The sequence below is a fragment of the Humulus lupulus genome, unplaced genomic scaffold, assembly GCF_963169125.1.
Source record: "Humulus lupulus unplaced genomic scaffold, drHumLupu1.1 SCAFFOLD_29, whole genome shotgun sequence".
Classification (NCBI taxonomy): Eukaryota; Viridiplantae; Streptophyta; class Magnoliopsida; order Rosales; family Cannabaceae; genus Humulus; species Humulus lupulus.
In genome coordinates, this window is record NW_026908861.1 from 14,159 (window position 1) to 86,247 (window position 72,089).

Sequence of the window (72,089 nt, forward strand, 5' to 3'; positions counted from 1 at the left end):
TGACCGTTGTTTTTCTTAAAAACGGGAGATATTGATAAGGATTGACGCTAACTAAGTCCTATCCTGGATATAACCGGGTCATAAAACTTAGAAGTTGATTTAAATCTTTTGATCGATGTTCTTCCTAAAGAGCTCGAGATATGGATAAAATTTAACGCGAACAAAGTTTTCAAATTAAGTTCCTGGTCCTAACCGGGTCATAAAACTTAGAAGTTGATTTAAATCTATTGATCGTTGTTCTTCCTAAAGAGCTCGAGATATGGATAAAAGTTAACGCGAACTAAGTTTTCAAATTAAGTTCCTGGTCCTAACCGGGTCATAAAACTTAGAAGTTGATTTAAATTTATTGATTGTTGTTCTTCCTAAAGAGCTCGAGATATGGATAAAGATTAACGCGAACTAAGTTTTTCAAGAAATTGTAACCGAAATGCGTAAGGGCAAGAAAGAGGATCAATTAAAAACATTGAATCAAATTGTCTCGAGGTGGAAGCACCTCATGCAAGGGTTACATAAAAAAAAAATATTAAAAGATAGTGAAGGGCATAAGAGAATAAACGCCCTAAGCTCCGCCAGGTGGCCCCTTGGAGGTCGCCGTCTCGCCTTGCTCAACTGCGCCAGAGCCTTCCCCGGTCTCAGAGGGCGCCTCTTTATCAAGGCGAGCTTGGAACTTCACCAGCAAGCGCTCCCAAAGGCTCGCTGACATGAAGGAGAAGTCAGCGTCTGGATTGTAGGCCCAGCAATGGTAGAACAGATCTTCCAAGGACTTTTCCGAAGTTGTCCGCTCGGCCTCTAGGTCTGTCCGCGAGGTGGCGAGGGAGGTCTCGAGCTCTTGGACCTTCGAGCGGGTTTTTTCCAACTCGACCTGCGAGGCCGCCAAGGCATCCTTAGCCGCCTGCAGGGTAGTCTGGTGCTCGCTCCTCATGTCCTCAAGCTAAGTTTTGGTCCTGGCGATGCTCCAGTGAAGGGCAACGGCGCTCTGCGAAGGTGAAAAGACAATTGCCTTAGGAAAAAGAGAGAAAAAGCAGGGCAAAGTGTAATGATTGTTACACCCAGATTTCGAGCTATGTTAAATATGACCTCGAAATTTGGATTTGCAAACAAGTGGACTCATAAGGTTGGAAATATGCTCTAGGATTAAATATCGAGCCTGCAGGACATAGACAACCTCGAATATGGTGACCTCGGAGTGTTCATGATCTCAAAAAGGTAGCTCCGAAGACGCATCCATCTTCAGGAATGACCCCGGATCAGAGGTCCCGAGCTCGACGCACATACAATCTCGAAAGATGACGGGAAACCTGGGAAGTTAAAGCCTTGGAGATACCTGATAACCACCTTGAATATATATAAGTGATGTCTATACGAAATGTAATCCTCATTTATTATTGTAAATCCCCTAGAATCGTGGGATATTATTTGGTCAGTTATACGTCCCCTGGTCTTCAGGGGACGTTTCCTTTTATATCTGATTATAGGCATTTAAAGCCATTTATTTGATTTACACAAAAAGAGTAACTACCCAAAATATGTGGGATAGTATTCTTCGATCTTCTCTATAAATAAAGAGGCCATGCACCATTGTAAAGGACCAAAATTTTGAACCTTGAGAGAAAATTCTGGAGAATTCATTCCTGAAGAATTTCCAGAGATAATCTTGAGTTTAATAACAGAGACTCGTGGACTAGACAGATTTAACTGCTGAACCACGTAAAAATCGTGTGTTTGTATTGTCTTATTTCAATTGGCCATTATCAGTTATTGTTTATGTGCTCTTCTTTCACTGTTTGACGAAAAACGGCGTCAACAATGATAAAAACCACAAAAAAGTTAGTTAGCTTACCGTCATGGCCATGCCCAGTGAAGACTCCAGCACGCCCACCGGGTTCATTGTCTCGATGGCCCGGAGCTCCTTCTCGGTGAACTTGTATATGTGGCTGACGGCGTAGTTCGCCGACTCATACACTGTTCCCCGAAAGGCCTCGGGGATCTTCCCCAGGTCCTGGGGATTGACTGGGATGCGTACCTCGGAGGGTACAATCGCTGAAGTCCCGAGCTCCGTTCCTGCGTCCCGGGCGGCGGCCGGAGCTCACGGAGGGGGTGGAGGCATGTTGCTTCCCCCTGCAGCAGGAAGAACCGCTCCTGCGACCTGGGCAGCTGGGGCTTGTTCCTTCTCCTTTGCAGGAGACTTGGTGGGGGTCCCGGCGGCGTGCTTGGATGTTCGGAGCCTCTTCATTCTTGGCCCAGCGGCCCCAGCTGGGGGGTTCCCCCCGAAGACCGCACCTCGCAGGCTCTCCTCGGGCTGAGACATCCCTTCTATCAAAACAAAAACATGGTTAGCACGAGTTAGCAACCATACAGAAACAAAAACAAAGGGGTAAAGAGAAAGTCAAGTATATGTATACTAAAGGGAATCCTACCCCCCGAGCTAGAAGAAGAATCTAAGTCGATTACTTCCCGAGCTGGCGCAAGTTCTGGGTCCGAGGCTGACTCAGAGCTAGATTCCTCTACATATTGCCTAAGCCCCGGAGCTACGGCACCCCTCCGAAGTGATAGCCATGTCCGAAGGTTGGTCCCATACTCCTCGAATAGGATCGACCTAAAGGCTAGGGTGTTATCTCCCACTACGGTACCCCTAGGCCGGCTATCTTGGTAGTCCAGCACAAGTCGATCGACACAATGGAGCAGGGTTGTGTTCAGGTCCGGATCACTTCGGTGACGATGGACGAGCTACCTAGGATTGAACCTAGCCAGCCGAGGGTCTGCTGTGGCCCTATCTAGACTCCTAAACATGTAAGGGTTACCTTGGCCAAAAGGACCCGCGGCTGCTCCGGACTAGGTCCTCTCCTCGCCCGTCCCCGGGATGACCTCCAAAGCCCGCTTCCTGTTCCTCACGAGCGGAACTTCGTTGTCCTCGTCCTCCTCATCTTCATCCCCCACGACCTCCTCCACGATGATGGGTCTGGTGTCGCGAGCTGGGGAAAGCCCCCGGGGCCTCTTTAGGTTCAAAGTCTGATTTGGGAAAATCAGCTTGCAGGCCACCATCGTCTCGTCCGTTACGAGCATGCGGTAATCTTTCTCACTGGGGGGCAAGACCGCCAGTGTCTCGTATTGGGCCCCGAGGGTCACAGATTTCTCTGTCCTCGCGAAGATGGCTGCAGGATTAGTCTAAGTCAAAAAGGGATACGGGAAGAGCTAAAATGACACTTAACTTACGAGATAAGGATAAAAAACACTTACGAGGACGATTGAAGTAGTGGAGCTCGCAGTTTCTGAACCTCGTCGACATGAAGAATTGATCCTTGAAGTCGTTGGGGTGGCTGGGCAGCTCGATGACCGCAGCCGTATTGGGAAATCACAAGTTTTCACCATTAAAGTGGGTGTTCTTGAATAATTTTGAATCTAAGAGAACATGGGAGGTTCTGGGTTTTTTTGAAGTGTTTAGAAAGCTTAGAGGGACCCTAAGAGGTGTTTTGGACGTGAAGAAACGGATCAAAAATGCTCTGAAACAAAATCTTGTATTTTGACCACCATTTTTGGCGGTACACCGGCGACGGGGAAGACAACCATGATCCGGCCATCATGGGTCGATTTTCTTGAGCTTCAAGGGTTATTTGAGGTGCTGGGATCTTTGGGAACAAATTCCAACCGGTTTGGAGTGTCAAAAACAAGTAGAAAGAGGAGTTAGAATCTCGCCGGCGACGGAGAAGAAGAAGATTCCGGCAAGGCTCCGGCGAACCCGATCTGGGTATTTATGGAGGTTTTTTCTTTGATTTTTGAATCCTAAAAATTATTATATTAATTTTAGAGCATTTTCCAAGTGGTTTGGTATTTTTCTGATTTTTCTTTGAATTACTATGATATATTTAAGTTTAAATAAAGATTAATTATGAAAAATATTTTTGTTGCTCAGAAAAATATTATTTTATGTTTGAATGAATTCTGTATGATTTAGAATTTTTTTGTATGTTTAGATTTAAGTTTTGATCGTATTTGATAATTTCTTCAATTATTTGCTTTTAAATATGTGATTTAAGAAAATAAATGTGGAAAAATTATTTAAAGTATTCTAAAAATTCTAAGAATTTTTTATATGTTTAAAATGAGATTATAAGGCTCTCTGTAATTTTATTTCGAATTTGTATCATTTATGTAATTTTCATGATTTATTTGGATTATTTTATATTTTAAATATAAAAAATATTAATGCTACTGTTCTGAACCCTAGATAATTTTTGTGTGTTACTGTATGGTGTAGAAACCAATCTGTATAGTTAGATTCTATTTTTAATCAGTTATTAATTTTTCTTTAATTAATTAGTTTTTCTATAAAATTAATTAAGAAAAATATTTATTTTGCCTAGAAAATTCTAAAATAATTTTTATAAGTTTATTTTGGATTTTTAAACAGTTCTGTAAGTTAGTTTGATTTTTGGGCTTGGTTATGTATTTATTTATATTATTTGGATTTTATTTGAGAAATTGAGAAAAAATTATTTATAAATGTTAAAAATTATTTTTCTGGTCGTATATGAGAATTTGCTGATTATTTAGGGTTTTAGAAAAGTTATTTATTAAATTTTGTTGTCATATGATAATTTTTATAAAATTATTGAGTCTTTAATGTAATTATGATATTAAATGGTATTTTGGTAATTTTCACATAAAAAGTATTTATATGAATTCATGCGATATGTTAGAAACATCATTGCTTGTGTATGTGACATGATGATTTGAACCTTTTGTGGAAATTGTTTTAATTTACGTGTCATGCATGTGAAAATGGCATAGTTAAATTATTTCGATAATTATGGTTTCGAAATAAAACCTTAACGCCTATTTTATTTTTTTCCTGAATTTTCGCTGTGTAATTGGACGTCTAGGAGCTAGCGGTCGTTGAGGTGACGCAGCGAGTGGTTCGAGACACGTCAGCGGAAAACGCACTGTTTAAGGTAAGAAGAGTGGACATCTGCGCACAGGGTGTACGTTATGCGTACAACTTTGTTTTCTTATTTGTTTAATTATGTAATTATTTTGTGACTTGAATTGTTGCATTAGGTTGACTAGCATGAGGATAGTGCTAGAGATTTAAGTTAGTAGACATGCTAAGAGGATAGAGTAGGCGTGCTACTAGATTTTAGCTGCTTGTGTGAGTATAGCACTTGCAGGAATTATCTTGGGTGTGTATAACTCAGGATAATAGGATGCCACCACGGAATTGCCGAGTGTGAGTACAGCGCAGGCAGGGCAACGATGTCTCGAGGGAACGGCTGAGTGTGAGTACAGCGCAGGCTAGACTAGGTGCCAACGTGGGAATGCCGAGTGTGAGTACAGCGCAGGCAAGGCGGATTACATTTCATGTCCGATCAACATGACTTGTTAGTATTTATGTGTGTGAGTGTAACTCACATTATGTTAGTGTGATATGGTGTTTATATATCACACGATGATTATTATGCTTATGATGTTTATTTATGTTTAGTTGAAAGTTTATGTTTTCTTGTTTGGGGAGTTATGTCCTACATAGCTCTTTTTACTGGGCGTTAGCTCACGGGTACTCTGTGTGCAGGTAAAGGCAAAGCAAAGCAGTGAGTGGTGCGGGCTCGAGGCATGGACGGAACATGTTAGAGGCTGGGCTCTAGTTATTTTATATTTTTAGAAATAAATGTTTTGTTTTAAATTTTCAGACTTGAACATTTATTTTCTTTATGTTGTTATTAAACCTAGCGTCCAACACTTTTATTTTTAAATAATGAGATCTCGTTGTCTGCTTAAATTTTAAATAGATATTTTCTCTTAGTGTCTTAAAGTATTTATTGTTTATTATTTTTAAATGGACTCCCTAAGTAACGTCTCAGGAAATCGGGGCGTTACATAGCTGGATACTTGGTATATACATGTGCTTTAGATATTAGTGTGACACTTAGTATATGTGTTTTAGAGATTGTAATGACCTAGTATTTGTGTTCTATACTTTGATATGAGAGAACTTAGGGGCCGTTTGGTATGTAGAGTTCAAAATTTTCACTTTGCTGGGAAAGCTGAGCAAGGTCATCTGATTGTCTGGGAAGCTACATTACTGTGTTTGGTTGTGTACTGAAATCATGTCCTGATTTCTGGGAATATTAGTTTTCTGTGTTTGGTCTGTGCACTGGAATGTTACCTTGATTTTTAATGATTTTTGCTTTTTTTATGTTTTGTTAGACAAAATAATTAAATTTATAAAATTTGTACAAAATTAATAATAGATATAATAGTAAGATTAAATTTTATTTTTACAATATTATAAAATACATTATTTAATCTAATGATAACTTTTTATTTTTATAAAAGTCGTATTCCATGTTTATTTATATAAAGTTAGTTACTATAAACATTGATATTATACAGTTGATGATATAAGACTACACCCAAAGTATATATATATATATTTATATATATATAAACAAACTAATAACTTGTGATATTTCATAACAACCTACCAAACGTCATTCATAAGGGTACTTTATAACATATAGTTCACCCAAACCATACATATAACAAAATGAATCACAAAATATTTCCTAGCTAGGCCGCCATTCATTTGGCAAAGTAGTTTCTAAAGCATGTGCAAGTATGATAAAGTGCTGTACAAAAAGTGTCCTAGCTAACACACCATTCATTTCGCAAAGTAATTCGAAATGAATATGACAAAATGCTACACAAAAAATTTCATATACATAGCCCACAGTCAGCTTGTTCAGAATCATTCTAGCAGCCCCCAAAAGAAAATCCAAACTTGAATTCTTCATCTAAAGTGAAGAAGTAGCCAGTATTAGCTTGATTTTGGACAAGAATTCTTCCACAAGTAACTCGTTGTTCATTTGTTAGCCCATCAACCTTTTTAAGTTCATCAAAAACTGACATCCTTCTAGCAGCACCATCAGCCTCAAATTGAAAACAATCAGCAAGTCTTTTCATGTTCTCACCATTTTTAGCTTGCAAGGTAGTAAATTGCTTTATTGTATCAGTCAGTACATCAATCAATGGATCTATAGAATAATCAAAATACTTGTAAAAAAGCCTATATATAGAAGGAAAGCCTAATACAATGCTCACACACTAACTCATATATATATATATGTGTGTGTGTGTGTGATTTTTATTGGGCAATATGCATGTGCCTATTTTGATTGAAAGATTGGATAAAATCTACACTACACACAATATGCTAAAAAGAGTGATTGATTGGCAATATCTTATTTGTGTAGATAAAATAAAATAAAGCAAAAATTCATTCAATTAATATTTTTTGTTTTTACTATAGTGAATTTTTGTTTTATCATCATTAGTTTTAATAGTTATAATAAAAAATTTATGTGAAATATTTGAACAAACACCTTGTATGCATATAAATCCACAATAAATATTGAACAGATAAATAATAACAATATGTATATTTATATAATAACCCCTATTTTGTATCAAAGATAGACAAAGTCATTGCATCTGCCTTTCAATGGATGTTAAGTATTATAATTAAGTTAATATAATGATAGAATATAAATGGGTGCTAACTGCTACTATCTGCTAATAATGCTCTTTATCTCACTTCTCCTTTTATGCGTATGCCTTATTAATTAATAACATTAACATCACAATAATTAGCAGCTCATAATGCTTCATTGTTTTGGTAATGATAATCATCAAGCAAATGAATTAAAGGAACACTCTCTGTTTCCTGGTCACAAGTTCATGGCATAATGCTTCATTGAAGATTTTAAGGACTGAAAAGAGAAAAACCCTCTCAGATCAGATTCTTACCATGGTTCAGTTCCAAGTGAGATCGAATAGCTACGACGCCGACGACGAGGAAAGAGATGGACGCTAGCGAGAAGAAAAGCAAACGGGAGAAAGAAAACTCCACACCACTGTAAATATGAGTATATATATGTATATATATAGTCTTAACAAATTTTGTATTTCTTGAAAAAAAATCACAGATCGCCAGAAAAAAAAATTCAAACGTATACCATATATATATATTCTCTACAAATTTCACAGATTTAGAAAGAAAAAAAAAAAGAAATCAACTCACCTAAATATGCTGATTCTTTTTTAAAATCAACCAGATCTTGAGGAATAGAAGCCTAAGGAATAGAAGCCACAAATGTTGTTGAGCAAAAAAAAGATGAGAATTTTTTTTTTTGAAACAGATGGAATCGTTGATGAAGAAGAAAAAAAAAGTTCTCACATTTGAAAAGGTGATGAGAGAAGGAGAAAGAGAGAATTGGATTCCTAAGCATTTAAAACCCACTCTTCATAATGTTTTTACTTTACCCTATAAAAGAAAGACCGGAGTTTACTTTCCCAATTTTAAAAAATCTAAAAAGTGTACCAAACAAAGTATTGTTAACCACTTTACCATTCTCACTCACATAAACTACTATAACAAACAGGCCCTTAGTCTTTGTATTCTATTGGTTACCTTGATGGCTTATTATTAGTTTGTATTCTATAAATTACTCTTATATGTAGTGTTTTAGAGATTAATCGGATGAGCCATTTTATAAAAAAATATTGTTAGCTTTTTTAAACAATAATAAGATATTGTTAGTTATTTTAATCTATTTCAAAATTATTTCAATATTAAATTCAATAAAATTTAAATACTCTTACACATAAAAATCTTTTACTTACACATTTTTTTTACTTACATATCTTATTACTTACACATAATTTAAGTTTTATTTACATATGAAAGTATTTTGTCAACATATAATTTATGTTTTACTTACACATAATTTACATTTTCTGTACACATAATAAATATTTACTTACACATGAAATTCTCACACGTGTCACTGTTTTGTTTTGACACATGGCAATGACATGTCATCGCCACATCCTTAGCCATGTCACTGACCATATCATTGACATGTCATCTCCACGTCACAAGAATTTCATTGACACATAATCAATTACGTCATTGCCACATCATCTTATAATTATGTAAACCTTTAGCTACTCATATAATTATGTGTACGCAAAACTTTTACCTACACAATATTACTTACACATCTCTACACTTATTTTATGTGTAAGTAAATAGTTTTACTTACACATAACTAAATTTTACTTACACATATAGGTGTAAGTAAAGAGTCCATTTTCTTGTATCTACTGTTAATATAAAAATATTCCGTTAAATAATTGTAACAATACCCATTCTCTATCCCCCATAAGTATTCACATCACAAATTTATCCTAATTATTCAAATAATTATATTTAAACATTTTGTAAATTGTTATATTATTTCATATAATATAATGTGATAAATGTGATTTTTCATGGAAATGTGATTTGTCATACATTATAATATATTATTGATAGTTACAAAATTGAACACATGTGTGTGTCCAAATATAACATATTTTAGAGTTGCGAAATCAGTTACAAATTTGTATCTTCAAACTTTGTAACACATTAGTTTTTTTTTCTTACAAAATTTTGACTTTTCAACTTTAATAATTATATGTAGGCATTAAATTTTTTTAAGCCTTAAATGTACGTTGAATTTTCTACTTTGAATTTTCCCGCTTTGCCTTGTTTTGGATGCTGATAGCAAAAACACATTGCTTTTGTCTAATGAACTAAGTAATCTTGGTGTTTTGTGTTTATGCTTTTGTTTTGATTTATTGTATTTGTTTTCATCTATAATTTTGTCTTGAACAATCAAGGAAAATTCAAATCGCACTTCTCAGATTTTGATTCAAAAACATAAAGATAATGACTATAGATGGCCAATCAATAATCAATCAACAAGCACAAATTGTAAGGAATTGAAAAGAAGATGAAGAAGAAATGATAATTGCATAAGTTCATAATAAAGATTCAAGTGATTCAATTAACAGCCCTAAACAGAAAATTAGTTCGTAATTGTCATTCTAATCACAAATGAATTCAAGAACAGCAAAAAGAAATAGATGAATAACAAACAATTGAGAATCCTCCTTGAGTGTTCTCCAAGCTTTTCAGTCGCCAAAACTATATCCTATTCCTCTCTCTATCTTTTTTCTGTTTTTCATTTTCTCCTCTTATAAAACCTAATTTTTTTTTTTTTTTAAAAGAGGCAAGTCGCGGCTCTACTTGCACCATGCTGCGGCCCATGTCCTTAATTTATGAGAATTTGCACCTCTAGGCCGCGGCCCGTGCCTTTAATTTCTGGGATTTAGCTCTGTTCACGACCCTCCTTAGCCATGACGCGGCCCAAGTCTCGACTCCAAAACAAAGATTCTGTGAAGAGGCTGGCCGCGGCTCTAAATTGCTCAAGTCGCGGCCCTTAAGGAAATTTTCAAGTCATGCATTTTTAAACCTGAAAAATCACCAATTTCGTCAAATCATGCCGAGATCCATCCTTTATTAAAAACAACACCGAAACTTGGGTTTTTCTTCTCTTTTTGAACCAATTTCCTCCAAGTATTCAAATTTTCCTTTTTATTCACTAAAACTGTAAAACAAACAAAAGCGTAAAACTACACTAAATGAAATAAAAATAACATAAAAGACTACCTAAAACATCAACTAACCATGATATACACTAGACTCAACAGGTATCTTGTCAAAACATAGGATATTAAACGAGGAAAATCTCTTATTTAAAAGCTGTAGGTTTATAGCGAATGGATATGAGGTTGATGCTTTCATAACTAGGAACAGACCTATTTGTTTGGATTTTTTTTATTTTTTTTTTAAATTAAAAATTGAAATTGGGCATTTTATTTATGTGTTGTGGTCCTTTAGGATAAGAGAGGCAGATAATGGCAGATAAAGCTGGTTGAGCTAGTGATTAAATTTCAGAAAATAAACTCAATATTCAAAGGTGACAAACTTAGTCAATAGTGGGTGACATTTAATAAATTCACATGTTTTCCATGTCTAAGTCAAATATTACATTTGACTCCTGTTTACAATTTCCAATGATAGCTACCATACATCTAATTTGGTTAATTGTTTTTACATTAAAAAATGATATTATTTTAAGGGAAATGTAAATATTGTGCAATATTTGACACAAAAAAATTAATATGATATATATTTAATATAATTTTTAATTTTATACTAAAATGCACAATTGTAAAAAATGATGTAAAAATTAATCTTTAATGCTCATTTGATATATATTGAAAATAAAAAAAAATAAAAAAAATTGTCTTTCTATATTATTGTTGATAGAGTTTATACATTTTTGGACCATGTGTTTTGTTTCATTACCTGTTTGGACCCTGTGTCTTAATAAATTACTTTTTGGACCATATGTTTTGTAAAATAGTTAAAATAGAACCCTATACTCGATTTTGGTCAATGTTTTCTCAACTAAAATCACAAATAATTTACCAAACTAACAATTCAGAACAAAAATAAAATCATTATGCTTAAAAACTGTATTGTTATATTCAATTTTTTCTTCATCAAAATTGAGTTTAGGGTTCTATTTTAACTATTTTACAAAACATAGGATCCAAAAAATAATTTGTCAAAACACAGGGTCCAAACAGGTAATGAGACAAAATACAGGGTCCAAAAGGTATAAACCCTTGTTGATATAGTATAAGATAATAATAAAATAATTAAATTAAAAGTGTAATATTTAATGCTAGTAGATAAAGATAATACTAAAATAATAATTAAAAAAAAAGGCCTAGCAAAGATTATTGATAATTGGCATGCCATAATATAGAAGTTATAACTGTACTGTGATATCCAGATCCAGGGCCGTCTTAAATATTTTGGAGGCCCTGTTCTAATCTAAAAATTTGGCCCTTAACAAATAAAATTTTTTTAACTAAAAACTAATAATATTTTCAAATATTATTGTTACGATTATATATTTTACAAAATTAAGCACCAAAAATTCAAACTATTTTATTAAAATTGTTATTTTTCCATTACAAACTTTAAGCTAATATCAACATTCTACTTAAAAAGTGTCATCCTTCGCACACTTTTTGAAGCAAATTCATCAACCAACTCTTCATATTTTACAGTCTCCAAAATATCATTTTCAATCGCGATCAATGCTATCCCTTTCTATTCATGAATTTTACTCTTGATTTTTAATATATAATATAATATTATATATATATGATGAAAGCAACTGACCGTTTGAGGGTTTGACTAAATATTTATGAATTAACAATTTAACATTAAAAGTGGGATTGAGAATAGAAACAGTCTTTAGAAATGGAATCTTTCCTTTAAAAGTGGGAACACGTTTGATTTCATTTATTTTAATAAAAAAAAAACTGAAAAAGGCAGGTAAATAAATTAGGCCCTTTAGTTTATTGGGCCCTGGGCAATAGCCCAGCCTGCACAGCCACATAGCCGGCTGTGTCCAGATCATTATATACATGTTCATCTTTTACACCATTTCTAACCGAAGATGTAAATATTGTGCAATATTTAACATAAAAAAAATCAATATGAGATATATTTAGCACAATTTTTAATAATATGCAACAATGCATAATTATAAAAAAAATTATGTAAAAATTAATTTTTCATTAATATTCATTTGATATATATTGAAAATATACAAAAAGTAATAATTTTTCTTTATATTTTATTGTTGACAGTATAAGATAATAATAAAATAATAAGATTAAAAGTATAGCATTTAATATTGATAGATAAAAATAATACGAAAATAATAAAAATGACATTAAATAAAAAAGTATATCATTTATGGTGATGCAAAATAATATATTGTGTGTTCAATTTTGCCCAACTTTTAGCATGTGCCAAATTTAGCACATCTTTTGGCACACTATTGGAGCAACTCTTTTATAAAGTGAGCTATATTTTAGCAATGCATCACTAATTTGACACTCTATTGGAAATGCTCTTATTGAGAGAGCTAATTTAGGATGTGAATGAGCCACACTATTAGATCATATTTAATAGATGGGATAAATAAGTAAATTGAAAACCATAAGTAAATTAGTCAATTTACCCTCTTATTACTTTTGTTATTCATTATAGTAAATAATTAGTCAATTTACCCACTCACTCTTATTAGTAGTATGTTTTCGCCCTCTAAAAAAACACACATACTCGCGTGGGGTGGGGTAGCAGCTCGATCTGAGGCGATGTCGAGGTGGCGACTCCAGGGTGTCGTCGAGGTGGCAGCGTCGGGCGGCCGGGTAGCGTCGGGTAAAAAAGTCGCCGCTAATAATCAAGTGAAAAAATTGATGGGAAAATTCACACGTTAATCTAGGTATTTTTTTTTAATTTATTAGGGGCGACATATCGCTGCTAATAATATAGTAAATTACAAAAAATATCTGATAATATATTATTAGCAGGGAATTTTCGTTGTCGTCGATAATATTTGAAATATCAGGGGCGACTTTATGTCATCGCTAATATTGTTGCCGCTAAAAAATATTTTTCTTGTAGTGTTTAATGAAATAAAAACAATTTTAGATTTGTTAATATATATTATATGTAATTGGATTGGATAAGTTTTTAATTGGATTTTGACAATGTCATCCGGCATCCGATCTAGGGATGTCAACTTAATCCGCGGGATAGGGTCCCCGTGGGGGACATGACCCCCGTCCCAAACTCACCCCGTTTACATTGTAATTTTATAATAATTTATTTTTTAATATAAATATTACTAAAAATATATAATAAAATAATTTATATTAAAACATATATTTCTTGTTGGTATAATTTATTATTTTTTTAATTATTTTATATTAAAAAGTATTAACTATCTTAATTTATTTTATCAATTTTAGAAAAAAATAATAATCATTTTTTAAACAGGTACCCCATGGGACCCCGACCTCGAGGAAGGGTGGGGATGGGGGAGTCATTCCCAACCTCGCCCCGCCCCGTTTACATCCATATCCAATCCATTTATTCAAATTTAATCCAATCTATTTATTCAAATCCATTCCAATTGTAATTGGATATCCATTTTTTTGTCATTTGATTGAATTTGATTGGTTCAGTGTAATTGAATTGATTTGAATGTTGTCCATCCTAACTTCAAGCACCAAAATTGGTTTAGTGTAATAAAAGTTTTGTGACTAAATGTTATTTTAGTTGTAACAATAATAGAGACAAAAAAATATATATAATTTTTTTAAAATAATCTTTTTTCTAAATAAATAATAGACAAAAATATACTCACCACATATAATGTAAAAGATATTGACTTGCCTTGACACCAAGCAACACGCTTAAATATTAAATAATTGAAGTGTGACTACTTCAAACTACTTAATAACTTATACATATAAATATAGTGGGATTTATTTTTAGTAGAACACGGTTGACAATGGAATATATATATATACATAAATATATATTAAAGCACAAATTTGTCCCTTTCAATAAATAATAAAAAAGAATGGGAAAAAAGTTCAATACAGATCTAAATTTATAATATGATGACATTTTAGTAAAACATCCTAAACCATCTGAATGTAAAATTATTTTACTTGTAATTGAAATTATTATATTATCCAATAAACGGATACATAAGAAACTAAAACCTTAGTTATATATGTGTAGAGTCCAAGAACTTTACTTAGCTAATTGTTTAGTAGTATTATAGTATGTTTAGTGTTATCATTGTTACTATGGATTTTTGGTTCAGACCGGGAGTTATTTGGACACTCATAGTAGTACTTATAGATTTTCTAAGTTTAACCTATAGTTTAAGAATATTAAGTATAACCTAAGGTTTGATTAATGTGACTGATATTAAGGATTATATTATTATATTATAAGGTTTAGACATCAACCAATAGGATTTTAAGCACATGTTATGAATGGTAATTAAGGATTAAGTATTTTTGAGGATTAAATTAAATAAGGGTAAAATTTGAATGTTATAGGGTCAGTCAGCAGCCTTGAGTACGTTGAGGGCTTAGTCAAGGCTGTTTAATCCATTCAAACTTAGCTAAAAATGTGTAAATTCGTGTTTAAATATTCAGCGTATGCCGATATATCGCAGCTATAAGGGGCGATATGTCGCAGCACGTAGATACGGAAAACACGAATCGATGCACGGTCGCCTCGGGAACAAAGGTCCAGGCGATATATCGCCTATAGGGGGCGATATATCGCCTCCACCAGCATGAATTCAAATACTTTTGAATTCTTTTCCCTTCAGCCATTCAAACTCCTTCAACAGTCCAGCATCTTTTGAACGAGTCTTCAGCCTCTGCAGAACGATTATTCAAATGATTTTCACTTAAAAAGCCATTATTTTTATTCAAGTAAAATCAAGATATTTTCATTCCCAAACTCTATAAATAGGACCTAGTACCCAGCCACTATTCACCATTTGCTCTAAGTTCAGAGGCTGCTAGTGTTAAGTGAGTGTGAGAGTGTAAACACTTGGTTTGGGGAAAAACTATAAGCTTAAACATCATAAGCTTATCAAACACTTTGGGAAGTGAGTGCTATAGTATTTCGGTGGATGTTAGATTGGTCTTGCAATCTTTGAGGTAAACCCAAGACTCTAGTTCTTTTCTGTATTTTTATGTTATTTCCTTTCTCAAAACCTTCTACTCAGTCCCCTAACCTTATTCTTATTTTGGTTAGGGAATCCAAGCTTTTAAGCATATAAGTCGGTAAGTATGTTTTCTATGGTTTAGTCTTTCCATCTCTTTCATTTCATCTCCTTTCTTTAGACTTACTCTTTCTTACGGTTTTAGGAGTGTTCCAACAATCCCAACTCAGTCCATAATCTCGGTAACTTTGGTAAGGAAAATAGGCTAGAATTAATATGTTATGTGCTTGTGTTATCTATATGTTTTATGTTATTAATGTGATATGTTTTGTTATGAATATGTTATTGATGTGTATGTTGTAGGCTTGGGCTTATGCCCTATTTGACTAACAAGACCCCAAAAAGATTGTGGGCATAAGCCTATTTAGCTGGTAGGACCCCACTAATCTCATGGGCATAAGCTTGTTTAGTCTATGGGACCCCAAGTAATAATGGCCATTATAATAAGTGTATGTTATATGTGTTATGTTAAGTCTTTATGTTTTCTTATGAATTTATATGATTTTTGTGTTAGATTTTCCTTGCTGGGCATTAGGCTCACTCCTTTCTGTTTATGTGCAGGAAAATAAGTTTAGAAGCGGAAAGATTCGTGACGCTTGGAGAATGTGTATCGATGATGAATGGAGTCAAGGGGCCGAGCGTTATTCGATTCGAGGATATAGTCTCCTTTTATGTTTTTTATGGTTTTTATGTGTATTTTCCGCATTATTATGTAATTGTCTTTTATTTTAAATCATGTTTTGTTTTAAAAACAATGGGATCCCATAATCCTTCTTAGTATTCTGTTTCTTTGTAAATAACTCTTATTTTTCAAGTTACTCAATAAATTATGGTATTTTTGTAAAAATGTAAGTTTTATGTATAGTTTCGATAATGGTCCAATTAGTCTAGATTAGTGGGTCATTACAATATGTAGCTTAATATTTGATTTTGCCTTATTGTTACTTTATTTTTATTTATTTTTAAATGAATAAATGACTTGTTAAGTCGTAAAAACATCCTAAACCATCTGAATTAATGTGAAATTATTTTATTTGTAATTAAAATTTAATGTAAATGATGTTGACTTATTTTGAAACCCAAACAACACGCTAGAAGTTTGGGATATTATCTAAAATGATATATTTTTTTTCCAAAATAAATAGAAGAAAATGAGAGGTGAAGCAGCTTACCCTCTTAAAACCAAGCAACACGCTGGAAGTTTAATACTTTTATTTGTTTCATAATTTTGAATATTGGAATATAACTTATCTTAAAAGAAAAAGACACTTATATCTAGAAAATAAATATATGTTCATAGCTAAAATTACAAGATGTTTTAGTTAATTTATTAAAAAAAATATTTTGTGAATTTGTTATATAACAAAAAATATATATAAGAAACTTCAGATATAATTTTGAATACTAATAACAATTTTCTTTAATCAATATTTTAAACTTCAGATATAAATATTTATATCAATAATCTCTAAACATATGACAACTAAACACAACATTAAAATATATATATATATATAAATATATTTTCATCGCTACATGACATATATATAAATTATAATAATATTTAAAAAGAAATTAATAATAGAATAAAATAAGAATAGAAAAGGTTATAGTGTGGAGTAGTATACATGCATTAACTATTTTTAGTTTCTAATGTAACTTGCAATAATGTCTTTTTTGGTGAATTTGAGGAAGAAAATGAGCTCCAATCACTTGATAAAAATAAACTATTGCACAAATATATAAGATAAACAAAATCATATGTATGACTTTATTATTTTTAAATAAATATGATTTAATTATTTAAATTATCATAAAATATCTTTAAAATATCCTATTTTAATTAATTTTGTTTAAGTTTATGTTTGTTCTAGTTTTTGAATTTGGCAGTGACAACAAGAGATTATATTTTATATGTTTAATATAATACTAATATTATAGATGGATTTTAAATTTAAGTTTATTGCTAATTTTTTTTTAAAGAAGTTTGTTTCTAGTTGATAGTAGATTATATTATGTTATATGTTTAATATGATATTATTCTAATATGTGAAGTTTAAGTTTAATTAAATTTTATTTAAGTTATAAAACATATGATTTTATTATTTTTAAATAATTTCCATTGTAAAATATCTCAAAAATATCATATTTTAATTTGTTTAGTTATTTATTTAGTTAATTTGATTTAAGCTTAAATCATGTTTACAACTACAAGAAAATGGACTCTTTACCTACACATTTTTTAGTTACACATAATTATGTGTAAATAAATATATATTTTCTTACACATAATTTTAATATATGTCAAAATAATTATGTGTAAGTAAACACTACATTTAGCTACACATATATGCGTAAATAAAAATCTTTTACATAATTTTAATGACATGTCAAATAAAATTATTGCTTACACTTAGTTATGTGTAAGTACATATATATTTACTAACACATGTGTAAGTAAAAATTACACATTCAAAATTTTAGCTACACATATATGTGTAGGTAATAAAATATTTATAATGTTTGTTGACGTGGTAATTTAAACTTTTTCTTACACTTAATTATGTGTAAGTACATATAGATTTGCTTACACATAATATGAGCATCTGTAAAGATAAATATGTGAAAGCAAAAGTTATATGTATAAAATTATAGCTACACATATATGTGTAAGTAATAAAGTGTTTGATGACATGTCAAATTATACTTTTACTTACACTTAATTATGTGTAAATAAATTTAGATTTGTTTACACATACTATAGGCATGTGTAAGGACACAGATGTGTAAGTAAAAGTTACATGTACAAAATTTCACCTACACATATATGTGTAAGTAATGAAGACTATATATATGTTTGATGATGTGGCAAATTATACTTTTACTTACACTTAATTATGTGTAAATAAATATAGATTTGTTTACACATAATATGAGCACGTGTAAGAAAACATATGTGTAAGAAAAAGTTATATGTACGAAATTTTAGCTACACATATATGTGTAAGTAATAATATGTTTACATATTTTTGATGATGTGGCAATTTGAATTTTTACTTACACTTAATTATGTGTAATTAAGTAGATATAGATTTTCCTACACATACTATGAGCATGTGTAAGAATAAATATGTGCAAGTAAAAGTTATATACACAAAATTATAGCAACACATATATGTGTAAGTAAAAAAATATTTATATATTTTGATGATGTGGCAAAATATGATTTTAATTACACTTAATTATGTGTAAATAAATATAGATTTCCTTACACATAATATGACCATGTGTAAGTAAAAGTTACAAAGTGCAAAATTTTAGCCACACATATTTTTCATATATCTAGTTACACAAAGGTATATATTATGTATTTCCTCGCACATGAACTAATTTTGGAGCCTTTCACCACTAGTTCAAGGTGTAATCTTGGTCTTGGTGATCAAGATCCCTTACCACATAATTAAAGGGAGCGAAAGTGCACTTTTAACAGTTAAATGACGCGATTAGAGAGTTTTGGCCTCCAATCAAACACCAATGTTGTATTTTTAATTCACCAAAAAAATTGGAGTCTTTAAACACAATATTAGCAGTAAGATATTGGTATCGGTGATCAAGATCGCTTACCAAGCGACTAAAGTATGCAAAAGTTGACTTTAAGTTGTCATAGCAAGCGATTGGGGACTTTCAGCCTCCAATACATTAGTATCATTGATTGGGGATTGGATCAATGGTGTGATCATGCTCTTGGTGATCAAAATCCCTCACTAGAGAACTAAAGTCAGCGAAAGTTGATTTTCGGTATTCAAAGGGTGGGATTAGGGAGTTTCGACCTCCAATCAAACAACGATATCATATTTTCCCACTTCTCAATCAATTTTGGAGCCTCTAAACACTAGATCAATTGTGTAATCTTGGTAGTGAAGATCAAGATAGCTTACTGCACCACTAAAGTGCGCAAAAGTTGATTTTTAGTTGTCAAATAGTGCAATTAGGGACTTAGGCCGGCAATCCAGCATCAATGTCATAATATGTCACTTCAAAACTAATTTTAGAGCCTATAAACACTAGATCAATGATGTGATCTTGCTCTTGGAGATCAAGATCCTTTGCTATTCAAATAGAATCAGGGAGGATTGACTTTTAGTAGTCAAATGGTGTGATTAAGGAGTTCCGACCTCCAATTGAACACCAATCTTGCATTTTCCCACTTCTCAATAAATTGTGGAGCCTTTATAAACACTAGATTAATTGTTGTCTAATACAATACAAATTTTCTAATCAATACCAATTTTGAGACTATAAAGAAATATTTCCTCTTAATTTATATTATCATTAGCATATTTGGTTGTTCTTTGTGGTGAATTTATTATATGTGGGAAATAGTTAAGTTCTGTTATGGGTTTGATAATGGGTTTGGTTATTTGGGGCTTCTTCTCTGTAAATGTGAATTTGTAAGGGTATTGACTCATGTTGTACCATTGTAATGTCTTTGTATTGTAAAGGAATAAGAAGAAAGAATTGCGGTAAGGCTATGGGCAGAAATCAAGATCGGAATTTCTATTAAGTATCTTTCATTTGTGTTTCTTTCGTTCTTTTTTCTTTTTTAGCTTCTCTGTATCTACCTTTGTGTTATTCTATAAAATTTCAAAGTACAGTACTGTGGTGCTTACTCTCAAAATTCCCAGATCTTAGTTTTATTCATAGATAACTTGTTCTACTTTTGTCTACAATTTGACTGATTTTAAGATGAACTGTTTTTTGGGTATTTCTCTGTTTTGTTATTATTTGTAGGTAGATTGTTATGGACTGGTGTCTTGAGTAAGGCTAATAAGACAAATATATATGTTATAAAACAAGTATAAAGTGAAGTTTTAATCTTACCCCTAGCGGAATGAAAGGTAGCCAGTAATTTTTTTTTGAAAGGAAGATTATCTCTCGAACTGCCATTATTAAACAACAAAAGGTCCACAAACCCTTCACAAGACAGATAACAAAACACTTATGACCAAAGCAACATGGCAGGAAAACGCATGCAATCTGCACTCAATCATATAGAAAGGTAGCCAGTAATGGTTGTAAAACACTGCAAAAACAGGTCATGAAGACACAATATTACCAGTTCAATATATAAGCATATATATAGTACTTATGCTGCAACAATGTTGACTAAAAAATTCGTCTAACCATGGGAGCAAATAGCAGAATGCAGTGGTGATATACCTTGCACAGAAAGAAGGAAAGTGCAAGACAGATACTTGTGGGAGTGAGCTTGCTGAAATCAAGGAATTTGAGCCCAGGTATGGCATTCTTATAATTCACTCAAGGTTTTGATTCTTTCCCTTTATAATTTATGCTTTACATATTAGCTGATGATAGAATTCAGTATTTTTTCTTTTCTCTTTCCCATAATTGACCTTAAGTAACCAAACAGAAAGTATAACGACTCTAACATTGCAATAATGAATTAGGAGGAAAAAAAAAAAACCATATGAAACATTTGAGATGTTTATCTAAACTTACTAGATGTAGCCATATTAATTGATTGCTTCGCGTAGTTATCATATCAGCTGAGTTTCTTTTTAATTCCATCAGTTTAGATTTAAAATATTTGAAGATTTAGAGGCAAACAAAATTCTTTAGCTCGCGTGGATGATAACTAACAAACCAAACCAGAGTACATACCTTCAAAAATTCCAACCAAAATCATATCACAAAAAGAGCAAATTTCAATCAAAGTCTACAATAAGCGACAAACCAAATCAGAGAAAACTTATAAAATTGACCAGCTATAATAAAATTACTATAAATAACATGACTAAGCAAACAAACCCAGAAGCAGAAATACTGCTATCTTTATTCCTAAAACAGTGTGTCATAAACGTTTATTCCTATGTTTAACATATGTTTTTTTGTATTGTTTGTTTGAGTTGCTAAGTTTCTCTTTTATATTTATCAAATTCAACATAGAATTTCAAAGTCCTTTTAAAGGGTGAGATACTCTATGGGGTTTTTTTTTTTGGGAATTTATTACTAATTATAGGGTAATGAATTTCAAAGTTTGGGTTTTTGTTTTGGTTTCCATGATAAACTATAATTTATTTTTTTGGGAATTATTTCTGTATTTTGAGTCCACCTCCACTCCTCAATCTCCTTCTGTTGCTTGCTTTTCCAAATTCTCCTATGGCTGGTACTGAACTTAGCCCTGCAGCAGCTACTTCTTCAAGTCCTAGTGCACCTGAAGATGGTGTCACTTCGGGTCCCACATCATCAGTTCCTTGTGTGGCTTCACCTTCTTCAGATATTGGTCTCGAAGAGCTTGTTATTCCCACCTCTGAGGTCCCATCTATTCCACCACCGCTGCCTAAGGGTCATTATATGCAAACACACTCTAAATATGGAATTTTCAAGCCTAAAGTCTACTTGGCTATTCTTGAAGTAATAGGTTCTGTACACAAGTTTAAATTTTGATCAATTATCCCTATAATATTTCTCTGATGGTGAAATTTTTATTAGGTGTCTCTGATGAGAAAATTAAAATATATTCTGTACAAAACTATTGCTAGTTCTTGAGAATCACTTGTGTTCTGTTTGGTGCAATAAAATATTTGTTTTCCTTGATTCCCCTGCCATGTATGCTTTTTTTGCTCTTTGATCATTATAAATTTATAATGTGAGTTTTCTAAAATATCATATGTGATCTACACACTAAAGTGTGAACTATAATGTTTATGGTCTTGTTCTTTTAATTGGTTAACCAGAAGTTATATCATAATATTATAATTATATAATTTAATTAATTTATAAATAATATAAACTGCATTAATTGCAAAGGAAATTATATTATAATAAAAATTTATATTACATAATATTATGTATGAAAATGAGTACATATGTAAAATTATTAGAACCTATTAGTGGTTATTATCCACGGTTTTAACTTGTTATTTGGTTTAATCACTTAGCATTTTTCTGTTACAGTCACTAATTAGTAACCTGCTTCCACAACCACTTCTGATACTGATTCAAGTGGTTGCAGACGCTCGACGTATGATGAGTTACAGATTTAGAAAGAAAAAAAAAAAATCAACTCACCTAAATATGCTGATTTTTTTTTTTAAATCAACCAGATCTTGAGGAATAGAAGCTACAAATGCTGTTGAGCAAAAAAAAGATGAGAAATTTTTTTTTTGAAACAGATGGAATCGTTGATGAAGAAGAAAAAAAAAGTTCTCACCTTTGAAAAGGTGATGAGAAAATTTCAAGCTTCACTCAATATCACATCATTTTCAAGTCTTAAATAAACTTTTGAATCTTACTTTGTAAAATTTCTTATCAACTGAACTAAATAACACGTTGTTATTTAATGTGTGAGGTGGGCAATGATAAATCAACAAGAGAGCCGCGAATATAAATTTTTATCTAATTTTTTATATATATATTAGGTAAAAATAACGTGCAATTCACGTTTGCATCATTTTAAAGTTATAAACATCCTTATTCAAACATATATTTATTTTTATTATTATTTTAATTATCATATAAATATTAAATAAATAAACAACACCATAAAAATAAATAAAATATGTTTAATATATTGTATGACATAAATATATTAAAAAATTAAGGCAAAATATTGTCTATAATTTTAATAAAAATTGATTCACTTTCTTTTTAATATATAATAGAATGAATTACAGTTCTATAGTATATATAAATATTTATATCAATAATCTCTAAACATATGACAACTAAACACAATATTAATATATATATATATATATATTTACATCGCTACATGACATATATAAATTATAATAATATTTAAAAAGAAATTAATAATAGAATAAAATACGAATATAAAACATCATAGTATGGAGTAATATACATGCATTAACTATTTTTAGTTTCTAATGTAACTTGCAATGATGTCTTTTTTGGTGAATTTGATGAAGAAAATGAGCTCCAATCACTTGATAAAAATAAACTATTACACAAATATATAAGATAAACAAAATCATATGTATGACTTTATTATTTTTAAATAAATATGATTTAATTATTTAAATTATCATAAAATATCTTTAAAATATCCTATTTTAATTAATTAATTTTGTTTAAGTTTATGTTTGTTCTAGTTTTTTAATTTGGCAGTGACAACAAGAGATTATATTTTATATGTTTAATATAATACTAATATTATAGATGGATTTTAAATTTAAGTTTGTTGCTAATTTTTTTTTAAAGAAGTTTGTTTCTAGTTGACAGTAGATTATATTATATTATATTTTTAATATGATATTATTCTAATATGTGAAGTTTAAGTTTAATTAAATTTTATGTAAGTTATAAAACATATTATTTTATTATTTTTAAATAATTTTCATTGTAAAATATCTCAAAAATATCATATTTTAATTTGTTTAGTTATTTATTTATTTAAAGTTAGCTAATAATATAGTAAATTACAAAAAATATCTGATAATATATTAGTGGCGAATTTTCGTTGTCGCCGCTAATATTTGAAATATCAGGGGCGACTTTATGTCATCGCTAATATTGTCGCCGCTAAAAAATATTTTTCTTGTAATGTTTAATGAAATAAAAACCATTTTAGATTTGTTAATATATATTATATGTAATTGGATTTGATCAGTTTTTAATTGGATTTTGACAATGTCATCCGCCATCCGATCTAGGGATGTCAACTTAATCCGTGGGATAGGGTCCCCGTGGGGGACATGACCCCCGTCCCAAACCCACCCCATTTACATTGTAATTTTATAATAATTTATTTTTTAATAAAAATATTACTAAAAATATATAATAAAATAATTTATATTAAAACATATATTTCTTGTTGGTATAATTTATTATTTTTTTTAATTATTTTATATTAAAAAGTATTAACTATCTTAATTTATTTTATCAATTTTAGAAAGAAAAAAATAATCATTTTTTAAACAAGTACCCCATGGGACCCGGACCCCGAGGAAGGGCGGGGATGGGGGAGTCATTCCCAACCTCGCCCCGCCCCGTTTACATCCCTATCCAATCCATTTATTCAAATTCAATCCAATCTATTTATTCAAATCCATTCCAATTGTAATTGGATATCCATTTTTTGTCATTTGATTGGTTCAGTGTAATTGGATTGATTTGAATGTTGTCCATCCTAACTTCAAGCACCAAAATTGGTTTAGTGTAATAAAAGTTTTGTGACTAAATGTTATTTTAGTCGTAACAATAATAGAGACAAAAAAATATATAATTTTTTTAAAATAATCTTTTATTTAAATAAATAATAGACAAAAATATACTCACCATATATAATGTAAAAGATATTGACTTGCCTTGACACCAAGCAACACGCTCAAATATTAAATAATTGAAGTGTGACTACTTCAAACTACTTAATAACTTCTATATATAAATAGAGTGGGATTTATTTTGAGTATGGAACACGGTTGACAATGGAATATATATTTATATATATATATATTAAAGCACAAACTTGTTCCTTTTAATAAATAATAAAACAAATGAGATTGATTTGATTCAACTCCAATGGGACTACAAAACACCAAAGCACAAACTTGTCCTCACCCTTTTTACATCCTTATCCAATCCAATTCAATCCATTTATTCAAATCCATTCCAATTGTAATTAGATATTTATTTTTTTTGTAATTGGATTGAATTTGATTGGTTCAGTAAAATTGGATTGATTTGAATGTTGCTCATCCCTAACTTCAAGCACCATGGGACTTCAAAACACAAATTTGGTGTTGATCCTACACCATATATCACTCCAATGGGACTAGAAAATGGTATACATGAACAGTGCCACGACATTATTGATGTGACACTGTTCACCACGGCAAATTTTTTTGTTTTGTTTTTGTGTTTTATATTAATATTTTATATATAAAATATGTATATTATTTAATTTGTAAGATAAAATAATATAATGATATAATGTGTACTTTGTGGAGAATATAATAATGTTGAATATATTTTTTTGTGTAATTTCTAGTGTTATGGTTGGATTGGAAAAACAATATGGTGTTAAAATTACCTCATTTTGATGTTGGTTCAACACAATTTTAGTATTCATGGTTAATCATCATATAATCATCATAATTTACATTAATTTACAATCATCATATATATTTAACAAATATTAATATATATATATATATAAAGCATATCATACAATTTCTAGGGAACTCATAATCAGTTTTCAACACTAAATATATTACTTTGAAGAATTAATGATATATATATGTGGTAAAGAAAATCTATAATGAAAAAATAAATTAGAAAAAATAAATTTTGAAGACAATAAAAGATAAAATTCACTTACCATTGATCCAATGCTTCTGAGATTGGAAATGGTATCCAGTTCTATGGATTGGATTCACTTCTTCAATATTCAGAGATTGATATTCTGGATATATATTATAAGAAGTTTCCACACCAACATCATGGATATGACTATGAAAACTATAACAAAGTATCAGAGAAAATAATAATAAGAGTTTAAAAATCTCCATAACAAAAAACCAAAGATTCTTCGATCTTTATAAATTATTAGAATGAGAATTGAAGATGTTTTTACAAGATATTAGGATAGTGAGAGTATTTATCAAGGAGAGTGATGATGAAACTGATGTAACTAATTCATCAAAATATTAGGATATTTAGATAGATTTTTCAGCACTATTATATCCTTAATTATCATTATTTATTTTTTTAATTATGTATGTGATGAGGTTAATTGGTCATATTTTTTTTTTGTTTATTTTATTGTTATCGATATTAGAAAAACGTAATAGAGAACCAATATTATGGTCAAATACATATCTTCTAGGCCAACAGATTTTGGTTATGTAAGTTCTAATTTGACATTTTTGACAAAATTACAAAAATTGTTTGGCATCAATGAACTAATTAACACCAAAATTAATATTTGGGGTTATATTATTTTCTTAAAATATTCCCACAAAATGGGTTAATATTTATGACCAAATAATAGAGTTTTAATGATCGAAATTTATTTAAGTGTAACCTTATGGATATTCTTTGTGAAATCATATTAACTAGTCCACTATTTTATGCAAGTAATAAAAAATTGATTTTGTTTTTATGATAACAATATACCTTATACATATGAATTAATTCTAAAATTCGAGATTGATTCAGCTCAAAATCAAATGGGAAAATGGGAGAGCCATGCTGAAGTAAAATTTCAGATCTCCAATACAAATTATTTTTTATTTTAGTAAATATAAAAGTGGTATTATTATTATTATTGGGGATTATATACGTGTCCTCCGACCTCCCTCTCTTCTCTCACCCATCCGCAACGTTCGCCTCCTCTCAGTCTCACTTCTCATTCTCAAACAGAATTTTTTGTGTGTTACAGAAGCCAATAAAACAATGTCGTCGACGGAAAAAAATTCCCGCCGATAACAAAGTGCGGCGAGTCGACGACGACTTCGTACGGTTCTATCGCAGCAGATCTGGATGGAACACTTTTGATCTCCAGGAGCTCCGTCCCTTACTTCATGCTCCTCGCCATGAGTGGACCATAAGGTTTTTGTTTTGTTTTGTTTTCTTGTTTCTTTTTATTAAATTTCTGTGCTCTGTTACATTTCTATTTCAGTCTCTCTCTATATATATTTTGATTTCTGATTTCTAATTTCTAATTTGGTATAACCCATGAAGCAGTAGAAAAGTAACAGTGTCTGAAATTAACTTAATCCTTTCATGTTTATGGTTATGGCTCTCTTTTACTAGACTACTCATGCTAGCAGCTTTTCATTATATTGTTTTTGTGGTGTTTTAACTACAAGTTTATTTGTAATATAATAGTATTTTGTTGAAGAATGTCTAAGATTTCAAATCTTGAGTGGTTTTGTTGTTTGTGATAAGCTTTATTAGTTATACTGGTCTACTGATTTGAATTGAATGAATACCACCATATTCTTTGCACTGAGTTTTGACCATTGTAACATAAGCTATTTTTCTTGTATATTTTCAAACAGTACCATTGAACTTTGCTAAGGAACACCTTAAGAATGAGGGTTCTGTCATTCTTTTGATTCCGAACAGAGGATTTTGGTCTGTTAAATTTGAAATAAAGCACAAAAACTATAGCAAAAGGAGAGCTTAATTTAGTTGTGGTTGGAAAGTCTTTGCCAAGGACAATTATTTGAAAGTTGGTGATGTCTGCGTTTTCGAGCTTCTTAAGAGATCCGAAAATGTATTCAAGGTTTCCATTGACTATGCTGCTGATTATGCATCCGACTAAAATCTCAAGGTTATTACTTGTTAACGTTTTCAATTTTGATTTTGGTATTTGAAGTGGTGTAGATTTTTGGGTTGGTTACTATAACATAAATTTATGTGTATGCAGCTGATGGAATCAAAGCAAAGCCAAAAGGAGAAGTGGGAGAAGTTACTGAGTTGTTTTTTGAATTATGTCTGCATAACTGAGAACTTGCTATGCTTTAAAACTCAAAACTAAATATGGTGAATGAATCTATGAGTAAGGGATCAGATACCTCATAAGATTAATTATATATATATATATATCATATTTTAAGTACAGTTGTCTTACGTTGTTAATATGAACCAGTTCTATATAAAACTAAGTAGATGTCTATATATCTCCCTTTTATTAGATACAAATATTGAAAATAGGTAAGCTTGATTACCAACCAATCAAGTTTTTTCTAGTGGAGCTTCTGATCCTATTTGCAATGAAATTTCCAGCTTCTGTTCTGTTTTGGTTTCTACAATAATAGGTTTTTTTTTTTCTTTCTTCTCTACAAATAATATATATATTGTTTTCTTCTTTTTATGTTATAAATTATTCTCTATTACTCTTCTCTTCACAATATGCGAGTACTAAGGCCAATTGTTATATATAAGACAAATATGAGAATGAGTTGCCAGAAGTATACTATATATATATATCAGTCAGAAAACTGGGGAAAAAATTGAGTACTTGAAGTTTCATCTGAAGCTGTTTTGCGGGACCCGAAGTTATTGAATAACTATCATCTTGATAGCAATAATAATAATAATAAATAATGGTTAGCTTTTTGGAACGATATTAAATGATCTCTTTTGATGCTTCTTACAGGTCATGCTGAGTGTGTTGAGTGTGTTGGGTTGGTCATTAGTTATTATTGTCATCGTCTGGCTCATGAAGAGAATATGGTACCTGTGAAGGTTACTGGAGGCGGTGGATACACAAAAGAGAACGTTGCACGATGTTGGACTGTTGAAACTGGAGTTCTTCTAGACAGAGAGCTTCCAAATGGTATGTCAAGTCTTCTTCACTTTTAACTTTTATTTCTTGGTTCAAAATGTGGTCAACCTCAATTAGTTGTGGTAGGAAAAAAATGTTGGGTTCTGTTCTATTCAAATTCTATAAGATTTTCTTTATAATTTTTCTTTTTTCAGAGATCCCAGATAACTTGAATACTTGAATAATGCAATGTAATAATCTCTAAGATTATTCAACTAATTTTATATATTTATATTGTTGGTTCTCTTATTCATTCGTTAATATATTATGGTAAGATATATTATTTAATTATAACTTGAAGTGTTTAATTATAACTTGAAGACTGGCTGACTTTTAAGGTGGATGCCTAGATTTATTAGGAAGAATATTGAGAAAAGAAACATGATTGAGTTTGCATTGATTTGTAGAAGAGAATTATGTTGTCTTGTTGATATTTGTTGTATTAAAAATTGAAAATTAAAAATATGAAAACTGAAATAAATTAAAAAAACAGAAAAAACAAAAAAGATTTAAAAATCAAATATATATATACACACATACACAAATGTATACACATATACAATATATATAAACATAACAAAAAATATATATATATTTATACACATATATACACACATACACACGGATTTATATATCTATAAACAAAAAGTTAAATAAACAAAACAGATATATATATTAAATAAAAACAAATATATATATATATATAAAATTTGAAATATATATATAACTGTAAAAAATAATAACAAATATATATGTAAATTAAAAAAAAGTATATATTTAAAAAACACACACGTGGGGTGGCAGATCGATTCTAGGTGTCATCGAGGTGGCAGCGTCGGGCGGCCGGGTAGCATTGGGTGGAGACAGAGAGGCTTCGGGGTGGGGGGACGATGCTTCAGGGTGACGGTGGTTGGGCTGGGCTCAACAAATGAAGAAGATGGGTGATATCGTGGGGATTATTAGCAGCGAGTTGCTGCTAATAGTTGCCAATTATATTTTTTTTAAACACGTGGTGACTATTAGCGGCGACATGTGTCGCCGCTAATAGTGAAAAAGTCGCTGTCGCCGCTAATAATCAGGTGAAAAAATTGATGGAAAAATTTACACGTTTTTCTAGGTATTTTTTTTTAATTTATTAGTATAGTTGAGAAATATATATTACAAATATGTGAGAATTAATATGTTCAGTGTTAGTTGCGGTCCAATTACAAAAAAATTCTTACACTACTCTACACATATTTGTAATATATATTTCTCAACTCTACAAAAAAAAAAAATTGTTGTAGTCTTTAATGAAATAAAAACAAATTTTGATTTGTTAATATATATTATATGTAATTGGATTCGATCAGTTTTTAATTGGATTTTGACAATGTCATCCACCATCTGATCTAGGGATGTTAATTTAGCCCGCGGGATAGGGTCTCCATGAGGGACATGACCCCCGTCTCAAATTCGCCACGTTTACATTGTAATTTTATAATAATTTATTTTTAATATAAATATTAATAAAAATATAATAAAATAATTTATATAAAAACATATATTTCTTATTGGTATAATTTATTATTTTTTTAATTATTTTATATTAAAAAGTTTAACTATCTTAATTTATTTTATCAATTTTAGAAAAAAAAAATTATTTTTTAAACAGGTACCCATGGGGCCCCGAGGCAGGGCGGAGATGGGGGAAGTCATTCTCAACCTTGCCCTGCCCCGTTTACATCCTTATCCAATCCATTTATTCCAATTTAATCCAATCTATTTATTCAAATTCATTCCAATTGTAATTGGATATCCATTTATTTGTAATTTGATTGAATTTGATTAGATCAGTGTAATTAGATTGATTTAAATGTTGCCCATCCTAATTTCAAGCACTAAAATCGGTTCAGTGTAATAAAATTTTTGTGACTAAATGTTACTTTTAGTCATAACAATCATAGAGAAAAAAAATATATAATTTTTTTAAAATGATCTTTTATTTAAATAAATAATATACAAAAATATACTCACCATATTTAATGTAAAAGATATTGACTTGACTTTACACCAAGCAACACGCTCAAATTAGTTTGGAATATTAAATAATTGAAGTGTGACTACTTCAAACTACTTAATAACTTCTATATATAAAAATAGTGGGATTTATTTTGAGTATGGAACACGGTTGACAAGGGAATATATATACATGTTAAAGTACAAACTTGTCCCTTTCAATAAATAATAAAAAAATGGGATTGAATGGCACTGCAAAACACCAATCCATTACAAATATTAAAGCACAAACTTGTCCTCGCCCGTTTACATCTCTATCCAATCCATTTATTCAAATTCAATTCAATCCAATCAAATTCACTTATTCAAATTCAATCCAATCCAATCCAATCTAATCCATTTATTCAAATCCATTCCAATTGTAATTAGATATCTATTTTTTTTTTGTAATTGGATTGAATTTGATTGGTTCAGTGCAATTGGATTGATTTTAATGTTGCTCGTCCCTAACTTCAAGCGCCAGAATTGGTTGAGGCCAACTCCAATGGGACTGCAAAACACCAATTTGATGTTGATCCTACACCATATATCACTCCAATGGGACTGCAAAATAGTGTACATGAACAGTGCCACAACATTATTGATGTGATACTGTTCACCACGACAATTTTTATTTTGGTTTTTGTGTTTTATATTAATATTGTATATATATGTATATTATTTAATTTGTAAGATAAAATAATATAATGATATAATGTGTATTTTGTAGAGAATATAATAATGTTGAATATATTTTTTGGTATAATATTTAGTGTTATGGTTGGATTGGAAAAAAAATATGATGTTAAAATTACCTCATTTTTTATGTTGGTTCAACACCATTTTAGTATTCATGGTTGGAGTTGCTCTGAGTGTAATAAAAGTTATGTGACTAAATGTTACTTTTTGTCATTACAATAATAGACAAAAAAAATATATAATTTTTTAAAAAATAATATTTTATTTGAATAAATAATAGACAAAAATATATTATTACCACATTTAATGTAAACGATATTAAATAATTGACTTGCCTTTACACCAAACAACACGCTCAAATTAGTTTGTAATATTAAATAATTGATAATGGAATATATATACATATCAAAGTTTGTCCCTTTCAATAAATAATAAAAAAGAATGGGAAAAAAGTTCAATTTATAATATGAATTTAAAATATATATACTGATCTGAATTTATAATATGATGACATTTTAGTAAAACATCATAAACCATCTGAATGTAAAATTATTTTACTTGTAATTGAAATTATTATATTATCCAATAAACCGAAACATTAGAAACTAAAACCTTAGTTATATATGTAGCTTAATATTTGATTTTGCCTTATTGTCAATTTATTTATATATTTTTTAAAATGAATAAATGACTTGTTAAGTCATAAAAACATCATAAACCATCTGAATTAATGTAAAATTATTTTATTTGTAATTAAATTTAATGTAAATGATGTTGACTTATTTTGTAACCCAAGCAACACACTAGAAGTTTGGGATATTATCTAAAATGATATTTTTTTTTCCAAAATAAATAGAAGAAAATGAGAGGTGAAGCAGCTTACCCAAGCAACACGCTGGAAGTTTAATACTTTTATTTGTTTCATAATTTTGAATATTGGAATACAACTTATCTTAAAAAAAGACACTTATTTCTAGAAAATAAATATGTTCATAGCTAAAATTACAAGATTTTTTTAGTTAATTTATTAAAAAAAATTACTTTGTGAATTTGTTATATAACAAAAAATATATATAAGAAACTTTAGATATAATTTTGAATACTAATAACAATTTTCTTTAATCAATATTTTGGAGTTCAGAAAAGAATTTAAAGTAATTGTAAACATCATAACTAATTGAAAAAAAAAGATTAATTAAATTTTTAAATTTCAAGCTTCAATCAATATCACATCATTTTCAAGCCTTAAATAATTGTTGAATCTTCCTTTGTGAAATTTCTTATCAACTGAACCAAATAACACGTTGTTATTTAATGTGTGTGGGTGGGCAGAGATAAATCAAGGAGAGACAGGAATATAAATTTGTATTTATTTATTTTATCTCTCTATATATATATATATATGTATAGTTAGATCAATGTGAGACATTCAGTCATTGCTTATAATATAACTATTAATCACTTTGAATTCTCAATATGATGATTGTAATGCTTCTCCTCTTGCTAGCCAGTACTACTAGTCATGTTGTTTCAGGTAGTACTACGCATGCATATGGGGTTTCTCATCAAAGGCAGCCCTATTGTATCGAAACAGAGAGACAAGCTCTTCTCACCTTCAAGCAAGGCCTTGTTGATGCTGATGATGCCTTACAATCTTGGACAAGCAACAACAAAGATTGCTGCACATGGAAAGGAATCAGGTGCGATAACTTGACCAATCATATTATCATGCTTCATCTTCTTCCTAATAAAACCTATATTGATGGTGGTTATAGTTGGACACCTATTTCTGGTGAAATTAGTGCCTCTTTGGTCCAGCTCCAATATTTGGAGTATTTGGATCTTAGTGAGAATAATTTCATTAAAATTCCAAAGTTTATAGGAGCCTTCACAAATCTCAAATATCTTGATTTTTCATGGAGTTCTATAAGTGGAAATATTCCTTCAGAACTTGGAAACCTCACCAACTTACGTATTCTTGACCTTAGTGAAAATATAGGTTTGAATGCTAACAATTTCAAATGGCTTTCTCACCTCTCTTATCTGAGAATCTTTAAACTGGATGGTACAAACTTCAGTAAAGCCAAAGACTGGTTTCATTCATTTAAAACAGCTCCCTCCTTAGCAACCATAGAGCTATATGATTGTCAATTTCCAGAGCTAGATGATTCCTCTTTTTCTTATATCACAAACTCTACCAATTCTATCACAACTCTCGATGTCTCTAGTAGTACATTTGGGTCTACAACAGTTTCTCGCTTGCTTAATTTGAGCAATAATCTTGTTTATTACTAATTATAGGATAATGAATTTCAAAGTTTGGGTTTTTGTTTTGGTTTCCATGATAAACTATAATTTATTTTTTTGGGAATTATTTCTGTATTTTGAGTCCACCTCCACTCCTCAATCTCCTTCTGTTGCTTTTCCAAACAATCAAATTTTTATAAAGATTACTAATTTGAAACTATTAATTAACAAACAATCAAATTTTATTTACCTATTTATTATACCAATTTTTTTTTATCATAATATATTACATTCAATATATTTCCTTATATAACATTATATTTTTATAATTATATACTTACTAGTATCAAACAACATTACTAATTTAAACAAGCATATTATTATAATTATTCAACTATCGAGTATCAAACGATATTGATGTATAAACATATTCTAATTAAAGATGACACCAAATAAGTTTGATGGTTTAGCCACTATAACAAATAGCCACTATTCATATAACAAATGTTATCATTAAAACCAATTTCAAGAAATATAAGAAATGGGTGAGGTCTGTAATTTTTATATTAGATTGGATGAAAAATAAAAAATAAAAGTAATAGAAACATTAAAAAGCTACCAAATGGTACTCAAATTGATTGTTTTGCTCAATATTGAACTACTTGGTGTCAGCTTATGATCTTCAGTCTTTATATTACTCTTCAAGTTGGTTACTACAGTACAACAATGGAGTTGTGTTGCTAATAACCAAACTATATATATATTAGCAACAACAAAAACTACCTATTAGTATACAACATTTAAATAAGTTGCAGTATAAATCCAACAATAAATTTATATTTATATACTCAGTGATATATATTACATAAAAAAAAATTATCTATTAGTATCTAACATTTAAACATTATAAACTAACCTTTGTTATCATACTTACAAGAGTTGTTATTAGGAATCCAACAGAGTCTTAAAGATTACTTTTTGGTATCAAAAGATAATAATTTTGTACTGTCTTACTTTTAATAATTTTATCTCTAACAAAGCTGTAATTATTTAATTCAATATGTGTAAAGTCCCCAATATCTTTTTTCTTTATTTTACATTTATGGTATTTATATACTTATTAGGAGAGCTATATATATTACACTCCCATCAGTAAATATATATTTTACATTTATGGTAAGCTTAGTCACGTTTTACAGTGAATATTTATACATATATATGTTACATTATTATCTTATTCTCTTAAACTTAGAAATTGTTATTTTAAAAGAAATTAAAAACAATTTAAAATCTAATTAAGAAAAATTATCGTCAATATTTTTTTTTAACTTTCTCAAAACAAAAAAAAAATTACAATTTAACCTGTGACCCATTTTTATAAAATTAGAAATATAGTTGCATTTAAATTCATTTTACAGTCCCATATTAATAGCTTGTATTAATTAGAATTGGTTAAAAAAAAAAGCCAAATATATTAATATAATTAGAGATACAACTTTTGACAGCTGAATTGAATCAATTTATTAAGAGAAATAGGTGAAAATTGAAGGAAGGCATCACATTATTTTCAAGCATTAAATGAACGTTGAATTAATCTTCCTTTTTTGAATTTTCTCACTCATGTGAGTGAACCAAAATAGTACGTTGTTTGGTGCGTGGTGGGCGTGATCAGTCAAGGAGAACCACAAATATATATGAAGGCATCACATTATTTTTAAGCCTTAAATAAACGCTGAACCAAATAACACGTTGTTATTTAATGTGTGTGGGTGGGCAGTGATAAATCAAGGAGAGACATGTATATAAATTTATATATATAAAGTTAGATCTGTGAGGCATTCAGTCATTGCTTATAATATAACTATTAATCACTTTGAATTCTCAATATGATGATTGTAATGCTTCTGCTCTTGCTGGCCAGTACTACTAGTCATGTTGTTTTGGGTAGTTCTACGCATGCATCTATGGTTTCTCATCAAGTTCAAAACTACTGTATCGAAACAGAAAGACAAGCTCTTCTCACCTTCAAACGAGGCCTTATGTATGCGTATGGTAATCCTGGTGAGGTCTTACCATCTTGGACAAGCAACAACAAAGATTGCTGCACATGGAAAGGAATCAGGTGCGATAACTTGACCAATCATATTATCATGCTTCATCTTGATTCTAATATTACCTACTTTGATAATGGTTTTCGTTGGCATCCTATTTCCGGTGAAATTAGTGCCTCTTTGGTCCAGCTCCAATATTTGGAATATTTGAATCTTAGTTACAATGATTTCACTAAAATTCCAAAGTTTATAGGAGCCTTCACAAATCTCAAATATCTTGATTTTTCTGAGAATTCTATAACTGGAAATATTCCTTCAGAACTTGGAAACCTCACCAACTTACGTATTCTTGACCTTAGTGGCCATATTGGTTTGACTGCTAATAGTTTCAAATGGCTTTCTCATCTTTCTTATCTAAGAATCTTAAAGCTTAGTAATGCAAACTTCAGCAAAGCCATAGACTGGTTTCATTCATTTAAAACAGCTCCCTCCTTATCAACCTTAGAGCTATATTATTGTCAATTTCCAGAGCTAGATGATTCCTCTTTTTCTCATATCACAAACTCTACCAATTCTATCACAACTCTCGATGTCTCTGGTAGTACATTTGGGTCTACAACAGTTTCTCGCTTGCTTAATTTGAGCAATAATCTTGTTGATCTCTCTCTGTTTTACAATAATTTCAATATCAAAGGCAATCATCTTCCAGATTCTTTTGACAATTTGAAATATCTAAGGCATTTAAGTTTGGGTGGATTTGATGGGGAAGTACCGAAATCTATAGGGAGTCTTTGTAAGCTTCAACAATTATTTTTGTCTCTTAATGGATTCAATTCCACCATGACTGATATCTTGGAAAGCCTCCTTGCTTGCAATAACAGCTCGTTAGAAATTCTTAATTTGTCTCAGACTATACAAAATGGACCACTGCCTAGAGATTTGTCAAGACTTTTGCACTTGAGAGAGTTGGATGTATCAAACAATAAGTTCAATGATACTTTACCAGAGAGTATCGGCAAGCTCACGAGTCTTGAGTTATTAGACATTTCCAATAATTCTTTCATTGGATTTGTCTCTGAAACACACCTTGAGAAACTCTCCAAATTGAAACACCTTGACTTATCCTCCAACTCTTTAACTTTGAAAATGAACATCACTTGGGTTCCTCCTTTTCAACTCCAATATATCAATTTGAGATCTTGCATGATAGGTCCACAATTTCCTTCTTGGCTTCAAACACAGTCAAATATTTCACAAATTGATTTATCTAGTTCTGGAATAGCTGATGTCATTCCTGAATGGTTTTTCAATATGACTTCCAATTTAGAAAATTTGGATTTATCTTCCAATCTTATCAACAGCACCTTGCCAAATAGTCTATTGGAATCTAATAATAAGTCTCCATACGTGAATTTAAGTTCTAACAACTTTCATGGATGTATCCCACCAAATCTTCTTCTCAAAGCAAGTATATTAGATCTTTCCAATAATACTCTCACATGTTTTGAGCCTCTCTTTTGCGATCAAATTGATGGAACAATGGAGTATCTTGATCTTTCTAATAACCAGTTATCTGGAAGCATTCCAAACTGTTTGTTCCATTTATTACGAAATTTGGAATATCTCAATTTGAACAACAATAGGTTGTCTGGTGTGATACCAAGCTCAATAGCTTCCTTGTATAGAATTCAAGCACTAGGTTTGAGGAAAAATAACTTGTCAGGAACTTTACCATCATCCATGAAGAATTGTACACAATTGTCACTTCTAGATGTTGGAGAGAACAGCTTGGGAGGAACTATACCAAAGTGGATTGGGGAAATACTAACAGGTTTGGTTGTTTTGCAACTAAAGTCCAATCATTTTTATGGAGCAATACCATCAACTCTATGCCATCTACAATACATTCAGATTTTGGACATTTCCCATAATAGGATATATGGAGCTATCCCATCTTGTATGAATAATTTCACATCCATGGCAGAGAATTCTGAAGAATTTTTCGAAAGTATTTCAATTAGATCAATTGGATCATTTAAGACGTCGGTAATATGGAAAGGAAAGGAATATGAGAATATACGAAATGTGGATTTATTTAGAATCATTGACCTTTCAAGTAATAAATTGATCGGAGAGATTCCTATGGAGTTGACTTATCTTGTGGGACTAAATCAGTTGAACTTGTCAAGAAATAATTTGGGTGGAGCCATACCTCAGAACATTGGGAATTTAAATGGACTAGAATCACTAGATTTGTCTCGTAACAATTTTAGTGGAAAAATTCCTACGGGCTTGGCAGAAATATCTTTCTTGGCATACTTGAATTTATCATTTAATCATTTGTCAGGAAAGATCCCCACAGGTACTCAATTACAAAGTTTCAATGCTTCTTCATATGTTGACAATTTTGGATTATGTGGACTTCCTCTTTTGACTGAATGCCCTGGAGATCATTCAACTTCTAGAAATCATGACATTAAAATCTACAATGAACTTGATCAAGAATGGTTTGATATGTCATGGTTTTTCATTGGTCTTGAATTTGGATTTGCTCTTGGTTTTATTGGAGTTTGTGGAGCTTCGTTCCTAAACTTTTATCGGAGACTTGCTTATTTTCGATGCTTGAATAAATTTGAAGATTGGCTTTATGTGATGATAAGCGTTAGAGTTTCTAAATTGAAGAGATACTTCAATGCTAAATGGTTAGTACTTTTGTTTTCTTTTTTTTTATTATAAAATATGTACATAATGGTTAAATTTACTGTATTCTACTTATTTATTATTCAAATAATGATCCTAATTCTTTTGTATTTTCTTAAAATATAATTAATTGATGAAATATTAATGTATTTCATCTTTGTTATCACAGATTTATTTTTGGAGATCTCTTCTTGGAGAACTGTTCCCCTGAATGAGAGAACTAGAAAAGAAGAATAAAGCTTTAGTGATTGCTCATTAAATTTTCTTTCAGATTTATATGGGTACTAGCTAGTCTATTTTCAGCTATATATAGCATGTTATCATTTGAATTTGCCAAGCTATATATATTCTCTTTTGTATTTCTTTTTTTTTTCTTTCTAGTAAAACACTTGATATGATATTTTATGTAAGAAATAAATAAATGTATCTTTTTGTTAGTTGAGTTTTTTTGACATTGATTTGGCTAAATGTGTACCTTGAACTTTAAAGATAAATTCAGATTAATGAGATCAAAAGTGTATAGAGTACTAGGTATTCATATATAAATTTCCAGAATATTTTAAATACCTACAATGTATACCGCCATATAAAAAACAAATTGGATTATATCTATCAAGGTGTCGAAATAGAAAAAGAATGCACTGGTGTTGCAAAAAAAGATGCATTGTAGTCGTTTCCTATATGAACCCGACATAATGAAGGTTATTACACTACTGGCACATTCCTCTTTAGAAAATAGACTAAAGTGTTGACATGTCTTATTGAAAGTAGCTTGAGGGAGTTTTACTAGATAAAGACATCAATGACTTTGTGAACCAGTAGACGGTTTGGAAATTTTCTTAAATTCATATAATAATAATAATAATAAAAATAAACAATCAATATATCTAAAAAATTCATTTCAATTAAATATTTCATAAAATAATGTACAATGCATATGCTTTAAAGGATATTAATCACGGCCTTATCTGAAGTTGTAAAAGAAAGGAACTTGGCTTAAAGGGTTGGCTAGTGAACTTGGATTTGAGCACGGTAAGACTGTTGTATTTATGAAAGGACGAATTATGTAGATGTTAGAATTCATTTTATAAATAAAAAAATGAATATTAATTAACAATTTTAAAATTTTAAGTAAAAATAAAAGATATTAACTAAATTTGGGTACTACATGCAACGTTTTGAACAAAAGCCTTTCATCTATTCAATGAATCATTGAAAAGTATATAACAATGATGATACAAAACTAGTTCCTAATCTTAAGCCATTCTATTATTTATATATATATATATATATATATATATTACATTAGATGACACCAACTGAGTCAATTAACTTAGCCAACTATGACAACTTTTTTTTATAAATTTTATGAACAATGAAGAGCAATATTTAGCTAATTAATGACCATACTCTGGACCATGATAAAGTTTTAAGATGTGGATTTATCGTCTCTGGTATTAAAGATAAAAAAATAAAAAATTTGCTAATTATTGTGTAACGAAATATATTTGAGAAAATGAAATCAAACTGTTTATTAACTAAAGCTAGTCATTATTAATGGATACATATTCACCAAAAACCAATAGTAAATCTAAAGCTAAAAAAATAGAAATAAACATCTGAAACTGCTAAAATCCGAAAAAGAAAAAAATTAAGACCAAAACTATATTTTCTAATAAAATACTAATTTCTAAATTTTAGTTCATGACTATTGGTCGTTTCATACTCCATGCATGAAGATTCTCTATAGTCAGAATCTCACTTCCATTGTTAAACACATACAAATGTGCATCATTTCCAATTGCCAAACTTGGATAAACTCTGGATGTGATACATGTTTTTCCCTTTTCTCCAAAGCTTTCAACAACAGAATGATCAATCTGCATACACACAATTCAAAAATATACAACAATTAAAGAGAAATTGGTGAAAATAGCCTCTTTTTTAAGTGATTTTGCACTCTGACCTACTTCTGATATTTTTTTTTTGTAAAATGACCTCTGTCTAAAATTCGACCAGTTGTCTAAATTTTTTGATTAGATGTCTAAAATATTCAACCGGCTGTTTAAATTTTTCAACCACCTGTCTAAATTATGAGAGGTCATTTTGCAAAAAATTATTAAAACTAGGCTAAAGTGCAAAATGACTTTAAAAAATAGGTCATTATTTTGCAAAGAAACCCTAACTAATGTATTAAAATTAAGCTAATTAAAACAATCTCACTAAAATATATTGGTGTAACTAGTAACTTACCAAGCTTCTAAGAGAAAGTTTATTCTCAGTTATGTCAACATCTACAAATCCAGCAAATGATGGCTTATATAAGCCAGGTGATAAAGAAGAGCTGCATACCAAAATCAACCAAAACAAATATTAAAATAATTATATGCATAATTATTATAATTAATAATAAATGTGATTTGAAAAACAAACCTTGATGCATTAGAACACATAAGAACTACATTTTTTTTCTGGTCCTCTAAATATTCTGAAGAACACAGGAGTATATTCCTCTAGGTTTTCAGAAGCTAATGTAAGTAGTCCAAATGGTCCAATACCACCTTCAACTTGTGATCCTTTTTGTGCACAGAGATCTTCTGCATTATCCCAACTTAAGTCTAATTTCTCAGCATTGGCCAAACTTGGGAATGAAAATACAACATCTACATCAGCCTGTAACAAACAAATATATATAATTAATGATAAATTTGTGAAAATGACATTTTTTTGTGATTTTGCACTTTGACCTTTTTTTTTAATTTTTTTGCAAAATGGCCTGTCTAAATTTCGACCTTGTCTAAATTTTTCAATGAACTATTTAAATTTTTTACTAGCTATATCTAAATCATGAGAGGTCATTTTGTAAATAATTATTAAAACTAGGCTAGAATGTAAAATGATTTTAAAAAATAGGTCATTTTGCCGATAGAGAAAAAACTCTAAAATTTTCACAAAATTATGAAATAATAATAACAATGATTTTTGTCATACTTGGGCCGCAGTTACTCCTTTGATTTTAGAAACATCTCCTTTCTGAAGTTTCATATTGTTTATTTCAACCTTTTGATCTCTTAAGGATTCAATTTCTTCAATAGGCCATTGTAACAATTGTTTTCCATTAGGATCAAGCCACACTGTCCTTGGGATTAACTGGTGAAAAGAAAAAATATATATTAATAGCACAAGATAAAAAGGTATAAATGAACTCTTATATACCTAGTGAGATTCAATATGTAAATATTTATATATATATATATACCTGGATTCCAGCCCATCCTTTAGCTACATCATCTTCCCTAGTATCAGACTCATTGGCCCAACCCCACAAAATCCTTCTCATCTTAAGAGAATCATAAAATATCTTTGAGGCATAGAAATTTCCATAATCATATCTCAAACCAGCCTAACCATCAATAGATGTATTATCAGGGACATACTTATCTTTATTAGGAAGATAAGTACCAATGGTATAGTACTCATACCTGGTAAGGTCAAGACTAACTTTGAATACATGTTTAATATTTTGTCCCATAGCAGAAGTGTCCAAACCAGTTTTGCTGCCAGAGAGTGAAACTAGGTAAAAATCAGGACATTCCCACATGCCAGTATGTGGGACTGAGTGCAGAGGGTGTCGAGCTTTGATCCAATTCTTAAAGTCTTTGCTTCTATACAAATGTGCCATCCCTCTATGATTTCTTTTGCCTCCAACCACTATTCTCCAGTGACCATCTCCACCTTTCCAAGCAGTTGTTGGGTCATGAAAAGCACTAGCGTTTTCACTTTTGTCTGGCACTGCTATTGGGTTGTTGTCTGGTTTGATCCATTCTCGAAGGTATGGATCAGACACATTTTTGGGTATGGCATAGTTTTGGAGTTGTCTAATAGTAAGATCAATACCTGCAATAGCGACAATTTCATGACTAGTGTTATGATATACTAATTAGTACATATTATGTATATTAATTAGTGACAATACATAGTGGACCATGTAAACTCGTGCATATTTACTGCTAATCCATGAGCAACATTATTACAAGAACGGAATATACATAAACAAATACACCAAAATAGATAGCTAACAAGTTTCCCATGTATCGCAAAAGAAAAATTCTACTAAAATAAAACCAAGTGTTGAAACAAAATGGATATCGACACTATCACATAATCACTTTCTACTATTTTTTATTGATATAATTATAAATAGGATAAATATTTATTTGATACTCTCTGTTTTATCAAAATAAAGACTCGGTTGTAAATTAAAATTTTACATATTTAGTAAATGTATTTTGATTTGTACTAGGTAAAACAGTATTTCGATAAAACACAAAGTACCAAATGGTTATTTACTCGTATATATTGTAGAAAAATACATGTGTACATGATGACAGGCTTGTTACCAGGAAGAACAGCAGGTTCAAGAGATTCCCAGTTGATCATATCTTTGGATACTGAATGTGCCCAAACAATATTGCCCCATTCTGCTCCCCATGGATTGTATTGATAAAATAGATGATAAATTCCATTGAAGTACATAGGACCTGTTTATAGACATATATGTAAATTAAAAAATGAATAATTCTTAAATAAATAAATAAAAATTAATTATTATTGAATTATACAGAAAATACTTACCATTTGGGTCTAGTTAATTTTGCCGCATTCCATAAGAAGCAAAGAAAAAACAGTCAGAATTCATAGTGAAACATTGTACAAATAATGAATATATAAAAAAAATATTAAATAGCAAAATTTTACCATTTTTAATTGTATAGTAGTATAATAAACTATAAAGCATTAACTAGTCTAACATTTTTAGTGATTGGACTAAAGGATAAATTAATCTAACTAATGAAACGAAATTAGTTTATAGTAAAAGAAATTATGCTATAGCCAATCTGTTAATTAAAAAAATTGGCCTTGGGATTTGGAAATTGTCAACAAAAACCTACTTGTGGAAAATGTTGTTTGAATTATAAAAAAAAAAAATTAATGTGTTTAAAAAACAATTAAAATTTTATTAAGTATAAAAATATTAGTTTCTTGAAAAAAAATGTTTCCCCAAAAACAGAGGCTAAATATAATGAATTTTATAAAATTAAAGCCATAACATATGATAATTAATTAAAATAGTATTTTAACTTAATGTAAAACTCTTTGTAGTATTAAATACAATGTTATATTTTTCACATTGAAATATGATTTGTAGGTCAATCTGTTGAAGACATAATAATTTTAGATAACATATTAATTTTGTGTTAGTATCTTTTAATCGAACTAGCCCTTATATTTTGGCATAGTAACAAATTCACAACAACCTGGTCATATCTAAATGCTTGAAATTTTTCAACAAAAAAAGGCTGAATTTTTATTAATCAATATTAAATATAATACATAACTTTACATTTATATATATATATATATAAACTTGGATACAAAATTGTTTTAAACAACTCCCCTAGAGTCAAATTACAAATGACTTATTCTTTATATATATATAGAAACTTATTCTATAAACTACAATTATTAGAACAAAATAAAAAAAAATTATTGTCAGCATAAAATCAGAGTTGAACATGCATATAGTTTCAGTAAAAAGCATAACAAATCATATCCTTCTACGATTAATAATGTTATAGAATATTCATCATAATAAAGGATATATATGTACATACTTTGAGTAGTCTAAACTTAAAATATATTTATTAAAATTAATCATAGAAGGTATCGAAATGCATTAATTAAATAACCAATTTATCCAAAAATGAACATTAATTTACAATCATCATATATATTTAACAAATACAATTTCTAGGGAACTCATAATCAGTTTTCAACACTAAATATATTACTTTGAAGAATTAATGATATATACATGGTAAAGAAAATCTATAATGAAAAAAAAATTAGAAAACATACATTTTGAAGATAAAAGATAAAACTCACTTACCATTGATCCAATGCTTTTGAGGTTGGAAATGGTATCCAGTTCTATGGATTGGATTCACTTCATCATTATCCAGAGACTGATATTCTGGATATATATTATGAGAAGCTTCCACACCAACATCATGGATATGGCTATGAAAACCATAACAAAGTATTAGACAAAATAATAATAAGAGTTTCAAAAACTCCATAACAAAAAACCAAAGATTCGATTTTTATAATTATTAGAATGAGAATTGAAGATGTTTTTACAAGATATTAGGATAGTGAGAGTATTTATCAAGGAGAGTGATGATGAAACTGATGTAACTAATTCATCAAAATATTAAGATATTTAGACAAATTTTTCAGCACTATTATATCCTTAATTATCATTATTATTATTATTATTATTTTAATTATGTATGTGAGGTGATTAATTGGTTATATTTTTCTAATTGATTTTTTTTTGTTTATTTTATAATATTTTTGTCATCGATAAATGCAATAGAGTACCAATATCATGGTCAAATACATATCTTCTAGGCCAACAGATTTTGGTTATGTAAGTGCTATTTGGCATTTTTGACAAAATTACAAAAGTTGTTTGGCATCAATGAACCAATTAACTCAAAAATTAATATTTGCGGTTATATTATTTTCTTAAAATATTTCCACAAAATGGGTTAATATTTATGACCAAATAATAGAGTTTTAATGATCGAAATTTACTTAAGTGTAACCTAACCTTATGGATATTCCTTTGTGAAATGATATTAACTAGTCCACCATTTTATCCAAGCAATAAAAAATTTATTTTGTTTTTATGATAATAATATACCTTATACATATGAATTAATATATTATGTCACCTAATTCTAAAATTCGAGATTGATTCAGCTCAAATTCAAATGGGAGACTCATGTTGAAGTAAAATTTTCGATCTCCAATACCAATTATTTTTTTAGCCACTATAACAAATAGCCACTATTCATATAACAAATGTTATCATTAAAACCAATTTCAAGAAATATAAGAAATGGGTGAGGTCTGTAATTTTTATATTAGATTGGATGAAAAATAAAAAATAAAAGTAATAGAAACATTAAAAAGCTACCAAATGGTACTCAAATTGATTGTTTTGCTCAATATTGAACTACTTGGTGTCAGCTTATGATCTTCAGTCTTTATATTACTCTTCAAGTTGGTTACTACAGTACAACAATGGAGTTGTGTTGCTAATAACCAAACTATATATATATTAGCAACAACAAAAACTACCTATTAGTATACAACATTTAAATAAGTTGCAGTATAAATCCAACAATAAATTTATATTTATATACTCAGTGATATATATTACATAAAAAAAAATTATCTATTAGTATCTAACATTTAAACATTATAAACTAACCTTTGTTATCATACTTACAAGAGTTGTTATTAGGAATCCAACAGAGTCTTAAAGATTACTTTTTGGTATCAAAAGATAATAATTTTGTACTGTCTTACTTTTAATAATTTTATCTCTAACAAAGCTGTAATTATTTAATTCAATATGTGTAAAGTCCCCAATATCTTTTTTCTTTATTTTACATTTATGGTATTTATATACTTATTAGGAGAGCTATATATATTACACTCCCATCAGTAAATATATATTTTACATTTATGGTAAGCTTAGTCACGTTTTACAGTGAATATTTATACATATATATGTTACATTATTATCTTATTCTCTTAAACTTAGAAATTGTTATTTTAAAAGAAATTAAAAACAATTTAAAATCTAATTAAGAAAAATTATCGTCAATATTTTTTTTTAACTTTCTCAAAACAAAAAAAAAATTACAATTTAACCTGTGACCCATTTTTATAAAATTAGAAATATAGTTGCATTTAAATTCATTTTACAGTCCCATATTAATAGCTTGTATTAATTAGAATTGGTTAAAAAAAAAAGCCAAATATATTAATATAATTAGAGATACAACTTTTGACAGCTGAATTGAATCAATTTATTAAGAGAAATAGGTGAAAATTGAAGGAAGGCATCACATTATTTTCAAGCATTAAATGAACGTTGAATTAATCTTCCTTTTTTGAATTTTCTCACTCATGTGAGTGAACCAAAATAGTACGTTGTTTGGTGCGTGGTGGGCGTGATCAGTCAAGGAGAACCACAAATATATATGAAGGCATCACATTATTTTTAAGCCTTAAATAAACGCTGAACCAAATAACACGTTGTTATTTAATGTGTGTGGGTGGGCAGTGATAAATCAAGGAGAGACATGTATATAAATTTATATATATAAAGTTAGATCTGTGAGGCATTCAGTCATTGCTTATAATATAACTATTAATCACTTTGAATTCTCAATATGATGATTGTAATGCTTCTGCTCTTGCTGGCCAGTACTACTAGTCATGTTGTTTTGGGTAGTTCTACGCATGCATCTATGGTTTCTCATCAAGTTCAAAACTACTGTATCGAAACAGAAAGACAAGCTCTTCTCACCTTCAAACGAGGCCTTATGTATGCGTATGGTAATCCTGGTGAGGTCTTACCATCTTGGACAAGCAACAACAAAGATTGCTGCACATGGAAAGGAATCAGGTGCGATAACTTGACCAATCATATTATCATGCTTCATCTTGATTCTAATATTACCTACTTTGATAATGGTTTTCGTTGGCATCCTATTTCCGGTGAAATTAGTGCCTCTTTGGTCCAGCTCCAATATTTGGAATATTTGAATCTTAGTTACAATGATTTCACTAAAATTCCAAAGTTTATAGGAGCCTTCACAAATCTCAAATATCTTGATTTTTCTGAGAATTCTATAACTGGAAATATTCCTTCAGAACTTGGAAACCTCACCAACTTACGTATTCTTGACCTTAGTGGCCATATTGGTTTGACTGCTAATAGTTTCAAATGGCTTTCTCATCTTTCTTATCTAAGAATCTTAAAGCTTAGTAATGCAAACTTCAGCAAAGCCATAGACTGGTTTCATTCATTTAAAACAGCTCCCTCCTTATCAACCTTAGAGCTATATTATTGTCAATTTCCAGAGCTAGATGATTCCTCTTTTTCTCATATCACAAACTCTACCAATTCTATCACAACTCTCGATGTCTCTGGTAGTACATTTGGGTCTACAACAGTTTCTCGCTTGCTTAATTTGAGCAATAATCTTGTTGATCTCTCTCTGTTTTACAATAATTTCAATATCAAAGGCAATCATCTTCCAGATTCTTTTGACAATTTGAAATATCTAAGGCATTTAAGTTTGGGTGGATTTGATGGGGAAGTACCGAAATCTATAGGGAGTCTTTGTAAGCTTCAACAATTATTTTTGTCTCTTAATGGATTCAATTCCACCATGACTGATATCTTGGAAAGCCTCCTTGCTTGCAATAACAGCTCGTTAGAAATTCTTAATTTGTCTCAGACTATACAAAATGGACCACTGCCTAGAGATTTGTCAAGACTTTTGCACTTGAGAGAGTTGGATGTATCAAACAATAAGTTCAATGATACTTTACCAGAGAGTATCGGCAAGCTCACGAGTCTTGAGTTATTAGACATTTCCAATAATTCTTTCATTGGATTTGTCTCTGAAACACACCTTGAGAAACTCTCCAAATTGAAACACCTTGACTTATCCTCCAACTCTTTAACTTTGAAAATGAACATCACTTGGGTTCCTCCTTTTCAACTCCAATATATCAATTTGAGATCTTGCATGATAGGTCCACAATTTCCTTCTTGGCTTCAAACACAGTCAAATATTTCACAAATTGATTTATCTAGTTCTGGAATAGCTGATGTCATTCCTGAATGGTTTTTCAATATGACTTCCAATTTAGAAAATTTGGATTTATCTTCCAATCTTATCAACAGCACCTTGCCAAATAGTCTATTGGAATCTAATAATAAGTCTCCATACGTGAATTTAAGTTCTAACAACTTTCATGGATGTATCCCACCAAATCTTCTTCTCAAAGCAAGTATATTAGATCTTTCCAATAATACTCTCACATGTTTTGAGCCTCTCTTTTGCGATCAAATTGATGGAACAATGGAGTATCTTGATCTTTCTAATAACCAGTTATCTGGAAGCATTCCAAACTGTTTGTTCCATTTATTACGAAATTTGGAATATCTCAATTTGAACAACAATAGGTTGTCTGGTGTGATACCAAGCTCAATAGCTTCCTTGTATAGAATTCAAGCACTAGGTTTGAGGAAAAATAACTTGTCAGGAACTTTACCATCATCCATGAAGAATTGTACACAATTGTCACTTCTAGATGTTGGAGAGAACAGCTTGGGAGGAACTATACCAAAGTGGATTGGGGAAATACTAACAGGTTTGGTTGTTTTGCAACTAAAGTCCAATCATTTTTATGGAGCAATACCATCAACTCTATGCCATCTACAATACATTCAGATTTTGGACATTTCCCATAATAGGATATATGGAGCTATCCCATCTTGTATGAATAATTTCACATCCATGGCAGAGAATTCTGAAGAATTTTTCGAAAGTATTTCAATTAGATCAATTGGATCATTTAAGACGTCGGTAATATGGAAAGGAAAGGAATATGAGAATATACGAAATGTGGATTTATTTAGAATCATTGACCTTTCAAGTAATAAATTGATCGGAGAGATTCCTATGGAGTTGACTTATCTTGTGGGACTAAATCAGTTGAACTTGTCAAGAAATAATTTGGGTGGAGCCATACCTCAGAACATTGGGAATTTAAATGGACTAGAATCACTAGATTTGTCTCGTAACAATTTTAGTGGAAAAATTCCTACGGGCTTGGCAGAAATATCTTTCTTGGCATACTTGAATTTATCATTTAATCATTTGTCAGGAAAGATCCCCACAGGTACTCAATTACAAAGTTTCAATGCTTCTTCATATGTTGACAATTTTGGATTATGTGGACTTCCTCTTTTGACTGAATGCCCTGGAGATCATTCAACTTCTAGAAATCATGACATTAAAATCTACAATGAACTTGATCAAGAATGGTTTGATATGTCATGGTTTTTCATTGGTCTTGAATTTGGATTTGCTCTTGGTTTTATTGGAGTTTGTGGAGCTTCGTTCCTAAACTTTTATCGGAGACTTGCTTATTTTCGATGCTTGAATAAATTTGAAGATTGGCTTTATGTGATGATAAGCGTTAGAGTTTCTAAATTGAAGAGATACTTCAATGCTAAATGGTTAGTACTTTTGTTTTCTTTTTTTTTATTATAAAATATGTACATAATGGTTAAATTTACTGTATTCTACTTATTTATTATTCAAATAATGATCCTAATTCTTTTGTATTTTCTTAAAATATAATTAATTGATGAAATATTAATGTATTTCATCTTTGTTATCACAGATTTATTTTTGGAGATCTCTTCTTGGAGAACTGTTCCCCTGAATGAGAGAACTAGAAAAGAAGAATAAAGCTTTAGTGATTGCTCATTAAATTTTCTTTCAGATTTATATGGGTACTAGCTAGTCTATTTTCAGCTATATATAGCATGTTATCATTTGAATTTGCCAAGCTATATATATTCTCTTTTGTATTTCTTTTTTTTTTCTTTCTAGTAAAACACTTGATATGATATTTTATGTAAGAAATAAATAAATGTATCTTTTTGTTAGTTGAGTTTTTTTGACATTGATTTGGCTAAATGTGTACCTTGAACTTTAAAGATAAATTCAGATTAATGAGATCAAAAGTGTATAGAGTACTAGGTATTCATATATAAATTTCCAGAATATTTTAAATACCTACAATGTATACCGCCATATAAAAAACAAATTGGATTATATCTATCAAGGTGTCGAAATAGAAAAAGAATGCACTGGTGTTGCAAAAAAAGATGCATTGTAGTCGTTTCCTATATGAACCCGACATAATGAAGGTTATTACACTACTGGCACATTCCTCTTTAGAAAATAGACTAAAGTGTTGACATGTCTTATTGAAAGTAGCTTGAGGGAGTTTTACTAGATAAAGACATCAATGACTTTGTGAACCAGTAGACGGTTTGGAAATTTTCTTAAATTCATATAATAATAATAATAATAAAAATAAACAATCAATATATCTAAAAAATTCATTTCAATTAAATATTTCATAAAATAATGTACAATGCATATGCTTTAAAGGATATTAATCACGGCCTTATCTGAAGTTGTAAAAGAAAGGAACTTGGCTTAAAGGGTTGGCTAGTGAACTTGGATTTGAGCACGGTAAGACTGTTGTATTTATGAAAGGACGAATTATGTAGATGTTAGAATTCATTTTATAAATAAAAAAATGAATATTAATTAACAATTTTAAAATTTTAAGTAAAAATAAAAGATATTAACTAAATTTGGGTACTACATGCAACGTTTTGAACAAAAGCCTTTCATCTATTCAATGAATCATTGAAAAGTATATAACAATGATGATACAAAACTAGTTCCTAATCTTAAGCCATTCTATTATTTATATATATATATATATATATATATATTACATTAGATGACACCAACTGAGTCAATTAACTTAGCCAACTATGACAACTTTTTTTTATAAATTTTATGAACAATGAAGAGCAATATTTAGCTAATTAATGACCATACTCTGGACCATGATAAAGTTTTAAGATGTGGATTTATCGTCTCTGGTATTAAAGATAAAAAAATAAAAAATTTGCTAATTATTGTGTAACGAAATATATTTGAGAAAATGAAATCAAACTGTTTATTAACTAAAGCTAGTCATTATTAATGGATACATATTCACCAAAAACCAATAGTAAATCTAAAGCTAAAAAAATAGAAATAAACATCTGAAACTGCTAAAATCCGAAAAAGAAAAAAATTAAGACCAAAACTATATTTTCTAATAAAATACTAATTTCTAAATTTTAGTTCATGACTATTGGTCGTTTCATACTCCATGCATGAAGATTCTCTATAGTCAGAATCTCACTTCCATTGTTAAACACATACAAATGTGCATCATTTCCAATTGCCAAACTTGGATAAACTCTGGATGTGATACATGTTTTTCCCTTTTCTCCAAAGCTTTCAACAACAGAATGATCAATCTGCATACACACAATTCAAAAATATACAACAATTAAAGAGAAATTGGTGAAAATAGCCTCTTTTTTAAGTGATTTTGCACTCTGACCTACTTCTGATATTTTTTTTTTGTAAAATGACCTCTGTCTAAAATTCGACCAGTTGTCTAAATTTTTTGATTAGATGTCTAAAATATTCAACCGGCTGTTTAAATTTTTCAACCACCTGTCTAAATTATGAGAGGTCATTTTGCAAAAAATTATTAAAACTAGGCTAAAGTGCAAAATGACTTTAAAAAATAGGTCATTATTTTGCAAAGAAACCCTAACTAATGTATTAAAATTAAGCTAATTAAAACAATCTCACTAAAATATATTGGTGTAACTAGTAACTTACCAAGCTTCTAAGAGAAAGTTTATTCTCAGTTATGTCAACATCTACAAATCCAGCAAATGATGGCTTATATAAGCCAGGTGATAAAGAAGAGCTGCATACCAAAATCAACCAAAACAAATATTAAAATAATTATATGCATAATTATTATAATTAATAATAAATGTGATTTGAAAAACAAACCTTGATGCATTAGAACACATAAGAACTACATTTTTTTTCTGGTCCTCTAAATATTCTGAAGAACACAGGAGTATATTCCTCTAGGTTTTCAGAAGCTAATGTAAGTAGTCCAAATGGTCCAATACCACCTTCAACTTGTGATCCTTTTTGTGCACAGAGATCTTCTGCATTATCCCAACTTAAGTCTAATTTCTCAGCATTGGCCAAACTTGGGAATGAAAATACAACATCTACATCAGCCTGTAACAAACAAATATATATAATTAATGATAAATTTGTGAAAATGACATTTTTTTGTGATTTTGCACTTTGACCTTTTTTTTTAATTTTTTTGCAAAATGGCCTGTCTAAATTTCGACCTTGTCTAAATTTTTCAATGAACTATTTAAATTTTTTACTAGCTATATCTAAATCATGAGAGGTCATTTTGTAAATAATTATTAAAACTAGGCTAGAATGTAAAATGATTTTAAAAAATAGGTCATTTTGCCGATAGAGAAAAAACTCTAAAATTTTCACAAAATTATGAAATAATAATAACAATGATTTTTGTCATACTTGGGCCGCAGTTACTCCTTTGATTTTAGAAACATCTCCTTTCTGAAGTTTCATATTGTTTATTTCAACCTTTTGATCTCTTAAGGATTCAATTTCTTCAATAGGCCATTGTAACAATTGTTTTCCATTAGGATCAAGCCACACTGTCCTTGGGATTAACTGGTGAAAAGAAAAAATATATATTAATAGCACAAGATAAAAAGGTATAAATGAACTCTTATATACCTAGTGAGATTCAATATGTAAATATTTATATATATATATATACCTGGATTCCAGCCCATCCTTTAGCTACATCATCTTCCCTAGTATCAGACTCATTGGCCCAACCCCACAAAATCCTTCTCATCTTAAGAGAATCATAAAATATCTTTGAGGCATAGAAATTTCCATAATCATATCTCAAACCAGCCTAACCATCAATAGATGTATTATCAGGGACATACTTATCTTTATTAGGAAGATAAGTACCAATGGTATAGTACTCATACCTGGTAAGGTCAAGACTAACTTTGAATACATGTTTAATATTTTGTCCCATAGCAGAAGTGTCCAAACCAGTTTTGCTGCCAGAGAGTGAAACTAGGTAAAAATCAGGACATTCCCACATGCCAGTATGTGGGACTGAGTGCAGAGGGTGTCGAGCTTTGATCCAATTCTTAAAGTCTTTGCTTCTATACAAATGTGCCATCCCTCTATGATTTCTTTTGCCTCCAACCACTATTCTCCAGTGACCATCTCCACCTTTCCAAGCAGTTGTTGGGTCATGAAAAGCACTAGCGTTTTCACTTTTGTCTGGCACTGCTATTGGGTTGTTGTCTGGTTTGATCCATTCTCGAAGGTATGGATCAGACACATTTTTGGGTATGGCATAGTTTTGGAGTTGTCTAATAGTAAGATCAATACCTGCAATAGCGACAATTTCATGACTAGTGTTATGATATACTAATTAGTACATATTATGTATATTAATTAGTGACAATACATAGTGGACCATGTAAACTCGTGCATATTTACTGCTAATCCATGAGCAACATTATTACAAGAACGGAATATACATAAACAAATACACCAAAATAGATAGCTAACAAGTTTCCCATGTATCGCAAAAGAAAAATTCTACTAAAATAAAACCAAGTGTTGAAACAAAATGGATATCGACACTATCACATAATCACTTTCTACTATTTTTTATTGATATAATTATAAATAGGATAAATATTTATTTGATACTCTCTGTTTTATCAAAATAAAGACTCGGTTGTAAATTAAAATTTTACATATTTAGTAAATGTATTTTGATTTGTACTAGGTAAAACAGTATTTCGATAAAACACAAAGTACCAAATGGTTATTTACTCGTATATATTGTAGAAAAATACATGTGTACATGATGACAGGCTTGTTACCAGGAAGAACAGCAGGTTCAAGAGATTCCCAGTTGATCATATCTTTGGATACTGAATGTGCCCAAACAATATTGCCCCATTCTGCTCCCCATGGATTGTATTGATAAAATAGATGATAAATTCCATTGAAGTACATAGGACCTGTTTATAGACATATATGTAAATTAAAAAATGAATAATTCTTAAATAAATAAATAAAAATTAATTATTATTGAATTATACAGAAAATACTTACCATTTGGGTCTAGTTAATTTTGCCGCATTCCATAAGAAGCAAAGAAAAAACAGTCAGAATTCATAGTGAAACATTGTACAAATAATGAATATATAAAAAAAATATTAAATAGCAAAATTTTACCATTTTTAATTGTATAGTAGTATAATAAACTATAAAGCATTAACTAGTCTAACATTTTTAGTGATTGGACTAAAGGATAAATTAATCTAACTAATGAAACGAAATTAGTTTATAGTAAAAGAAATTATGCTATAGCCAATCTGTTAATTAAAAAAATTGGCCTTGGGATTTGGAAATTGTCAACAAAAACCTACTTGTGGAAAATGTTGTTTGAATTATAAAAAAAAAAAATTAATGTGTTTAAAAAACAATTAAAATTTTATTAAGTATAAAAATATTAGTTTCTTGAAAAAAAATGTTTCCCCAAAAACAGAGGCTAAATATAATGAATTTTATAAAATTAAAGCCATAACATATGATAATTAATTAAAATAGTATTTTAACTTAATGTAAAACTCTTTGTAGTATTAAATACAATGTTATATTTTTCACATTGAAATATGATTTGTAGGTCAATCTGTTGAAGACATAATAATTTTAGATAACATATTAATTTTGTGTTAGTATCTTTTAATCGAACTAGCCCTTATATTTTGGCATAGTAACAAATTCACAACAACCTGGTCATATCTAAATGCTTGAAATTTTTCAACAAAAAAAGGCTGAATTTTTATTAATCAATATTAAATATAATACATAACTTTACATTTATATATATATATATATAAACTTGGATACAAAATTGTTTTAAACAACTCCCCTAGAGTCAAATTACAAATGACTTATTCTTTATATATATATAGAAACTTATTCTATAAACTACAATTATTAGAACAAAATAAAAAAAAATTATTGTCAGCATAAAATCAGAGTTGAACATGCATATAGTTTCAGTAAAAAGCATAACAAATCATATCCTTCTACGATTAATAATGTTATAGAATATTCATCATAATAAAGGATATATATGTACATACTTTGAGTAGTCTAAACTTAAAATATATTTATTAAAATTAATCATAGAAGGTATCGAAATGCATTAATTAAATAACCAATTTATCCAAAAATGAACATTAATTTACAATCATCATATATATTTAACAAATACAATTTCTAGGGAACTCATAATCAGTTTTCAACACTAAATATATTACTTTGAAGAATTAATGATATATACATGGTAAAGAAAATCTATAATGAAAAAAAAATTAGAAAACATACATTTTGAAGATAAAAGATAAAACTCACTTACCATTGATCCAATGCTTTTGAGGTTGGAAATGGTATCCAGTTCTATGGATTGGATTCACTTCATCATTATCCAGAGACTGATATTCTGGATATATATTATGAGAAGCTTCCACACCAACATCATGGATATGGCTATGAAAACCATAACAAAGTATTAGACAAAATAATAATAAGAGTTTCAAAAACTCCATAACAAAAAACCAAAGATTCGATTTTTATAATTATTAGAATGAGAATTGAAGATGTTTTTACAAGATATTAGGATAGTGAGAGTATTTATCAAGGAGAGTGATGATGAAACTGATGTAACTAATTCATCAAAATATTAAGATATTTAGACAAATTTTTCAGCACTATTATATCCTTAATTATCATTATTATTATTATTATTTTAATTATGTATGTGAGGTGATTAATTGGTTATATTTTTCTAATTGATTTTTTTTTGTTTATTTTATAATATTTTTGTCATCGATAAATGCAATAGAGTACCAATATCATGGTCAAATACATATCTTCTAGGCCAACAGATTTTGGTTATGTAAGTGCTATTTGGCATTTTTGACAAAATTACAAAAGTTGTTTGGCATCAATGAACCAATTAACTCAAAAATTAATATTTGCGGTTATATTATTTTCTTAAAATATTTCCACAAAATGGGTTAATATTTATGACCAAATAATAGAGTTTTAATGATCGAAATTTACTTAAGTGTAACCTAACCTTATGGATATTCCTTTGTGAAATGATATTAACTAGTCCACCATTTTATCCAAGCAATAAAAAATTTATTTTGTTTTTATGATAATAATATACCTTATACATATGAATTAATATATTATGTCACCTAATTCTAAAATTCGAGATTGATTCAGCTCAAATTCAAATGGGAGACTCATGTTGAAGTAAAATTTTCGATCTCCAATACCAATTATTTTTTTATTTTTGTAAATATGAAAGTGATATTTTTCTAAAATATATGTAAATAGTGCTATTTAAAAAAAATTGAGACCCTTATTCAGTTGGGGGTCCATAGTCTTGGGCTTTCCCTGCCAATAGCCCAGACCAATTCTGTACTTTCACACAAAGTGAGCTCTTAAGTAAGGTGGGTTAGCTAAAATGAAATTACACCAAATATGTGATTTTTTCTTAAACTTTGAAAAAATTATAGTAGTTTTTTTTCCTTAAGTTTTTTATAGCATATTTTTTTTGTTTATATTTTTATGGGAGTTTTTTTGCCATATGTTTGTAAAATCAATTTTATTTGTATACCATATTTTATCTTTTATATATTTTTAGTAGTTAGTTTTGGTATGTTTTGAGATTATTTTTATAATTTCAATCTATTTGTATTATTTTTTATCATTCATATTTTATAAATATTTGTTTACATAATTATTTGAAGATTTCTTTACATAATTTTTCATCATTATACTTTTTATTCTTATTTCTTCTTCTTTTCTTCTATTTTTTATCTTTTCCAATCAACATTTTATCAGCAGTAACTGGTTACCACTATCAAAACAATTTTTTTTTTTTATGATAGTAATCCTCTGCCACTGTCAATTTTTGCAATGATGTGTGAGTCACCTTATTAGGACACGCACCTAAATATAAGTCCTAAAAATGTCTCTGAAGTTTTTAAAACACATTTTAAGATTTCCAATGAGTGTCCTAAAAATATATGTGGGTCCTAAAAATATATGTGGGTCCTAAAAAACCTGAATATAAAATTTAAGTGTATAATATGAGTGGTGACTTTTAAGGACTCACTTTGGGTGTCCTAAATGAGTATTAAGGGCTTCCAAGCGTGTCCTAAAAACTCTTAAGTAAAAAATGACAAAAAATCATTTTTGAATTGGGGGTATATTAGGGCATCATTTCTCATCAGCACACAAAGGAAGAAGAAAATAAGGAGCAGCCGCCTTTTTCCCTCTCTCTCCCGCCTGCGTCAATACTAGGCCCGACCGCCGCCCTTTCGTCCACCGTCGACACGCGCAGGACCATTAGATGCAGAAGGTCGCCGACCTTCGACCCTCGCGAGCCCAGCCCCACGCGCCGTCCTCTGCCGCCTAGAGCTGTTCGAAATCGTGGTGTTGCTAAGTTTCCCAAACGCTTATGAGTGTTTTCCGATCGCCTCGAGCCACCCCGACCCAAATGACCACAACCACTGCATTCCTTGTGCTTTGGGCATCAAAACCTACTAAAGAATCGAACTCAACGACCAACAGAATTGGAAGTCGACGTTCGCCGAAATCCATGGAGATGCGAGAAATCATAGTGTAAATCCGGTCATTCTAGGTCGTTCCAAGAAGAACCACCACCGCCACGACACTCCCCGAGACTTACGCTTCGAAGCCTAGTCGTTTTCCTCCCGAACCACCACTGTGGAGTGGTGGCTCCACCGCCGACACCGGCCATTCTTTTAGGGCTCGCAACGCAAGTCCTAAAAAACCTCACTTTTCAAGGCTCTTAAATAGATGACTCGCAGGGGGTGTGCCCTAAAAGCTTTTTTAGGACTTGCAATACGAGTCTTAAAAAGTCTTTTTTTGTAGTAGTGTGGTTATGAAAATAAAATCAATTTTATTTTTTAAGTGGTGTTGTAGTAACTAGTTACAACAATAAAAATAATTTTGATTTTTTTAGTAATGTACCATTATCAAAATATCTACTGAATTGTAATTGGTTACTTAGTGAGACTTGGAAAAAAAAACTGATATGAAAAAAATAAACTAATTTAATCATGAAGGTAACTAATTACAGCTAGGTCTGAAAATTAAAATAGATATGAAAAAAAAAACAGTTGTGATGGTAACTGGTTACTTTGCCAGACTTGGAAACAAATAGGATCACAAACAAAAAAGCTAAATTGGTCATAATCGTAACCGATTACAGATTCATATCTAAAAAATAATTGCCATGATACCTGGTTACTTAGTCAGGTGTGAAAACAAAATCAGATCTAAACAAACAAATATAAATTAATTGTTATTATAACTGGTTACAACTAGATTTAAAAAAAAATCAGATATAAATAAAAAGAATCAGACATCATTGTACCTTGTTACTTAAACAGATCCAAAAAAAAACCCCAGAAATCAGAACAAATTGTGACTATAACCAGTTAAGTTACGTTTAGAATGAAAAAAATAAAATAAAGTGCAAAATCATATTTGAAATGGCAAAACCAAATGTGAAAAAGAAGAAGAACAACAGAGAAAATAAAAATAAAACTAGATCTGAAGAAGAAGAACCAGAGAGGGAGGTACGTTACTGTCATGGGCGGGGGTGGAGGTGCGTAGTCGTCGCCGGGGGCAGGGGAGGAGGTAGCATCGCCGGCAGAAGACTGATATGAGAAAACCAAATGGGGAGGAGAGAGGAAGAAATGAGAAAAGAGAGAGATATATCGTGAATGAGAGAAAGGAGATGGTGAGAGAGAATTTTGTGTATTTATGATTATGGTAATTTATTTTTTATATTATATAGAATTACCATGTTTTATATTTTTTTTTCAAAACTTACCATATTTTGTATAATTACTTTTTCTTCTAAATATAGAAACTATATTTATGTAAACTTCTCTTAAGCTACACTATCAAAATATTAAAATTAGAGCAATTTAAAAAAATATATGAAAAATTATCTATCAAGATGAATCGTGTTATAATTATATATTTCAAATTTATTTTGTTTAATATATTTACTCTCATAATTTATTCATAACAATATATACATATTTTTCTATTATTATATACCATTATTTACTTGATCATGTCTAGAGTGAATTCAAATGCTTTGGTCATGGACTCATGATTATTCTTTACAAAGGCTGATTTTGTAGGGGTTCAACAAAAAATTTTGATATTGTTAAAAAATATTACATCTCAAATGTTTTTTTTTTTATTTTAGAGTTTTTTTATAAAAAATAATAATAATTTTTTAAAAGGTGGATTTTTTAATTTAGAACCCTATCGTTTTGTTTGGTGAGAATGATTGAAAAAAGTAAGGATGAATTAAGTATGAGGTATGGAAAAATCAATGAGGATGATAGATTTGATCTTTCTTTAGATTTATTTGGTATAATAGGAACGATAAAAAGAAATATTATTTTAATTATTTAAAAAAAATCTTAATTTTTATCATCAATCCACCTATATATATATATATATATATATATGGAGAGATTATTTTTGGTGAGTCAAAGAGAATAACAAAAACAAACTAAGGATAAATTGACTCATTCGACAACATTTAATCCATCTTATATATAACCCCACTTATATAAATATAATTAATTGGATTTGGATTATTAGCATGGATCAAATATTTGTATATATATATATGAATCACTATATTTATATAAATTATTATTTATCTAATTGAAAACCATATACCTATCTGATCATAAAAATTCCATAAACATATTGTTTATATTAATTGTTAGTAACATTTAGATCGATAAATGGAATTAAACTGTAAACAGCAACTAAAATATTAGTTTGGAATAATAACAATTAGGTTCAATTTATAAAGCATTTTTCTTATGTTAATATCTAATTATTATGCAAAAAAAAAAAAGAAAAAAATCTAATAACAAAGGCATCTAATAATTATTTTTAATATCAAAGAAATGAGGGATCAGCTAGAGCAAGCTAGTGGGCAGTGATTCTCACTTAATTATTTTTAATTTAAAATTTTATATTTTTTAGTTTTTTATTTCATATTTACCTTTATTTTGTTGCTTCTATTATAAAAAAAATGGCTGGCTTCTACATGCATCTACATGCAATAATCACTTTTGATTATATCTTTTCATATTTTATTGATTGGTCCAATGATAACTAATATATAGTTTTATAATGACTAATAAAATATCCAAAATAATATTTTATACTTAATATATTCTTTCATTTTATAAACTTATATGAACGATTGATTTTCTTCATTTTTTTTTCTATCAATTATATATATATATATGTATGCCCTGATTTTCCCACGGGCTGATTAGCAAGCTGAGCTGCGGCCTAATCATGATTATCTCGTGGACATCCCCAAAATCGGAGCTGCCGTCATAAGGTCGTACCTCCTTAGCTCGAGGTAACCCAAGGGTTCGCCAAGCTTGCCTAAGAACTGAGTCCGGACTCTGAAGGCCGAAAGTCGAGTTGAGTATCCAGCTCGTGTTACGAGCTGGATCTGGAGGCTATGACCCTTTGTAAAGTCAACACACGCAAGGTAAATGTGCATATATCAGACATCATGTGTCTGATATGCCCCTGACTTCTCGGACACGCAGCAGGAATGTGCATATTCAGACACCCACGACTGGGTTGGGCCGTGCGGCCCATTATCTCCTTACCTATTGATTTGACCACACTTATGTGTCAGGTTTATGAATTAATCATGAATGTCACAGAGTTGATACGTTGGGTAAGAAGGTCACGGGATGACCTTCTTACCAACTCTCAGGTGCCTTCTCCTATAAATATGGAGACCCTGGGAGTTGATAAGGGTTAGATTATCTCTTGTAAGAAATACTCTGTAATCAAATATCCAATATATAGCAATAATACTGACTAGTGGAGTAGAAGGATTTTAACCTTTGAACCACTTGAAAAACGTGTCTTGAGTCACCTCTTTCATTTTCTAAGATCATATATATGTTTCGGTTCAACATTTAGCACTAATCCCTTTCTCTTCTTCTCTTAATTACCTGTTGGCGAAGAACCGCGTCAACAGTTTGGTGCTTTCATTGAGAGCAAGTTCGATTAGTGCTGTTGCCAACATCCAACTATGGTGACTACTCGATCCAGGCATGGTATCGAGACAGAACAGCATGATGGGCAGGAGGCTCATCATACCGCCACCCCTGGTGAACAAGTTCCTGAAGCCCAGCAGCGGCCAGGAAAGCAGCCGGCGGGCCAAGATGACACCGGAAGTTCGGCGCCCCGGCCACCTAATCCAAACCCGTGTTATTACACGGCGATGGAGATGGAGAACGCTCAGTTGAGGAGCCAGCTAGCAATAGCTAACCAGCAGATCAAGGATGTGCTGGCCCGACTACCCCCTCTCACAACCGACGCTAACGTTGGAGAGAGGCAAGGCGAGGCTCCTAAGTCTCGCCGGGGTAACCGGTCCAGGCATAGCCGCTCGGATAGACTTCCGACAGCCAACTCAACTCCTTCATCACATCACTGAGAGGCAAACTTCAAAGAAATGCCTGGAGCCAGGCAACAGCAATACAGCCGTTCGGTCAGAACGTCAACTCCTAGCTCCCAACCATCCTCGAGAGCACCCAGGAGAGCTCGAGGAAGTTCCCAAAGGAGATCCGGGGAGGGCTCGCAGCATCAGCCCGTCCCCAACAACCGTCATGCGCCTCGTCCAGATCGTCAGGCACGGGACCAGCAGGTTGGCAGGGCCGAAAGGCCCCCACCAAACTTGATCCGTCCTGACGAAACTAGGATCGCCTCTCCAGTCAGGCATCCTCCTTCTCCAATCAGGTATCCGTCTCCTCCTCGACCCGTTCGAGATATCCCAGCCTATGGGAGTAGTAGGAGAAACTCGCTATCAGCTGGACCTTTCCGGCGTAGTAGGGCGCCAAGGGAAAGCTCAGATCCTCACCACCATAGGCGGAATCCAAGCCTATCCAGCAGGAGCCACTGGACCGGCAGTCGCCGGAGTGATCTCTTTGGGGGAGACCTGTATCAGCATTTGAGTTCGGCACAAAGTCATCAAACCACCCAGGGAGGCAACCTACGAGATCGCCTAAACTCTCATAGCGGGGAACAAGCAGGAGGAGATGGCCATGCTCGCTCAGGGGGGGCTCTGTCCGAAGTACATAACGGAGGGAATGTCCCAAATAACCTATCTCAAGATAGGAGGGGAAATAACCCACCAAATATGTACAATGGATCCGGAGCTGTTGAACAACCCCAGAATAACCAAGGACATCAGGACCAAACCCTCGAGCGCCTGACTCAGATGGAGGAGCCGATGAGGAAGCTCCTGTCAGAAAAAGAAAAAGATGAATATGATTCAGGGGACGAGATGGAACTCTTCGCCCCCAGTATAGCAGCAACGGCGTACCCATCTGGTTTCCGTATGCCGCACTTGTCAAAGTTCAATGGGGACGGAGACTCATCAGACCATCTAGGGATGTTCAACACCCTAATGATGGCCCACAACATTGGCCCCGAGCTGAGATGTTTAATCTTCCCTTCCACACTGACTGGACCTGCCAGACAGTGGTTCAAGCAAGGTAAAAGACAGTCAATCAGCTCCTGGAAGACTTTCTCGGCAGATTTCAAAAGGGCATTCCGAGCCTCCCAGGCCGCCCGTGTTCAGGTCGACTCCTTGGCTAACGTGAGGCAACAACCCGATGAGACTCTGAAGGCCTACCTGAGCAGATTTGCGAACGTTGCTACTCGAGCCAGAGACGCGGAAGATAGCTCCAAGCTCATGGCCATGAGAACTGGAATCCTCGTCGGTGGAGACCTCTGGAAGGATATACAAAGGAAGGGAGTCCGCTCGGTTAACGAATTCCTTAACAGGGCCCAAGAATGGATAAACTTGGAGGAAGCCGAAGCCTCAGCTGCGGGAACCAGCCAGGTCCCCGAACAGCCCGCTGGAGTAGGGACGGAGGTCGTGGTAGCAACCCAAAACGTCACACAGAACAACTAGCCCGGTGGAGGCAAAATAAAGGGAAATGGCGAAAACAGTCAGCACGGCCAAAAGAAGAATAAGTCCATAGACAAATTCAAGCCCATCTACGCGACTTATACAGAGCTCACCCAGTCCAGGGAAAATATCTTCCTAGCCAACTCTACTCGAGTCCCCTGGAAGAGGCCGGAGCCATTAAAGCACCACAAGGGGAAGAGAGATACCTCAAAGTTTTACCGTTTTCATAACGATGTTGGCCACAATACCGACGACTGTAGGAATCTAAAAGATGAGATCGAGACTCTCATCCGAGACGGCCCCTTGGCTCAATACGCACGGAATAGGGTTCCAGCAAGCCGACCTGCTCCAGAAGTCCCGGTCAGTCAGCCCGGGCCTCGGGTAGATCAGGACGTCCCTCCTCCCATGGTTGGAGGAGAGATATCCACCATCTCTGGAGGTCCACATATGGTCGGCACGAGCAGAGGCGCCCAGAAGAGATACGTGAACGAACTAAAGACTCATAACGGAGTAGAGTTCGTCCCGGAGCAGCGTCAGTCAAAGCAGCAGTGATTGGAGAGGCAACCAATCATTTTTACGGAGGAAGATGCGGGCCATGTCCAGTTCCCTCACATCACGGATGGTCAAGCTCGGGAACATTGATCCGTAGAATCCATCATGGATGGTCAAGCTCGGGAAAAACTTCTGTAGCAAGAGGCAGGTGGAGCTGACTAAGTTTCTGCGGGATAACCTGGACGTGTTTGCATGGTCCCATGAGGACATGGTGGGAATCAGCCCGAGTGTCATCATGCATACACTTCATCTGGATAAAAGCATTCCCGCCAAGTCCCAGAAGCAAAGACGCCTAGGAACAGCTCGGGCTGAAGCCTTGGAGGAAGAGGTGGCCCGGCTCAAGAAATGCGGCTTTATCCGTGAAGCCAAGTTTCCAATATGGGTCGCCAACCCCGTGCTGGTCCCAAAGCCCAACGGAAAATGGCGGACCTGCATAGACTTCTCCTACCTGAATAAAGTCTGCCCCAAGGATTGTTTTCCACTGCCAAGGATTGACCAGCTGGTAGATGCCACGGCGGGGCACGAGCTCATGTCTTTTATGGACGCGTATTCAGGCTACAATCAGATCGCCATGAATCCGGCAGACCAGGAACACACCAGCTTCATGACCCCGACTAACGTTTATTGCTACAAGGTCATGCCATTCGGTCTGAAGAACGCCGGTGCTACCTACCAAAGGTTAGTGAACAGGATGTTCGCAAGCCAGATCGGGAAAAACATGGAAGTGTACGTTGATGACATGCTAGTCAAGTCAAAGACTGCCGATGACCATGTTTCCGACCTAGAAGAATGTTTTAAGATACTACGGGAGTATGGCATGAGGCTCAATCCATAGAAGTGCACTTTTGGAGTTGCGTCAGGGAAGTTCCTGGGTTTCATAGTCAACACTCGAGGAATCGAGGCGAACCCCGACAAGATCAGATCACTGCTCGAGCTTCCCTCACCCAGGTCGCGAAAAGATGTCCAAGGCCTGACAGGTAGAGTGGCAGCCCTCAATCGGTTTATTTCCAAGTCCACCGATAAGTGTTTTCCATTCTACAACCTGCTCCGAGGAAACAAGAAGTTTGAATGGATAGAAGAGTGCGAAAGCGCATTCCTCGACCTGAAGGCACATCTGGCTGAGCCGCCCGTACTATCCAAACCCAAAGCAGGAGAGCCTCTTTTTCTCTACCTGGCTGTCACTGAGGATGCAGCTAGTGCCGTGTTGGTACGAGAAGAGGACCGAGCTCAGAGACTAGTCTACTACATCAGCAAGAGACTTCTGGGGGCTGAATCCCGGTACCCGTTGATGGAGAAATTGGCATTCTTCCTTATCACAGCCTCGCGAAAGCTCAGGCCGTACTTCTAGTCCCACTCGATACACGTCATGACCGATCAACCTTTAAGGCAGGTTCTGCAAAAACCTGAAACATCGGGACGTTTGTTAAAATGGGCAATCGAACTCAGTCAGTTCGAGATTTTGTACACTCCATGAACTTCTATAAAAAGTCAGGCCCTGGCCGATTTTATGGCAGAGTGCACGGGATTCCAGGAGGATCCCGCAGAAGACTCACCCCGAGTCACCTCGCCCCAGTCATCGTGGAGGATCTTTATGGATGGTTCATCCAACGAGAGCAGCTCCGGGGCTGGAATCATTTTGATATCCCTCGAGGGACATAGATTCCACTCGACGCTGAGATTCAGATTCAAAGCCTCCAACAACAAGACTGAATATGAAGCTTTGCTGGCTGGGCTGAGGATAGCCCAGGAGTTGAAGGCGAGCTCCGTCCAGTGCTTTAGTGACTCCCAGCTTGTGGTAAACCAGGTTCGGGGCGAATATCAAGCACGGGGACCCAAGATGGCCCCTATCTGGCAAAGGTAAAAGTTGAGCTGTCCGCATTTGAGCGAGGCTCGATCGAGCAGATACCTCGAGAGCAGAACACTAATGCAGACGCTCTTGCCAAGCTCGCCACCTCTGGGGAAACGGAGACCTTGGGGCTAGTACCAGTCGAATTCTTGGAGAAACCAAGCGTAGAAGATGTCGGGATGGAGGTCGAGATGATCGATGCCAGGCTGACCTGGATGACCCCCATCCTTAAGTATCTCGTCGAGGGAAAGCTGCCTGAAGGGCGTAATGATGCACGGTGAGTCCTGTATCAAGCTCCTAGATATACGATAGTCGAAGGGATGTTGTACCGACGTGGGCACTCCCTACCTCTCCTCTGATGTGTTCTTCCAGGTGAAGCAAAGGCCATCCTGTAGGAGGTGCACGAGGGTTTTTACGGAGACCACACTGGGGGGCAGAGTTTGGCCTTAAAAGTCCTGAGGCAAGGGTATTACTGGCCAATGTTGTCCAAAGACTCGATTTCATACGTGAAGAAGTGCGACAAGTGCCAGCGATTCGCCGCAGTTTCCCAAGCTCCTCCGGTCGAGCTAAAAATGATCTCGTCCCCATGGCCGTTTTCCGTTTAGGGGATAGACTTGGTCGGCGCCCTCCCTATTGGAAAAGGCGGGGTCCGTTACGCCGTGGTAGCCATCGACTACTTTACGAAGTAGGCTGAGGCAGAACCTTTGGCAACGATAACGTCCAAAAAAGTGCTTGACTTCGTGGTTAAAATCATTATCTGTCGGTTCGGCCTGCCCAAGAAGATCGTTTCCGATAACGGCACACAGTTCAACAGCGATCTGTTCACCGAGTTTTGTGAAAGGCACGAAATTGTGAAAAGTTTCTCCTCCGTGGCCTATCCTCAGGCGAATGGCCAGGTCGAAGCTGTCAACAAGACTCTAAAGGCGAGCCTCAAGAAGAGATTAGATGAAGTGAAGGGGGTCTGGCCGGAACAGCTCCCCCAGGTCCTATGAGCATACCGGACCTCGCATCAGACTCCTGCGGGTCATACTCCTTTTCCCCTAACCTTTGGGAGTGAGGCAGTCCTCCCCGTGGAAATTAAGGTGCTTTCACATATGGTCCAATCTTACGACCAGGACCGCAACCACGAGCTATTGTGCAATTCCCTTGACCTAGTTGATGAAAGGCGAGAGGATTCGCAACTCCAGCTCGCCCATTATCAGCAGAAAATCACTCGCCATTTCAACTCCAAAGTCAAAAAGCGCGCCTTTAACGTTGGCGACTTGGTCCTAAAGAGAGTTTTCCTGGCCGGGAAAGATCCCAAAGAGGGAGTCTTGGGACCAAATTGGGAAGGACTGTACCAGGTCATCGAAATCATTAAGGAGGGAACTTATAAGTTAGCTCGGCTTGATGGAGGGGCAGCCCCGCGGACTTGGAACGCCTTCCATTTAAAGAAATATTATCAATGATTCACTTGTAAGGCCTGGAAGACCATTTTTCATGTAATAAGCAATGAGAATAAGTTTTTTTGTACATGTTTTCAAGTGTGATCTAAAGTAACCACGAAAGACCCTTTCCCAGTTACTTGGGGCGCATATGGTACCTGGATATAACCAGGTCTCCTTAATGACTTAGAAGTTGATTCATATCGATTGACCGTTGTTTTTCTTAAAAACGGGAGATATTGATAAGGATTGACGCTAACTAAGTCCTATCCTGGATATAACCGGGTCATAAAACTTAGAAGTTGATTTAAATCTTTTGATCGATGTTCTTCCTAAAGAGCTCGAGATATGGATAAAATTTAACGCGAACAAAGTTTTCAAATTAAGTTCCTGGTCCTAACCGGGTCATAAAACTTAGAAGTTGATTTAAATCTATTGATCGTTGTTCTTCCTAAAGAGCTCGAGATATGGATAAAAGTTAACGCGAACTAAGTTTTCAAATTAAGTTCCTGGTCCTAACCGGGTCATAAAACTTAGAAGTTGATTTAAATTTATTGATTGTTGTTCTTCCTAAAGAGCTCGAGATATGGATAAAGATTAACGCGAACTAAGTTTTTCAAGAAATTGTAACCGAAATGCGTAAGGGCAAGAAAGAGGATCAATTAAAAACATTGAATCAAATTGTCTCGAGGTGGAAGCACCTCATGCAAGGGTTACATAAAAAAAAAATATTAAAAGATAGTGAAGGGCATAAGAGAATAAACGCCCTAAGCTCCGCCAGGTGGCCCCTTGGAGGTCGCCGTCTCGCCTTGCTCAACTGCGCCAGAGCCTTCCCCGGTCTCAGAGGGCGCCTCTTTATCAAGGCGAGCTTGGAACTTCACCAGCAAGCGCTCCCAAAGGCTCGCTGACATGAAGGAGAAGTCAGCGTCTGGATTGTAGGCCCAGCAATGGTAGAACAGATCTTCCAAGGACTTTTCCGAAGTTGTCCGCTCGGCCTCTAGGTCTGTCCGCGAGGTGGCGAGGGAGGTCTCGAGCTCTTGGACCTTCGAGCGGGTTTTTTCCAACTCGACCTGCGAGGCCGCCAAGGCATCCTTAGCCGCCTGCAGGGTAGTCTGGTGCTCGCTCCTCATGTCCTCAAGCTAAGTTTTGGTCCTGGCGATGCTCCAGTGAAGGGCAACGGCGCTCTGCGAAGGTGAAAAGACAATTGCCTTAGGAAAAAGAGAGAAAAAGCAGGGCAAAGTGTAATGATTGTTACACCCAGATTTCGAGCTATGTTAAATATGACCTCGAAATTTGGATTTGCAAACAAGTGGACTCATAAGGTTGGAAATATGCTCTAGGATTAAATATCGAGCCTGCAGGACATAGACAACCTCGAATATGGTGACCTCGGAGTGTTCATGATCTCAAAAAGGTAGCTCCGAAGACGCATCCATCTTCAGGAATGACCCCGGATCAGAGGTCCCGAGCTCGACGCACATACAATCTCGAAAGATGACGGGAAACCTGGGAAGTTAAAGCCTTGGAGATACCTGATAACCACCTTGAATATATATAAGTGATGTCTATACGAAATGTAATCCTCATTTATTATTGTAAATCCCCTAGAATCGTGGGATATTATTTGGTCAGTTATACGTCCCCTGGTCTTCAGGGGACGTTTCCTTTTATATCTGATTATAGGCATTTAAAGCCATTTATTTGATTTACACAAAAAGAGTAACTACCCAAAATATGTGGGATAGTATTCTTCGATCTTCTCTATAAATAAAGAGGCCATGCACCATTGTAAAGGACCAAAATTTTGAACCTTGAGAGAAAATTCTGGAGAATTCATTCCTGAGGAATTTCCAGAGATAATCTTGAGTTTAATAACAGAGACTCGTGGACTAGACAGATTTAACTGCTGAACCACGTAAAAATCGTGTGTTTGTATTGTCTTATTTCAATTGGCCATTATCAGTTATTGTTTATGTGCTCTTCTTTCACTGTTTGACGAAAAACGGCGTCAACAATGATAAAAACCACAAAAAAGTTAGTTAGCTTACCGTCATGGCCATGCCCAGTGAAGACTCCAGCACGCCCACCGGGTTCATTGTCTCGATGGCCCGGAGCTCCTTCTCGGTGAACTTGTATATGTGGCTGACGGCGTAGTTCGCCGACTCATACACTGTTCCCCGAAAGGCCTCGGGGATCTTCCCCAGGTCCTGGGGATTGACTGGGATGCGTACCTCGGAGGGTACAATCGCTGAAGTCCCGAGCTCCGTTCCTGCGTCCCGGGCGGCGGCCGGAGCTCACGGAGGGGGTGGAGGCATGTTGCTTCCCCCTGCAGCAGGAAGAACCGCTCCTGCGACCTGGGCAGCTGGGGCTTGTTCCTTCTCCTTTGCAGGAGACTTGGTGGGGGTCCCGGCGGCGTGCTTGGATGTTCGGAGCCTCTTCATTCTTGGCCCAGCGGCCCCAGCTGGGGGGTTCCCCCCGAAGACCGCACCTCGCAGGCTCTCCTCGGGCTGAGACATCCCTTCTATCAAAACAAAAACATGGTTAGCACGAGTTAGCAACCATACAGAAACAAAAACAAAGGGGTAAAGAGAAAGTCAAGTATATGTATACTAAAGGGAATCCTACCCCCCGAGCTAGAAGAAGAATCTAAGTCGATTACTTCCCGAGCTGGCGCAAGTTCTGGGTCCGAGGCTGACTCAGAGCTAGATTCCTCTACATATTGCCTAAGCCCCGGAGCTACGGCACCCCTCCGAAGTGATAGCCATGTCCGAAGGTTGGTCCCATACTCCTCGAATAGGATCGACCTAAAGGCTAGGGTGTTATCTCCCACTACGGTACCCCTAGGCCGGCTATCTTGGTAGTCCAGCACAAGTCGATCGACACAATGGAGCAGGGTTGTGTTCAGGTCCGGATCACTTCGGTGACGATGGACGAGCTACCTAGGATTGAACCTAGCCAGCCGAGGGTCTGCTGTGGCCCTATCTAGACTCCTAAACATGTAAGGGTTACCTTGGCCAAAAGGACCCGCGGCTGCTCCGGACTAGGTCCTCTCCTCGCCCGTCCCCGGGATGACCTCCAAAGCCCGCTTCCTGTTCCTCACGAGCGGAACTTCGTTGTCCTCGTCCTCCTCATCTTCATCCCCCACGACCTCCTCCACGATGATGGGTCTGGTGTCGCGAGCTGGGGAAAGCCCCCGGGGCCTCTTTAGGTTCAAAGTCTGATTTGGGAAAATCAGCTTGCAGGCCACCATCGTCTCGTCCGTTACGAGCATGCGGTAATCTTTCTCACTGGGGGGCAAGACCGCCAGTGTCTCGTATTGGGCCCCGAGGGTCACAGATTTCTCTGTCCTCGCGAAGATGGCTGCAGGATTAGTCTAAGTCAAAAAGGGATACGGGAAGAGCTAAAATGACACTTAACTTACGAGATAAGGATAAAAAACACTTACGAGGACGATTGAAGTAGTGGAGCTCGCAGTTTCTGAACCTCGTCGACATGAAGAATTGATCCTTGAAGTCGTTGGGGTGGCTGGGCAGCTCGATGACCGCAGCCGTATTGGGAAATCACAAGTTTTCACCATTAAAGTGGGTGTTCTTGAATAATTTCGAATCTAAGAGAACATGGGAGGTTCTGGGTTTTTTTGAAGTGTTTAGAAAGCTTAGAGGGACCCTAAGAGGTGTTTTGGACGTGAAGAAACGGATCAAAAATGCTCTGAAACAAAATCTTGTATTTTGACCACCATTTTTGGCGGTACACCGGCGACGGGGAAGACAACCATGATCCGGCCATCATGGGTCGATTTTCTTGAGCTTCAAGGGTTATTTGAGGTGCTGGGATCTTTGGGAACAAATTCCAACCGGTTTGGAGTGTCAAAAACAAGTAGAAAGAGGAGTTAGAATCTCGCCGGCGACGGAGAAGAAGAAGATTCCGGCAAGGCTCCGGCGAACCCGATCTGGGTATTTATGGAGGTTTTTTCTTTGATTTTTGAATCCTAAAAATTATTATATTAATTTTAGAGCATTTTCCAAGTGGTTTGGTATTTTTCTGATTTTTCTTTGAATTACTATGATATATTTAAGTTTAAATAAAGATTAATTATGAAAAATATTTTTGTTGCTCAGAAAAATATTATTTTATGTTTGAATGAATTCTGTATGATTTAGAATTTTTTTGTATGTTTAGATTTAAGTTTTGATCGTATTTGATAATTTCTTCAATTATTTGCTTTTAAATATGTGATTTAAGAAAATAAATGTGGAAAAATTATTTAAAGTATTCTAAAAATTCTAAGAATTTTTTATATGTTTAAAATGAGATTATAAGGCTCTCTGTAATTTTATTTCGAATTTGTATCATTTATGTAATTTTCATGATTTATTTGGATTATTTTATATTTTAAATATAAAAAATATTAATGCTACTGTTCTGAACCCTAGATAATTTTTGTGTGTTACTGTATGGTGTAGAAACCAATCTGTATAGTTAGATTCTATTTTTAATCAGTTATTAATTTTTCTTTAATTAATTAGTTTTTCTATAAAATTAATTAAGAAAAATATTTATTTTGCCTAGAAAATTCTAAAATAATTTTTATAAGTTTATTTTGGATTTTTAAACAGTTCTGTAAGTTAGTTTGATTTTTGGGCTTGGTTATGTATTTATTTATATTATTTGGATTTTATTTGAGAAATTGAGAAAAAATTATTTATAAATGTTAAAAATTATTTTTCTGGTCGTATATGAGAATTTGCTGATTATTTAGGGTTTTAGAAAAGTTATTTATTAAATTTTGTTGTCATATGATAATTTTTATAAAATTATTGAGTCTTTAATGTAATTATGATATTA

General features: G+C 32.6%; 3 protein-coding genes, 2 long non-coding RNA genes and 2 pseudogenes across 8 annotated transcripts in view; 4 read left to right on the forward strand and 3 right to left on the reverse strand.

The window, feature by feature from the left end:
• LOC133812417 (beta-fructofuranosidase, insoluble isoenzyme CWINV4-like) overlaps window positions 1-6,957 on the reverse strand; it is a gene marked incomplete at its 3' end in the record, with an annotated part of 21,109 nt that extends 14,152 nt beyond the window's left edge. Inside the window, exon 1 of the mRNA XM_062246313.1 lies at window positions 6,776-6,957. Coding sequence (XP_062102297.1) covers window positions 6,776-6,957 — 182 coding nt within the window. The remainder of the gene's footprint in view (window positions 1-6,775) is intronic.
• A 13,148-nt stretch (window positions 6,958-20,105) lies between these two features.
• On the forward strand, window positions 20,106-22,187 carry LOC133812410 (uncharacterized). Its single transcript, XR_009883868.1, has 2 exons — window positions 20,106-20,866; window positions 21,778-22,187. It is a non-coding gene; the product is annotated as an uncharacterized LOC133812410 (long non-coding RNA).
• A 4,612-nt stretch (window positions 22,188-26,799) lies between these two features.
• Window positions 26,800-31,708, forward strand: LOC133812418 (uncharacterized). 2 transcript variants are annotated; one of them, XR_009883871.1, is made up of 5 exons: window positions 26,800-27,164; window positions 27,617-27,891; window positions 27,988-28,119; window positions 28,720-28,899; window positions 31,360-31,708. It is a non-coding gene; the product is annotated as an uncharacterized LOC133812418 (long non-coding RNA). The 2 variants fall into 2 exon arrangements; XR_009883870.1 differs by lacking the exon at window positions 31,360-31,708 and having other exon boundaries at window positions 26,802-27,164; window positions 28,720-29,134.
• Window positions 31,709-33,026: 1,318 nt separating this feature from the next.
• LOC133812412 (receptor-like protein EIX2) lies at window positions 33,027-50,235 on the forward strand. Of its 3 annotated transcripts, none has more exons than XM_062246309.1 (4): window positions 33,027-33,323; window positions 35,792-35,992; window positions 46,969-47,169; window positions 49,968-50,235. In XM_062246309.1, the coding sequence occupies exons 1-4, from the start codon at window positions 33,100-33,102 to the stop codon at window positions 50,011-50,013; spliced, it is 672 nt and encodes a 223-aa protein (XP_062102293.1). In that variant the 5' UTR covers window positions 33,027-33,099; the 3' UTR covers window positions 50,014-50,235. The 3 variants fall into 3 exon arrangements, with proteins under 3 accessions (XP_062102293.1, XP_062102294.1, XP_062102292.1); XM_062246310.1 differs by having other exon boundaries at window positions 35,875-35,992; XM_062246308.1 differs by lacking the exons at window positions 33,027-33,323; window positions 35,792-35,992; window positions 46,969-47,169 and adding an exon at window positions 47,176-49,800.
• Window positions 35,999-39,058, forward strand: LOC133812411 (receptor-like protein EIX2). Its single transcript, XM_062246307.1, has 2 exons — window positions 35,999-38,623; window positions 38,791-39,058. Coding segments are annotated over exons 1-2 (2,604 nt in total). The 5' UTR covers window positions 35,999-36,020; the 3' UTR covers window positions 38,792-39,058.
• LOC133812414 (beta-fructofuranosidase, insoluble isoenzyme 1-like) lies at window positions 39,795-43,162 on the reverse strand (annotated as a pseudogene).
• Window positions 50,236-50,971: 736 nt separating the features above from the next.
• Window positions 50,972-54,339, reverse strand: LOC133812401 (beta-fructofuranosidase, insoluble isoenzyme 1-like; annotated as a pseudogene).
• Between the last annotated feature and the right edge of the window lie 17,750 nt (window positions 54,340-72,089).

Coding starts and splice junctions, on each gene's coding strand:
- LOC133812411 (XM_062246307.1), top strand. CDS start 36,021: ATGCTTCATCTTGATTCTAATATTACCTACTTTGATAATGGTTTTCGT.
- LOC133812412 (XM_062246308.1), top strand. CDS start 47,198: ATGCTTCATCTTGATTCTAATATTACCTACTTTGATAATGGTTTTCGT.